This window comes from Carassius auratus, chromosome 38 (assembly GCF_003368295.1).
Source record: "Carassius auratus strain Wakin chromosome 38, ASM336829v1, whole genome shotgun sequence".
Lineage (NCBI taxonomy): Eukaryota > Metazoa > Chordata > Actinopteri > Cypriniformes > Cyprinidae > Carassius > Carassius auratus.
In genome coordinates, this window is record NC_039280.1 from 1,625,184 (window position 1) to 1,696,265 (window position 71,082).

The 71,082-nt window shown below is 34.3% G+C and overlaps 6 protein-coding genes across 10 annotated transcripts in view; 4 read left to right on the forward strand and 2 right to left on the reverse strand.

Annotated features, from left to right (window-relative positions):
* The window catches only part of herc4 (HECT and RLD domain containing E3 ubiquitin protein ligase 4), a 16,978-nt gene extending 8,762 nt beyond the window's left edge, over positions 1 to 8,216 (forward strand). For 2 of the 3 annotated variants that reach the window (XM_026223389.1, XM_026223391.1), the window contains exons 13-24: positions 1 to 22; positions 652 to 824; positions 1,163 to 1,306; positions 1,953 to 2,051; positions 2,128 to 2,301; positions 2,365 to 2,508; positions 3,106 to 3,272; positions 3,938 to 4,004; positions 4,091 to 4,173; positions 4,294 to 4,477; positions 5,181 to 5,283; positions 6,487 to 8,216. The exon at positions 1 to 22 is cut by the window's left edge and continues 168 nt beyond it. In XM_026223389.1, the coding sequence (XP_026079174.1) occupies positions 1 to 22; positions 652 to 824; positions 1,163 to 1,306; positions 1,953 to 2,051; positions 2,128 to 2,301; positions 2,365 to 2,508; positions 3,106 to 3,272; positions 3,938 to 4,004; positions 4,091 to 4,173; positions 4,294 to 4,477; positions 5,181 to 5,283; positions 6,487 to 6,695 (1,569 nt within the window). In that variant the 3' untranslated portion in view covers positions 6,696 to 8,216. The remainder of the gene's footprint in view (positions 23 to 651; positions 825 to 1,162; positions 1,307 to 1,952; positions 2,052 to 2,127; positions 2,302 to 2,364; positions 2,509 to 3,105; positions 3,273 to 3,937; positions 4,005 to 4,090; positions 4,174 to 4,293; positions 4,478 to 5,180; positions 5,284 to 6,486) is intronic. The other variant, XM_026223392.1, reaches the window with a different exon arrangement.
* An 878-nt stretch (positions 8,217 to 9,094) lies between these two features.
* Positions 9,095 to 11,300, reverse strand: cox5b2 (cytochrome c oxidase subunit 5B2). Its single transcript, XM_026223395.1, has 4 exons — positions 11,116 to 11,300; positions 9,632 to 9,702; positions 9,446 to 9,545; positions 9,095 to 9,320 (listed from the first exon to the last, which is right to left on the reverse strand). Exons 1-4 carry the CDS (start codon positions 11,210 to 11,212, stop codon positions 9,208 to 9,210), a joined length of 381 nt encoding a protein of 126 aa, XP_026079180.1. The 5' UTR covers positions 11,213 to 11,300; the 3' UTR covers positions 9,095 to 9,207.
* Positions 11,301 to 11,419: 119 nt separating this feature from the next.
* On the reverse strand, positions 11,420 to 13,988 carry dnajc12 (DnaJ (Hsp40) homolog, subfamily C, member 12). Its single transcript, XM_026223394.1, has 5 exons — positions 13,899 to 13,988; positions 13,443 to 13,521; positions 12,477 to 12,616; positions 12,230 to 12,344; positions 11,420 to 12,147 (listed from the first exon to the last, which is right to left on the reverse strand). The coding sequence occupies exons 1-5, from the start codon at positions 13,974 to 13,976 to the stop codon at positions 12,065 to 12,067; spliced, it is 495 nt and encodes a 164-aa protein (XP_026079179.1). The 5' UTR covers positions 13,977 to 13,988; the 3' UTR covers positions 11,420 to 12,064.
* A 1,078-nt stretch (positions 13,989 to 15,066) lies between these two features.
* LOC113056620 (NAD-dependent protein deacetylase sirtuin-1-like) lies at positions 15,067 to 23,542 on the forward strand. The gene is made up of 9 exons (XM_026223393.1): positions 15,067 to 15,337; positions 16,592 to 16,717; positions 17,710 to 17,948; positions 18,034 to 18,186; positions 19,396 to 19,543; positions 19,643 to 19,722; positions 20,173 to 20,359; positions 21,547 to 21,951; positions 22,735 to 23,542. The coding sequence occupies exons 1-9, from the start codon at positions 15,082 to 15,084 to the stop codon at positions 22,941 to 22,943; spliced, it is 1,803 nt and encodes a 600-aa protein (XP_026079178.1). The 5' UTR covers positions 15,067 to 15,081; the 3' UTR covers positions 22,944 to 23,542.
* Positions 23,543 to 26,366: 2,824 nt separating this feature from the next.
* Positions 26,367 to 32,032, forward strand: cacul1 (CDK2 associated cullin domain 1). The gene is made up of 8 exons (XM_026223396.1): positions 26,367 to 26,687; positions 28,177 to 28,303; positions 28,386 to 28,488; positions 29,484 to 29,579; positions 29,766 to 29,868; positions 29,945 to 30,034; positions 31,080 to 31,218; positions 31,291 to 32,032. The coding sequence occupies exons 1-8, from the start codon at positions 26,531 to 26,533 to the stop codon at positions 31,328 to 31,330; spliced, it is 855 nt and encodes a 284-aa protein (XP_026079181.1). The 5' UTR covers positions 26,367 to 26,530; the 3' UTR covers positions 31,331 to 32,032.
* Positions 32,033 to 34,388: 2,356 nt separating this feature from the next.
* Positions 34,389 to 58,099, forward strand: mypn (myopalladin). 3 transcript variants are annotated; one of them, XM_026223397.1, is made up of 21 exons: positions 34,389 to 34,571; positions 35,895 to 36,761; positions 39,965 to 40,140; positions 40,244 to 40,289; positions 40,374 to 40,740; positions 40,823 to 40,897; positions 41,386 to 41,527; positions 41,658 to 41,681; positions 41,779 to 41,895; positions 42,030 to 42,825; positions 42,932 to 44,377; positions 46,671 to 46,812; positions 48,298 to 48,375; positions 51,448 to 51,669; positions 52,330 to 52,479; positions 52,570 to 52,646; positions 53,610 to 53,736; positions 55,167 to 55,374; positions 56,223 to 56,388; positions 56,521 to 56,654; positions 57,653 to 58,099. In XM_026223397.1, the coding sequence occupies exons 2-21, from the start codon at positions 35,899 to 35,901 to the stop codon at positions 57,829 to 57,831; spliced, it is 5,535 nt and encodes a 1,844-aa protein (XP_026079182.1). In that variant the 5' UTR covers positions 34,389 to 34,571; positions 35,895 to 35,898; the 3' UTR covers positions 57,832 to 58,099. The 3 variants fall into 3 exon arrangements, with proteins under 3 accessions (XP_026079182.1, XP_026079183.1, XP_026079184.1); XM_026223398.1 differs by having other exon boundaries at positions 35,898 to 36,761; XM_026223399.1 differs by lacking the exon at positions 48,298 to 48,375.
* The last annotated feature ends 12,983 nt before the right edge of the window (positions 58,100 to 71,082 follow it).

Genomic DNA, 71,082 nt, shown 5'->3' on the forward strand with positions numbered 1-71,082 from the left:
GACGCCCCCCTCAAAGTGCTCGGTATGTCCCGTCTTCCATGAGAGGACTCCTGTTTGTTCGGCTTCATTATAACACCAAACAAAATTTTGGTTGGCCAAAACCAGCTTTTTTTTTTTTTACCAATCTTGTCCTGTATCATACATTTGCTGAGCTCAGAAAGCTATATATAAAGTGAAGCATTTTTAGAATAACGTTCTTTATTAATAGAGGACACACACATAATTCACAGACTTCTTTAAGACTTCTTCTCCTGCCTAGGAACATTTCCAGACCAGTTGAATCTTTACATTCTAGGCTGGTTTTGTTTTTTAAAGTGAAAAAAAACTGCATGCATGCACACAATGGCCACATTTAACAATTGCTTAGTGCACTTTTAGTGTATGGTCAATGGTCAACTTCTGCATTGTATTTCATTACTACACTTTTTCTGCATTGGGACACTTTCATGCCAAATATGCAAATTTTCTCCCCCAAATTTTATGCAAATAATGCATGCTTGTAAAACCACCCAAACTTTAGACTTCAACGTTTTACAGCTACTTCAAACTTTCAGGTTAGCTTGTGGTTAAAATCTGTGGACTGCACATTTCACATTAATGGTTTTTGCTGACATTTTCAACTAATTGTTGTTATTTGTGTGTGTTTTTAAGGAAACTGGTGGTCAAAGTTTGAGCCAGCGGTCTTCCAGAGGTTGGTGGAGCTCTATAAAGAGGTGGTGGTGTATCTACTGCGGATGCAGAAACTGGGAATTCCTCTTTCAGAACAGAGGATCTTCACCTGCTTCCTGCACACCTCGCTCAAATTCCTGGAGATCCTCCACTCGGTGAGCACCACAGTTTGTAAAGATAGACATTGGTTGTGCCCCAATTTACATAACATCCGTCCTAAATACTTCAATTAGATTTAGTGTGTCCCAAATCATAGTACAATAGTGGAGTATGCCATCATTTACACTATATACTCTGGTGATGTACTTTACATTCACCAGAAACATGAATAATTATGTCGCATAAATTTGTGCTTTACAAAATGCGGATGCTTTTATCCAAAGCTATATGTCAAAGAACCAGTGATAGTCATAATGCACAATTGCAGCTATATTATGCAATGATTTTTTATGTTTGATTATTTGCTAATATCATTCTGGTTTTGGTGCTGCAGGTTAATGAGCGTGCTGGCCAGATCATCCAGTATGATAAGTTTTATATTCACGAGCTGGATGAGCTGATCGACGTCAGGAATGATTATGTGACCTGGTTTCAGCAGCAGATGTTCTCTGTGGTGAGTTTTCTGCATTGTTCAAAGGTAATCATTATACACTTCTGAATTTTAAGATCATTTACAGTAACTACGTTGTGAAGTGTTGAAATCCTTTGCTACTAACTGCACCAAACCGAATGGGGTCATGTTTGAAACTTATTTTGGATGAACTGTTTGCTGCCACTAGTGGTTTAAAAATGACTCTTTTCTGCATCTTTCAATCTGTGAATAGCGAATTTCCAAAGTTTTTGCTCTGTTGAAAGAATGAAAACACAAGAATGAAAAATGTATGTATAAAATATAAAGATACATTTAAGTAGTATTCATTATAAACAACATGTTTTGTCAACTCAAGGCCAAAACTTAATTACAAGCATGTGGGAAATGCACTGCACAAATAAACTTAGATTATTATGATTCACCACAAATTCTTATGTGTCCATGTTCACAATGTGATATTTGGTTGCTTAACTATAATCTATTATGTATAGGTTTTGTATTTTGTATTTCAAGGTTTTGTATTTCAGTATGTTTGCTTCTGTTTAGTGATCTGCATTTTGGTTAGGTGATGAATCATCTGAAGCACATTTCAGATAATAAATAAGCAACTTAAATTCCAGTTAATACAGAAGTGATAATGCTGTGGACAGACACACAGTAACATCCTCACGTTCTCCTTTGTTTTGTGCAGGTCATGGACTCTCAGGTGACCATGTGCAAATACCCATTTGTTTTTGACGCTCAGGCAAAGACGGCGCTGCTCCAGACTGATGCTGTGATCCAGATGCAGGTGACGGATGTTTCTCATCTGATGATTTGACATCATGTTTCTCTGCAGTGAGCTGACAGTGCTGTTTTATGATCAGATGGCGGTGGATCAGGCTCAGAGACAGAACTTACACTCTCTGTTTCTGTCCGGTGGAGGAGTGGAGTCAGTAAACCCCTGCCTCATCCTCATCGTACGCCGAGAAAATGTGGTCGGGGACTCCATGGAGGTGCTGAGGAAGTCCAAAAACGTTGATTACAAGAAGCCACTGAAGGTAAATGAGTTGGTGTTCGTCTTTAGTGGTGCTTTGTTGGTTTGTAATCGTGTTTTTCTGCAGGTGATCTTCGTTGGAGAAGAGGCCGTGGACGCCGGCGGTGTGAGAAAAGAGTTCTTCCTGCTCATCATGAAAGAACTCTTGGACCCTAAATATGGGATGTTCAGATTCTACGAGGAGTCCAGACTCATCTGGTTCGCTCACAAGGTACGGTTAAAAAAGCACGAATGCCCACACTCAGTGTCAAAATCTGAAGTCTTTTAGGACCCAACGAAATCAGTTTATTTTTTTTCTAAATTCTGTTTATTTATTTATTTTTGTCAATGATTAAGTTAAATGTTAGCGACTACAAAAACTATGCCAATTCATTCAAAACTATTTAACATCGATTATTGAAATTTAAAAAAATAAATTACATTTTTTTTAGTTCCCTGTGAATATTTGTGTAGAATTCAGAACCAAATTCAGTTTTTTGTTTTAATTTCTCTGAATTTAATTCCTCTGAATTGCATTTGAATTATTTATTGAAATTTTAATAATCAAAAACGTGTCTAATCATTTTTTTTTTACAATAATATACATTTAATTTTAAGAAATTATGTGTGGTTTATGTTAAGCCATAAAACATTAAGAATTTAATTCATCTTTTAGCTGAATGCCTTTCAGTTTTCGGCAAACAAAATGTAATGCATTGATCGAAAAACAAGTTGCTTGACAAAATGAGAATGTTGTAACAAATACATACTGTATGATGTAATGTGTATATACATACCTCACTCACACATCAGATATGCTTTACTGCAGACGTTTGAAGACATCGATCTGTTCCATCTGATCGGTGTGGTCTGTGGATTGGCCATCTATAACCTCACTATAGTGGAGCTGAACTTCCCGCTAGCGCTGTACAAGAAACTCCTGAAGAAAACTCCTACTCTAGAGGACCTGAAGGAGCTCATGCCTGACGTAGGAAGGTGGGTTTGTTTCACTCGATTGATGAGACTTTGATTCACTGTGGTGCATGATATTTCCAGAGCATATTATAAAATATCAAACGGAGCCTGACTGTTTGAGATGATTGGTGTATTATGAAAGCACTGTGACCTAATTCTTTCTTCCCAGTCTATAAACGTCTGACGTTAGACAGAATGATTCGAACACACCTCATTAATTTAGTCAAAACATACAATGGTGATTGAGAGCTGAACAAATAATTTGACACATCATAATGCATGTAGTAGATTTTGTACAATGTGTGCATCAGATATAATACTGTTAGCTTATAGGTCTAAGTAATAATCTTAGATTAGTTCTAGATTAAATCTAGACTCAAAACTCATCTGTTTAGCTGTGCATTTGTTGATTGAGCACTGTGCGATGTCTGAACTGATTGCATTGTATTTTATGTAAAATCATTTTCTATTTCTACTTGTTTTAAATTCATTTAAAATAAGTCATTTTTTTAATCATTTCCAAAGTTTTAAAATTGCTTGTATTATTTGTGTTCTTCATGATTATTTTCCTTTTTTTTTTTTTTTTTAAATACCATTGTGTATTAAATGTGCTCTATAAATAAACTTGCCTTGCCTAGTTTAAATGTGACGCTCATCAATGGTTTTCTGTGTCTGGGGATCTTCAGGAGTCTTCAGCAGCTGCTGGATTATACAGAAGATGATCTGGAAGAGGCTTTCTGCCTGAATTTCACAGTAAGAACAAGATCTTTTACATTTATGATTCATGAAAAAATAAAAAAATACATGCATGTGCATGCATTTTTATTTTGTGATGACAGATCACAGAGGAAATGTTTGGCACCACTGAAGTTTTGGAGCTGGTTCCCAACGGGACAGACATCAGTGTCAACAAGTCCAACAGGTATTATATCCATCATTCACTCAACACTAACTGACTTCAGTTCACATATGAGCTCCAGTATTTGTGATTTGATTTATATTTTTGCCTAATTAAATGATTTAATCCATTCAACCTATCCAGGCAGGAGTTTGTCAATGCTTACGTCGATTATATATTCAACACCTCCGTGGCTCCTCAGTTCAGCGCTTTCTACGCGGGATTTCACAAAGTGTGTGGAGGGAAAGTTCTAGAGCTTTTCCAGCCTAGTGAACTGCAGGCCATGGTCATAGGAAACACCAGTTATGACTGGAAGGAGTTAGAGAAGGTAAAAATGAACTGTGGGTGATTTATACCAGCTGATGGGACCGACAGTGTGTGCTTGGTAGCGTTCGGGTATCGTGTGAATTTGATCAGTTCTGATTCTTCTGATTCTTTCGATTCCACTGTGGTTAAAAAATGAAGTCAAACATTTAGATATTGAACATATGTTTATTCTGTCTCTTTTTGCAAAACATTTAATTACCATGAACAAAAATCATAAAAACTGGCCTTGTTTAAGAGCTATTTGTGTGCGAAATAGAGCTGCAGGATTCTGAATAAGTTGCAAATTTATTTTTATTTTATTTATTTTTTAAATTGAGGTTGTATAATTCTCTTTCAATGCTCAAGGAAAAATAATAGACAACTAAACCAAATCTTGTGGAATTTCTGAATTGAATGATTCAGTGACTCACTCACTATTTACTTGTTTCGATACCGGATGAATCAGTGTTTTTAAATGAATGATTCAAAGACAAATATATTTTAACAGCCCCGTTTCGCCACATAAAAATAAAAGATGTGCACACAGGAATCAATTAGGTGGAATTGAAATTTTAATTTTACAACATGTATCTGATTCCTGACCTTGAGTATCCGATCCTGGAATTGGAGTTGATTTTTGATTGGCAAGCCTAGTGTTTGGAGATGTTGTGCTGCTGTAGTTTGTTGAGCTTGTAAATGTTCTGCATGACTGTATTGATTCTCAGAGCACGGAGTATAAGGAGGAGTACTGGGCCGATCACCCCACCATCAAGATGTTCTGGGAAGTGTTTCATGAGCTGCCTTTGGAGAAGAAGAAACAGTTCCTGTGTGAGTGAACCGTCTTCTTTCATCTGCTTTGAACAGGGCTTCAGATTTGAACAATTGTCCCTGTTTTCAGTGTCATTAAGTCTGAAAGTCTGGTGCACTACAGCAGCTCTTACTTATTAGCAAACTTTAGTTTTATTCCTAGGTGTATTTTTATTTTTTTTATTTTTTTCAACCGGTTTGTGGTTGAATCTATCATTCAGCTGGTTTTATTGTTGTACTTTAGATTTTGATTACAATACATAAGTGACCCTGGAGCACAACCAGTCTTCATTTTTACACCATCTAAAAGCTAAATAAATAAGATTTACATTGATGTATGGTTTGTTAGGATAGGACATTATTTGCCCAAGATATATTAGAAAAATCTTAATTTCAAATATTATTTGAAAATTTGGAATCTGGGGATGCAAAAAAAAAAACTAAATATTGAGAAAATCACTTTTAAGGTTGTCCAGATGAAGTTCTTTGCAATGCATTTATGCTTTAATATATTTACAATAGTAAATTTACTAAATATCTTCATGGCACATGATCTTTACTTAATATCCTACTGATTTTTGGCATAAAAGAAAAATCTATAATTTTGACCCATACAATGTATTTTGGGCTATTGCTACAAATATACCCCAGAGACTTCAGACTGCTTTTGTGCTCCAGAGACACATTTGTTTAGTGTGATCTCAAAATAAATTGTATTTTTTTTTTTTCTCCACTTCAGTAACACTGAAGTTTCATTGACATCTATATTCAGAAATGTTCATCTGATTTCCATTATTGCACTTTGCATCTTTTTATGTCTGTAAATTTTGATTACGGAGCATATCTTTAAAGACTGTTCTTTCCTCCACTTCAGTAACATTTACCTACGCTAAACAAAGAAATGTACCCCAGGTTTTGTTTATATATCATTCACCTGATTGATAAAACATTTTAATACTGAATAGTGAAATGTATTTTTATCTCTTGATAGTATTTTCTGATTTATGAAGTCATAAAAAGAAGTCGTGAAACCTTTAATTCTAACATGTCAACAAAATCAAACAAGAACTATTTGAATGTATCTTTTCTGGGAATGTATGCAAATTAGTGAATATTCAGTGAGATATTCATGTGCATAACATTTGGAGAAAACTGTAGTGTGATTTAATCACCTGGGCAAATGATGGTCATGTTTTGATGATGTCTTCCTGTCTCTTACACTAGTGTTCCTCACGGGCAGCGACCGAATCCCCATCCTGGGCATGAAGAGCCTGGCGTTAGTGATCCAGCCCACCGGTGGAGGAGAGGACTATTTCCCTGTAGCGCACACATGCTTCAACCTGCTGGATCTGCCCAAGTACACTAATAAGGAGACACTGAAAGAGAAACTGCTGCATGCCATCGAACACACCCAGGGCTTCAACCTCGTCTGATGTCAGCGAGCACAAAACCAGCGATCCACACAGGTACCACATGCTTCAGCCTGCAGAGTTCATCGTGTGACTGCCGCCTTTAAGGTTGTTTCGAAATTAGCATAGAAGTGTTTATTATGCATCTGAATAATCATCAGTTACCATTTGAATAAAGGCACTTATCTGTAACTACAGTGTCCCAGTGGGACTGAAATATGTAAGCAGTATTTGTATATCAGAGTTTTGTTACTTACTCAAAGTTTGAGTGATATTTGTGTGCTAGTGAGCATTAAACGGCTTCTTTTCTTTTTGCTTTTGAAGTGGGAGAGGGGATATAGTTCACCCAAAAATGTAAATTAGCTAAAGATGTGCTCATCCTCAGGTCATCCGAGATCAGGATGAGTTTGTTTCTTCATCAGGTTTGGAGAAATGTGTCATTGCATCAGTGTCTCATCAGTGGATGCTCTGCAGTGAATGGGTGCCGTCAGAATGAGAGTCTGATAAAAACATCACAATAAAAATAAAGTATTTTTCAGCTAGTATTCATTTCTGGGAGAAATACTCCTTTAAACAGGCAACACACTACAGTAAGATTCTATACATTAACATAAGTATCAAAAATGAAGAAAAGTAATTTACAGAATTTATTCATTTATAAATTCACCATAGTGAACAAAAAATAACAAATGTTAATTTATAAAAACACTTGTTCATTATTCATTCGAAATGCATAAACTACGGTTATATTGTATTATTATTACTGTTAAAATATGTAAAAAAAATTACACTGAGATTATTAAATGCTATTGTTTATTGCTAATGATAGTATTAACGAATGTTAGCTTATACAATCTTTTTGTGGTGTTGACAGTAAGAAGTGCTTTTTTATTTCATTTATTTACATAGAATATGATTTTATTCTAAATGACTTGACAAACTAGCGCCTCATGATGTTGGATTTGTTAAATGTGTGACTTTTGAAAGCATTTTGGCACTTTGTTCAGATTCACTTCAGGATGTACTGGATTAATATTGATGCAGAATCAATCGTTCAAAGGAAGTGGTGTGTGTCCTTACAGGATCTTAAACCACTTTTGTGTCATGTGCCTTAACTGAAAACACACACATAGATTGTTTTGGGGTTTTCGTGTTCATTTTAAGTTTGAGTAAGTATCAAAATCTGATGAACGTGTCTGAAAACGCTGCTCATGGCTGTTATAATGTTCATATGCTGGAGTGGCAATGCAAAGTCTCACAGGTGTTTAGAAGTTTGCATGGTTACAGAATCAAATAAAATGCCACTGATGACATTCTAAGTAATAACTCATGTCCAATATTAATAATAAGTGAGTCTGATGGTTGGAGTTGGAATTAAACTATATTAAGTCTTAACCTGCTCAACACACACACACACACACACATCTATACTGTGTGAGCTTTTAGTTGCTGTGCCATTGTGTGAGTGTTGAAGGAAGCAATTAAACAAATGCTGACATTTTTTCTGTGTTTGTAAATTGTAAATAAATGCATTTTTTTTCTAAATTTGATGTCGTGATTCATTTTTTTCATGTGTACTTCAGTTGGATTTAGTGGATTTTTTAAAAGCTTGTTGCCTCCATTTATTGAATAACTCAAAATTAGGGATGCACTGATATGAAAATTGTCCGATAGTGATAACCGATGATTTTTTTTTTATTTATTTTTTTTTTTTTTGAAAGCTGATAACCGATATGTTGGCTGATTAAATCTTAATCCAAATGTTTACATACTTTTTGAGAGTCTGATTACAAAAAAGGTCTCATCATTAAAAGCCACATCCCAAACACTTCAGCATGATCAGCCTGGTTTGAACAATGTGCATTTTAAAACTACTACTGTAGTTTTACCCTCCCATTACCAAAATTCATCATAAAAGTCTTACAAATAAAATAATGCAAACAAGTCGTCTGAAGTCAAGTGTTTCTGAAGAAAAGAATGCATTATTTATCGCCTTTAAGATCTCGTCCAAATTTTCATATCAGGCCAATACCAATAACGGAAAAAAATTTGCATTTATCAGCCGATACCGATATGGTGGCCGATATATCGTGCATCCCTACTCGCAATTTTAACAAAAAAATAAGATCAAAAATTCTAATAATACAAAACACGGCTTTTAAATTTAAAACACAATTAAAAAAGCCCAAGTGTGAGATGCAATATATATATATATATATATATATATATAGCAATGATCTTTTTACTTTTTTTTACAAAACAAAAAAACAATTGCAAGCTTTAAATGCACAATATAAAAATGTTAAATCTGATTTGAGTTTTTATATTGCAATAATAATGAGCATTTTGAGAAAAAAAGTTGCAATTGCCTCTATTAAAAATAAAGATTCACATTACAATGGAACAAAAAAAACTGTGATGCATTGACTGTATTAAATAATTTTATTCTTGACTCCTGTACATGTTTGGCAGAGGCACGCAGCGGTTTCTGCAGGTTTAGCTTTGTGTGTGTGTGTGTGTGTGTGTGTGGTCCAGCTCAGTGTGGCAGCTCGTGATGGACCAGTTTGTAGTGTGAGCCGCAGGACGGACAGCGCTGAGGGTTTCCCTCGTGAAGCCAGAACCAAACGACCGCAGTGTTGTCCTCCTCACCTTCACAACACAACACAGAGAAACACATCTTTCATTTAGAAAGACTAACTTATTCTATTTATGAATCAACTGTCGCTAGTCAGTCTGACTAAGAACAAGTGTAAGTGTGTGTGTGTGTGACTTACAGAGGCAGCCGACCAGTCGTTTGTTATTGATGCTGGGGACGATATGAGGGTCGTCTCTGGTCCCAGTGTATTCCTTTGGCTTGAGAATGCTGTATGGATCCTGTTTAACAGATGATGGTGGGTCAGAATGAAAACTATCCACTCACCAAAGTCGACAGTCAAACAGAAGGTCACTGTGTGTTTTACCTGGCCTTTCTTCATGGCCTGCAGGATGCGTCTCTCCAGCCCCGCTGCCTGCTCTTCATCTGTCGGGATTCCTGAAAAACAGAAAACAATCGATGGAAGATTGATACGCTTGAATAAAAGAGGACGGATGCAACTAAAACCCTGGAGGACAAACAGATAGGGGAAAATATCTGCCATTAATAGTCAATACAATATCAAATGTAATTGTTTAATTTATCCTCAAGGAATCAAAGAAGGCACTTCTAAGAAAAAAAAAACAGCTGATAAAGTTTATGGTACAAATGCATATGCATTTATATTCTATTTTAATAAAGTTTAAAGTGTTATAAAAAAAATTAAAAATGTAATATTTTACAATAAATAAAAAAGGTTTACTAATAACATAAATGCAATGCTTAACAGACCATGCACATTCATAAGCTGAAAGATTTTAACTCAGAAAAAGGCAAGTAGATTTCGTAATAATTTATGAATAAGTAGCAAGAAGCAATTGAATTCTTTGTCTTGTAAAAAGTATTCCTATATATATATATATATATATATGTGTTAAATATCAGTGTTATTGTTTTATATTTATTCTGCAGTGGGAACAAAAATAACTTAATTCTGCAATATAAACATTCAATTTTATTAATATTTTGATTGTTTTCATTTTCATCTTTTCCTTTTTTTTTTTACATTATGTATTTTCTAATTCTTATTTTAGTACTGTACAAGTTAACCTCAATAAAAATGAATATATACCTTTTTTTGTATATCTATTTTTATCTCTTTTTTGCTGTAAAAGTTTGTATTTTATTTCAAATAATGATTTTTTTTTTTTTTTTTTTTTTTTTTTTTTTTTAAGTCTAATCTTGGTTAATTGTAACCACCTTAGTGTGTATGAATACAAAATCACTTTTCGTTACTTATACTTGCATGTACATTCACTAATTATACATTAGTTATACAGGGAACAATGCTAAGGTTACTAATTTAAAAAGTGTCACCAGCAAGTCGCAGCGAATGGTTCAGTTCGCGCTCACGCTTGGTCTTGTGATTGCGATGACACGATCTGTCCGCTAGGTGTCGCCAAACAGCGGGTAAATAAAGCGGCGCCCTCCATGATCCTCAGCAACTGGCACACGAACATGAGTTTAGTGCCAAGAAAAAGGCCAGAGCTCGGCCTCCACAGCATAAAGAACAAATGACCTTGATTAAAAGCACTCCTTTTATATAACACGAGCCACCACGTTATCGATTTAAGTCATGTCAAGCATATTTAACCCTAGTTTCAAATGTAATTTAATGTTTTTCAGATATCAGTTTCATATGTCTGGTCGGTGTCTTTCGGTTTGGTGGTAGCATGTGACTGTATAAGAGAATAAATATGTCACTCTTTAAAAAAACATCGAATAGGACAGCATATTGCTTTATTTTTGTACGTGCATGAATAATATCAGTCCTGCTTAATTTCTCAATAGAAATTGCTGAAGGTCTCTCACCTTTACCGGCCATCGCACGCTGAGGGGTTTTCATTAAAATATTTTGTCTTCCCATCAGAGTCAGGCGACAGGCTCTCAGAAGGATTCTGCTTGCCATGTTGACTTTAAACTTTGGGTCTTCTGTCTGTCTGCGCGCACAGCTGTGTGTGAACTGGTGTCAGTGAAAGTCACTACAATGATTGACACGCGGGACTGACCAATCACAGAGAGGCTCCGCTGGACTTTGACCAATGAATGAACGCACAGTTGAGGAACAGCGGACAGGTGTGTAACTGGAGAGGACAGAAAAAGAAAAGTGAAATCTGTTCCGAATGCATTTAGTTCTGTAATAAGTTTAAAAAAATAATAATAATAAATTTTAATAATATTTTTTCATGCTGTAAATAAACGTAGGCTTCTATTCCACAGTAAAGTTGTTTTATTTATGCAACAGGGGCTTACAATTAAGCACAACACACAGACACAGCTGTAACACTTGTTATGTACTGTAAATCCACACACACACACACACACACACATATGGTAAACACTTCTCTATTTCTTTTTTTGAACATAAATACAATTGTATGACTACAAAAGTGCTATTTTTAAAACACTCCTGACTTTTATGTATATTAACTAAATGCTATTTTTTATTAATTTAATTAATGTTATTATTTAAGTTGTGCCATATGCATGAAAATAAATACATTATCACGTATTATATTCATTAAAATAAACTCCATAATCATTTATTGCGCAAATATACAGGCTTGAAAACATGTTTTACTCATACTTCAAGAAGATATGGACATTTAAGGCAAAGAAAGCATCACTGCTATGTCAGTATATCTCACCTTTCTACAAAACAACGTTATGCATAATAATGACATTTTGATTCTTTCCTCTATATATGGAGTGCATGCACTTGCACACAAAAGCTAAGCATCGAATGAGATAAAATATGCATTTATATTTCATAGTTCCTGAACTTCTGTAAAAGGCCTGAGGGAGCTTCTCCAGCCCAGCGGAACCTGTGATGCCAATAATCATCTGTGAAACAGAGACATTACGGTAAAATAACCTAAGAACTGAAGAACTGTAAAAAGACCTGAAAAAAAAAGAAATCTCTTACAGGATTCAGAGGGTTTCTCCTCCGACAGATTCACTTTGTGCACGCTCACTGGATCTGGATCTTTTGCAGCCTCAAGCATCGCCTCTTTCTTGCTCCTCACGGCCCAATGCATTGACTGAAATTTCATTTTAGGAAACACACTAATGAGTTATTATCAATTGTAACAAATATACAGCTTGTTGCATGACAGAATGCAGTGTTATTTTCAATGCATTTGTTGGTCATCAGCGTCCTGACTGACACTCACTGTTTTAACAGAGTCACTGAGCGCTTGCCACTCGCTGAACGGGATTGCAATTCGACTTCTGAGCCAGAGATCATAATTCTTTCTTTTCTTCTCATCCGTGAGAACCTCTTTAGCCTCCTGTAACTTCTGGAACTCCTCCACTACGAAAAAGATCACATAAGTTTTAGAAACAGATCCAGATGCTCACAAAAGACACAGCCGCTGAAGAAACTGAAGAAACATCATGTTAGTTTAGGTTAGTGCAAACCAAAAATAATAAATAAAAAAAATAGATAAAATTTAATACAAATATTTAAATTAATACATGTACAATTATTTAATATAAACTTAAATTATCATCATTTAAATAGGTTTTTTTAAAAAACTCCAAAAAGTATTTTAAAGTATTGTACCAACACAATCCATTAAAAATACATTTTATTATTTATTTGTGGTAAATTATATTTAAAAGTATTTTTAAGTAATTGTAAATTATACTTGTATTGTAAATAAAAATCATTTTTATTTTATTTATATCTTTCCTGATTTTATAGGAATTACTAAAAATATTTAATAAATGAGATACTAAAATATTTGATAAATTATATTCAAATATACTTTTAAAGTATTTAAATTACTTTTTCCTGTAAAATTAATTACATTATTTTATTTGTATTTAATTCATGACTTGATTTCGTCAATTCTCATGATTTATTGAACAGATTTAAAGGGTCAACAACTGTTTTAAGATTTGGCATTATATCGGCCATTGTCTATAACGGAAAACCTAAATCAATCCGTAACTGTACATCTTTTTGGAAAAAATTTATTGCAACTAATTAAAAGGCACACATTAACATGGTAATCATTCAGAAAAAATGTTGCATTTCAAAGGTATAGGTGCAACATTTCTCCGTTTCTCTCTTAATGCAAAACCAAAATAAATAGATTACATCTTTGCACAAAAATATGAATTATGACCTCTACCTGCTGTGGGGTTCTCGGGGTGTTTGTCAGGATGGCAGGCCAGAGCTCTCACTTTAAACTCACTCAAAATCTGTTCAGTCTATGGAGCATGCATATACATTTATGTCAAGATTAGCATGTATTGATTGTAATGCAGAAGCTTCAGGACGTGCATTTCCTGTTATTTAATCCATGATTATTATTATTATTATTATCACCAGCATGTTCTCTGACATAGACGCAACAGGCTGATCTGCTATTATAATTATTAGATGTGTTAAAAAAAAACACGTCAGATACACGTTAATGCAATTAGTCTATCTATTTTTACATTGTTTAAAAAAGATGCATTGCACACTGACATTTGCGATCATTTTAATTAAACTATGCTGTTGAAGATGCTGTGATAAACTAGCATAAAAATAATAAAACGCAAGCTCTACAAGACTGTTATGGTTTGTAGTAAGTTTTGTTCACCGTTGAGAGTTCATCGCAGCCGAGAAGCCCGTAATAATCTTCCAAATCTTCTTTTGTGCAGTTCAGTATCGCCTCCATGCCTTCTACAGCTAACCGCAAAACTACCGTAAACTCCCGTGAACGAGTGCTTCTGTCAGTCAGAACTATTCAACAGAGCGCGCATGCGCGTTAGTATTTGGCGCTTTACGGTAGAAGCGCTTTTAAATGGCCTGCATGACGCAGAGCTCTGACTCATACTAAAATACCACACTTGTGATTTAAATCTGCGAGATAGTAAAAACTAAATGATTTTCACACAGATAACGATTGAATTCAACCAAATAGTATTACCCTGACATTTTCACGTTTCGTTTTAATAGTAGACTACGTAAATTCAAAAATTGTCGTGTAATTTTTACAGAATCTCATGGTATTGTATGTAAACATAATAAAGTAGGTTACTTAAAATGTAATTATTATTATTATTATTTTTTTACAACACATCATTATGTTTGTTTAAATGTAGAACATTTAAAATAAATTAACAAAAGTAACGCTTTCAAGTATTTCAGAATTTCAGAACCTTTCAAAATTTCAGTATATTTAATTAATTCAGTTAATTAATACAGCACGATGTTCAGTTTATTGTTTGCTCATTTCTTTTTGTGTTTATAGTATTTTTCATATAAAATTACACAAATTAATCATCAATTTATTTTCTCCATAAAATAAAAAATATCTGTACCGGTAAAAAAAGTTTTATTTTTATTTTGTGTTATTAATAACTTTCGAATTTATTGGTGGGACAATATTTGCTGGGAAAGTGCATTCCGAAATGTTTTGTATTTAAGGAACAATGTTTTTCTTTTTTTATGCTTTATTAATTTAATGCCACAAGAACATGAGGTATTACATGATAAAATTAACTTTACCTGCCAGAGAAAAGAGAGCGAGAGAGAGAAAGAGATTAAAATTATTACATACATTTCAATCAATGATTTCCGAGCATTACATGTTTTCCATGTTTTTTTGTTTTCTGTTTGTTTCAAGAGATTTACATATAATTTAAAGTCATTTATAAAATGTACAAATGTGCATTTGGTTAACATTGAGCCCACTTTTTCTTATGTATATGGAATTTTCCCAACAAAATAAACAACTGTTGAGAAACAATGTTTTCCTTTCGGTCCGTCTCCTCGTGACGATGACGTCACAGCGTTACCGGAAGTTCTTCCGCTCTCCTCCTCCTCCGTTCGCTCACTGTCTGGCGAAGATGGCGGACGGCGAAAATAAACGGGCCGCCGCCGCCGAGCCGCTTCTGAAGAGACCGAGGCTCGGTGAACCGGAGCACGGCGCAGTCGGCGAAACCGAACCGGTGAAGGCGGAACCGGCGCTGATGGACGAGTCACTGAACAACAACAACCACCGAACCGAACCAGAACCAAAGCCAGAGCTCCCCGGTACATCATCTGATTTATTGTTATGATTTACTGTTTATTTTGGGAGTTTTTAAAATCGATTTCTCTCATGGTGGGCTAACAGTCAGGTTTAATACATATTAACGTTACTTGGTTTTACCTGTTTTTACGTTTGTATAATTAACTTATTTAATATAATAGCTATTTTTAAATGGTTTTATTATAATAATAATAATTTATAAAATGTATTTACTTGTGTTATTATTTAATTATTCAGTTATTAGTATTATCTGTGGAGGTTCAATAATTATTGAATGTTATTGTTTTATGTTCTACATTCAAGTGTTTGTTATTATATTTAATCATTAAATATTGTGTTATCATTATTTAGATCTTAAGATTTTACTCATTTATATATTTATATAGTTTAAATATTTAAATATTATTTTTAATCTTGTATTATTAAGTAGTGCTGTTGTTGTTATCTCTTAAGTGTTTTATATTTATATACTTAAGTGTTTTATTATTATTATTTAATATTATTTTGATTTATATTATGTAATTTAATTCTTAATTAAATTCTTTTTTTATTGTATGTTATTTTACATGTTTTTATGTTCTACATTTAATGGTTTATTATTATATTTAATTATGCAATTTAATTATTAAATATTGTGTTATCATTATTTAGATGTTATTGATTTGTGTATTTTATATAGTTTAAATATTTATTAAGTAAATATTATTTTTAATCTTGTATTATTAAGTAGCACTGTTGTTGTTATCTCTTAAGTGTTTTTATTTATATACTTAAGTGTTTTATTATTATAATTTAATATTATTTTGATTTATATTATGTAATTTAATTATTAATTAAATTCTATTTTTTATAGTTTTTATTTATTTACAAAATATTTTTTAATAAATTAAAATAAATAAAATATTATATATATTTTATTTATCTATTTAAATAATTTTACCTCTCTGGTTATTATTTATATACCTTATATAAATACTTTGTTAAAATGTATTTAGTCACTATAATAATGCATTCTTGTTCTTCATGCTGATGAATGAAGCTGTAACTCCTGCAATACTTTCATGTTTATATTACCTTGATTATTTATTCAAATGAAAATAAATGTAAAATAAGTGATTTATAGGATTACATTTGAAGAATACTATTAATATAAGCACTAAGTCTTGGGTTATATAGTAACCATTGGACCGAGGCCTGTTGTATTATGCTGCTATTATTCCTCTATATAAACAGAGTTTTGTCTGGTTTGCTCCCAGACCGAATTGACACAGGTGTCCACCCCAATGGTTTCACATCTCCTGATCTTCCTCGCGCTGATGATGATGATGATGATTGCTCGTCTCACGCCAGCTCCAGTGACTGGACGCCTCAACCACAGATCAGTCAGTTAACATAGTTTCTGTAGTGCAAACCTTAAGATGCACCCAGAAAAACTTCCACAATTTCTTTCAAAAGTACATGCATAGAATCTTTTATAGAATTGTAAAAACAAAACTTCATAGATGCAAAATTTTCGGTGACAACTCAACCTTTATGAGATCAAAACAGGTCGCCTATGAGAGAGGGCTAACGTTTTTCATCATGTCTAATCAACCAATATTGTCTTAAACAGCCTGCATAGCGCTTAATCATTCATAACATGAGATTTTAACCAAATGTATTAAATCTCGATTTTTTTTTTTTTTTTTTTGAAAAATGTGAAAAAAAAAATTTGTTGTCTTTTTTGAAAAATGTGAAAAATTATAGTTTTTTTTTTTTAAAGGGGAATAATTATAGTTTTTTTTTTTTAAATGTGAAAAATTATTAGTTTTTTCTTGAAAATGTGGAAAATTATATATATATTTTTTTTTAATTTGAAAAATTTGTTTTTTGTTTTTTTTAAAAATGTGAAAAATTATAGTTTTTTTATTTGAAAAATGTGAAAAATTATAGTTTTTTTGAAAATGTGGAAAATTATATATATATATTTTTTTTAATTTGAAAAATCATTATTTTCTTTTTTTTGAAAAATGTGAAAAATTATAGTTTTTTTTTTTTTTTTTTAAATTATAGTTTTTTGTTTTTTTTGTTTTTTTAATGTGAAAAATGATAGTTTTAGACATGTAAGGTCATAACAAATATTTGAAAGTAACTATAAATCAGCAAATTTCTAAACATTAAACCTTTTTTCCCCCTTACCTGTATGCATCTCTGAAACTTTGTTTTATAATTGAACTTTTGTGGTTTGTATTGAGTGCTACTCTATTGTTCTTCAGATGTATACTCTTTGTTTGCCATGAAACGGATCAAACTCGATAAACTGGAGTCATGTCTGTAGTGCACAATTCACAATATACTGTGTGCTGAGTTGAATGAAAGCTTGGTTGTCTTTCAGGCTCGTATCGGTTCATTCAGCAGCACATCATGAGAGGAACCGACCCGAGGGCCATTCTGAGAAACCTGCTTCCCGAAACGGTTCTCCCGGCGGATCTGAACGATATGACGCTGTGGCAGATCATCATCAACATCTCAGAACCGCCCAAAAGAAAGAAACGCAAAGACGTCAACACGCTGAAGGACGTGGTGCGGCTCCTGAAAGAGAGGAAGAAGATTCTGGTGCTCACGGGCGCCGGGGTGCGTCTCTGAGATCTACTCTAAATCACACACGGACTCTCAGGATGTTTCCAGGATGTTGAATTCTCCTCTTGTTCCTCCACAGGTGTCTGTTTCCTGCGGGATTCCTGACTTCCGGTCTCGAGACGGCATATACGCTCGACTCGCTGTCGACTTTCCTGACCTCCCTGATCCTCAGGCCATGTTCGACATAGACTACTTCAGAAGAGATCCGAGGCCTTTTTTCAAATTTGCCAAGGTTCGAAACATTGCCACCTTATTTGCTTTTCAACCAATGATGGAAAACAATTACTTTAATGATAAGTTTTTAATGCACTGGTCAGTTTGGTCTAATTTGCTTCCACAGGAGAAAGGAAAATTTTTAATGTTTATTTTATTGCACTTTATCTATTAAATTCCAATACTTATCTTTTCTCGGCTTCAGTGAAACTTGCATGCAAAAGACTTTACAGTTTTATTCTCATGTTCATGTACTGTATACCTGATATATATAATATTTAACTTCTCAAAACATGTTAAATTAAATTAAAAATTAAATGTATGCATTTAGCAGACGCTTTTATCCAAAGGCTATCAATTTTTACCTATCATGTTGAAAACGTTTTTTTTTTAAGAAGTCTCTTCTGCTCATCAAAGCTGCATTTATTTGATCAAAAATACAGAAATAAAACAGTAATCTTGCTTAATGTTATTACAATGTAAAATAATGGTTTCTGTTTTAATATCCTTTAAAATATAATTTATTTCTGTGATGCAAAGCTGAATTTCCATCATATGAAGTGTCACATGATCCTTCAGAAATCATTCTTATATATCCTGATTTATTAGTAGAATTATCAACATTGTGCTGCTAAATATGTTTTTGGAAACTGATACTTATTTCAGAATTCTTTAATAAATAAAAAGTTCAAAAGAACAGCATTTATTCAAAATCTAACAATATACAGTAAATCTTTGCTATCACTTCTTATCAACTTTAACACATCCTTGCTGAAGTTTACATTTCTGTGTATATTGTTAGAAAACATTTATATTCTAAATAAATGATCTTCTTTTTAACTTTATATTAATCAAAGATTCCTGAAAAAAGTATTACAGTTTCCAAAAACATATTTAGCAGCACAACTAATAATAAATCTGAATATTATCATGATTTCTGAAGATCATGTGACACTGAAGACTGGAGGAATGATGCTGAAAATACAGCGGAGCATCACAGAAATAAATTTCTGTTTAACAGATATTCACATAGTACAAAAGCTATTTTAATTTGTAATAATATTTCACATTTTTACAGTATTTTTGATCAAATAAAAGCAGCCTTGATGAATAATAGAAACATTAAAATTGTCCTGTTCACAGACTTTTGAACGGTAGTATGCATTCGCATTCATCGATGTATAAAAATTGCATTAATAACAATATTCTCCGTTTGCTTGTACTGCAGGAAATCTACCCGGGACAGTTCCAGCCGTCTCCATGTCACAGGTTCATCTCGATGCTGGATAAGAAGGGAAGGTTATTAAGGAACTACACTCAGAATATCGACACGCTGGAGCAGGTGTCTGGGATCCAGAACATCATTCAGTGTCATGGTACATCTGCTCATAATTCCTCAGTTACACATAGATATCCATCATACTGTCAGGATCTAGACTCTTTTATTATCCTCTGTCTTTTACTCATTGTTTTAGGCTCCTTTGCGACTGCTTCCTGTCTTGTCTGTAAACACAAGGTTGACTGTGAAGCCGTAAGAGAGGATATATTCAACCAGGTATGCTCCAGTATGAACATTTAAAGGAACAGTTCACCCAAAAAATGAAGATTCGCTGAAAATGCGACCAACTTCAGATCATCTAAGTTTAGGATGAGTTTGTCAGATTTGGAGAAATTGCATTAGTGTATCATCAATGGATGCTCTGCGGTGAATGGGTGCCGTCAGAATGACAGCTGATAAAAACATCACAATAATAATCCACAGCGCATCAGCTAACATCTGGAATATTTTAGCTGGAAGCAATGTTTTAAAGTTATTATCAGCTGTTTGGACTCTCATTCTGACGGCACCCATTCACCGCAAAGCATTCATTGATGAGACACTGATGCAATGCTACATTCCTCCAAACTCATCCTAATCTCGGATGCCCTGAGCATGTCATCACTGGGTGAACTGTTCCTTTAATATGTGCTTGTGGTTGTGTTGCTGCTCGTTGTTCTGCTGCAGGTGGTTCCTCACTGTCCGAGGTGTCCGGCCGATGTCCCCTACGCCATCATGAAACCAGACATCGTCTTCTTCGGCGAGAACCTTCCGGAGTTCTTCCACCGAGCCATGAAGCAGGACAAAGATGAGGTGGATCTTCTGATCGTCATCGGCTCCTCACTGAAAGTCCGGCCGGTGGCTCTCATTCCCAGTGCGTTCTCCTCTTGTTTATTCTGCGTCTGCAGTAATTTGGGTTGCTTTCGGGTTTGAAAATAAATCTGTTGCAGTTGATCATATCATGATAACTCAGAACCTTTCGGTTAGGAATTTCTATTTTGAGTTTATTCAGATGTAATGCATCAGGTTTTAAAGGTTACTCAGCAATTTAATGGGTACTAAAGATGGTATCATTTTTTCAGATAAACCCCTTTGATCTGAAGCAGTTTCTTATTTTAGTTATTATTTTAACTATTTAACAACACATTTCCATGTTCACTGTCTCTCATCTTGATTAATTGTCACATGCAGATAAACAAGGTAATACTTTACCATTTTTTCCTTTTTTATGAAATGTATTTATTTTAAATATTCTTCTAAAATATTCTTAAATCTTTTTTAAAAGTAATTGTCACATTTTGTTTTAAGATTGCATACATGTTGGAATTTCGATAATGCTTTTTTAGTATTATTAAACACTTTACTTTGAATATTAATATATTGAATTAATATTTTGTTATTATTTATTTAAAATATAATTTCATCAAATAAAAAATAAATATAATTTAATTTATAAAAATTTAAATATATTTCATTTATAGTATTTTTATTTTTTATTTTAAGAAAAAATAATATTAATGCAAAAGATGCTTAAACCAAAGCAATCTGATATTTATTTGTGTAAAGGTTTTCAAAAACTCTTTGCCCAGATTATGTAATTTTAATGAAATATATTTGTTATAATATTTTTAAATATTTTTAAAATAATATTCTTAATGTAATTGTATTTTTATTTCATTTTAAATGTATTTAAATGCTTTTTTTTTTTAATTTAATAAAATAAAATTTAATTTAATTTAATAAATCTGGAATCTGAGGGTGCAAAAAAAATCTAAATATTAAGAAAATCATCTTTAAAGTTGTTCAAATGAATGCAATGCATATTACTAATCAAAAATAATTTTTGATATATTTACAATAGGAAATTTACAAAATATCTTCATGGAACATGATCTTTACTTAATATCCTAATGATTTTTAGCATAAAATAAAAATGTATAATTTTGACCCATACAGTGTATTTTTGGCTATTGCTACAAATACATCCCAGAGACTCACGACTGCTTTCATGCTCCAGAGACACAAAGTGAAATGATATTTGTTTTGTGTGTCTCTCTGAAGGCTCTGTACCTCATGATGTCCCTCAAGTCCTGATCAACCGCGAGCCGCTGCCGCACCTGAACTTCGACGTGGAGCTGCTCGGAGACTGTGACGTCATCGTGAACGAACTCTGCCATCGTCTGGGGGGCGACTTCGAGCAGCTGTGCTACGACTCGTCCCGTCTCAGCCAGATCACGGAGAAACCGTCCACAGGAGCGTCAGAGGACACGGCACCGTCTCTCCAGAAGAAGGAAGCGCAGACAGCAGCCGGAAGAACAAGTCCTCGTCCAGAGCCTTCACCAGAAACTAACTCAGAGCCGAAAGAACATTATCTGAAGACAGCAGATCCTCCGCATGCTGACGTGCGGAGAAGACGATGCTGGAGAAGACGACTCTGGCAGAGTCCAATCAGCAGACGACTCGGAGGTAAAGTCTGTTTTATTTTATTTCTAACACATTTTTGAGGTGTTCCTGCTGTCATTATTAATGATTTATTAGTGCATCTTATTGCAAACTACACACAAATTATCACATTAAACTTTAATCAAAATTAAATAGAATAATTAGAATAATAATAATTTATGTAGTATATTCATTTATTACATTTCTATTTGTATTATATAATATATCTTTGTTATTTATTTATATATATATATATATATATATATATATATATATAATTAGTGCTGTGAAATGATTAATCGCAAACAAAATATTTTTTTTTTTACATATTATATGTATGTTTACTGTGTATATTTATTATTTATGAATACATTTATGTTCTTATATTTTATATTATATATTATTATATTGAACTTATAAACTTAACATATTTTTCTTAAATATATGCATGCATGTTTTTGTATTTACTGTATATGTAAACCGGTTTATTTATTTATTGTTTATTTAATTTTTATTATTTTAATATATTGTAACATTTTAATTAAATTAAGTAATATATATATATATATATATATATATATATATATAATTTTTTTTTTTTTTTTTTTTTTTTATAAAGATAGCTTTATGATAAATTTTATATAATTTATATTTAGATTAGGATGTTATTTCTATTGTATTTTAGAGATAAAATCACATTAGGTGGTTTGAGTCCCCGTTCGTTGTATAAAAGATACTGAAAACCAAATCTATCAGATGTTTATCATCATTGCACGCTCACTCATTTGTTGTTTGTCTGTTGTGCAGCCTCGCAGTATTTATTCCAAGCACCGAACCGCTACGTCTTCCACGGCGCCGAGGTCTACTCGAGTTCAGAGGACGAGTCGTCCAGTTCCTGCGACAGCGACGTCGAGGAAGAAAACCCAGACAAAGACACAGAGACACTACAGGAGCGTGAACACACACTCCTTCAAACACACTGCACTGCAGAAACACAGCCACAATCCACACAGTAACTCACCAGCACTCGCTGCGTTTAATGTCCTCAAGTCTGTTTTATATATTTTTGTACCTCCTCGCTCCTAAACGTCTGCGATGTCTTCTAATGCATGCGACTTCTTTCTTTTGTTCGGCTTGTTATCCTTTCTTTTGTTTCACCAGCAGCCTTTTTTGTATTTTTGCATTTTTAGATGTTAAATACGTGTTTCATTCGGGTGAATGTTTCTGCCGGAGAACTGAACATGCCATGTACTTGCTTGGGATAAAAAAAAAAGGGAATGTTTTTCAAACCAAAGAACACTTTTTCTGTATCGTTTTCATGTTTTACACAATGTGCACCAAGACATTTGGCAGCTACGATCAGCCTACTGTTTACGTCTTTAATACTCAGTAAAGTCTGATGTTTTCCATTAGTTTTTCCTATAGAAAGACATTATTTACATGCATTCACACTCGTCTGGTTCCTGTCCTCAAGCACTTAGTAAGTTCTGAATCAGTTATTGGTTAATGTGCCTGTTGATGTTGGTTGGTTTTATAAATGCAGTGACCCAGCATTAAAATATTTCTAACACTGTTAAGTTATAATATCAACATGACTTCATGATTCCTTCATGCATTTGATGCAGTTCTGGTCTCATTTCTTTAATGTTTAAAAATAATAATGTTCATGTCAGATTTTGTGTTTGATTGGCAATGCTGCAAAAGAGTAAATTAATACTTTTGTCACCAAATACAGCATTTTTGACTCTCACCACTCATCCTTGAGCTAAACACTGTACGTGATGCATGCAAGTTTTAATTAAGAATAGTAGATAAAGAATAAGAATAGCCAGCTGGAGATATTTAAGTAGCATTTCTAAACTATTTCATAAAGTACTGTATTCTACATTTACTGCAGATTTTAGGCATGTTTGAATTATGAGGTTACAAGTTATTAAAGCTAATTTCAATTATAGTTTTATGTTAAAGGATGAAATAGATGACTTTAAATAGCATCTTGACTGCAACAACTAGCAAAAATAACTGACTTGCAGACTTGTTTTGTCAGAAAACGCCTGTTTTAATATGTAAATATAGTGTTATATATTAGCATTGTTGTAGGTAAGTTAAGTGAGATCTAGCACGTGTGTTGTTTAAAAAATACATAAATCCATTAAGACATAAAATACATGAATAGAGGAGGGCTTAAATGCCCAAACCCACTTTGGTACTACTGGGCGGCGCAACTGAGAACAATGATGTTCTACTTCTCTGAGGAGAATGTGCCACTGTGGAGAGAAATGGAAGGTGGTGCATTGAAGTTGCCTTTGCCCATTTACCTGTACTCAGCTAAGTCTAAGAAACTCAAAAATAACACAAAGAATCCTATGGCCAAAAATATGATTGGCGTGTGGCAACAGGTTAAGAAATATCTCCAAGTATCTGACTCGCTCTCAGTATTCAGTCCGATATGGGGAAATGATCACTTCCCCCCAGGAAGAGGTGAGGGGGGGTTTAAAATTTGGGCGGAACAGGGGTTACAAAAAATAGGAGATCTTTATAGTCCTGATGATACACATCTGATGTCTTTTGATGAAATTGTTGTCAAGTACGACATAGCTCGCAGTCAGTTCTTTAGATACTTGCAACTGAGAGATTTTATTAGAACTCAACAAAATCAATCCCTGTTTATTCCTAGTCTATCAAAGCTCGAAGAAATGATGGTGAGAGATTGCCAGGAAAGGGGCATAATTTCCAAAATATATAATGAACTGGTTGGTGAATCTTCAGAAACGTCAGTACGTAAACTTGAGTCCTGGAGAGAGGACTTACAGGAGAATATCTCCATTGAGGAGTGGGAGAGGGCGTGCTCCAAGGCACAAATACAAACAGTGAACTCACGTTTGAAACTTCTGCAGTACAACTGGTTAATGCGTTCGTATATGACCCCAGTTAAACTTAATAAATTCAATAATGACATACCAGATGTTTGCATAAAATGTGACAAGGAAAAGGGCACACTCTTCCATTGTTTGTGGCAGTGTTCTCAAATAAAGGATTTCTGGGGAGAAGTGAAACAGTGTATTGAGGAAATATTAGAGATAAAACTACATTTAGAACCAAAAATTTTTCTATTGGGTATCTACCCAGCTAACTGTAACATAAGAAAGAAGCATAGATTATTTTTAGATATAGGTCTGTTGTTGGCCAAAAGAGTCATTGCAATTGCTTGGAAAGAGGTGGATAGACCAAGGATAGGTAGATGGCTTTCAGAATTAACAGCAACTCTGCCCTTAGAAAAGATTACGTATACAATCAGGGGAAGGCAACCAATTTTTGATAATATCTGGGGCCCCTTTAATAACTTCCTTGCTAATAAAAACTTGTCTTGTTTGGGGGAGATATCTGGGGACGACCCATAAGTAACCTCCTGCAGTTCATTTGGGGAAAAGGTGTACTGTCTGATTTTGAATTTCTGATTCATGTGTAGTGCACACTGGTGAGAATGGTTGTGCACGGTAGGTTTTGTAATTTCTCCATTTTTATTTACTTATGTAGTGTTTGTTTATTACTTTATTGTGTATTTCAATTTCCTTTGTCTTTAGTTATTTATTTTTATTTAATTATTTGTGTTGTGATGTCATGTCTTGGTCAGCTGATGGACAAGGTTCCGCGGGGTTTGGGGCAAGAGGTTTGAGTTCTAATGGCTATATGTAAATGTCAGGTTGTTGGAAAATAAATAAAGATATTGTTGGAAAAAAAATACATGAATAATGCCTATATTAAATACTTAATGCATTTTTGTGTTAATAAAATCACTTATTAACTTGGTAATTATTTCTTAATAATTGGTAATATTTTATTAATTTTGTTATATTTTATTAACTATTTTTAATTAATATAGTATTGGGTTTTTTGCAACATAATACAATTTGATTTAGCTTGATATTTATATACCGTAGTTATAATAAATTCGTTAAGACATAGAGTGTGTTGTTAATTGCTTACAATTTATTTAAAGCTAAGAAAATTGCAATAGAAAAGGCAAGATATTAAGATTAATTTCATGTTTGCTCTTTTGTTTGTTTTAAATGCTTCTCTAGTACTTCGGTGGTCTTTTTCTTTTCTTTTTTGCACCCCCAGATTTCAGATTTTTTTTTAAATAATTGTATCCCAGACAGATATTGTCCTATCCTAACAAACCATACACCAATGGTAAATTTATTTATTCATGATAAATATGACGTTTATATGTTTTGTGGTCCAGGGTCACGTTTGTAAGCCGCTATGGTTAAAAGCATCTGCTAAATGTAATGTAAATATAACGTTTGAGGGATAGCAAGCTAAGAAATAAATACTGATTATTAAATACTATAATAAAATTAAATACACGTATGTGATCAAATATTCAATATTTATACCGACGAGGGACTCTTATTTTGACACGCGGGCTGTTGTTCTGACACATCCGCCATTTAACGGAAGTCCGTGTCGGATCTCGTTTCGGATTGACAACAAAATATCCAGGAGTGAAACTGAAGCAGTAAACATGCTTCGGTCATCGCTGAGCTGAAGCGGATTCGAGCTGACATGGAGTGCTAAAGCTCTCTCAGTGCGGAGCAGCATGGAGGAGATGCAGGGGGTCGAGGATGATAATCATAACTGTCGCGCGCAGGCTGAGAGTGTGTGTTCACCTACACAGGTGTGTGTGGACCACGACTCCAGCAGTGACACCTGTGAGTCCACTTCTGCGCTGCTGCTCAACTCCACCGCCAAGTTCCGTAAGTTACACCAACACACCCCTGTTTATCAGTTTCCACTGGCTACCAGTAACTGCTTGCATCAAAGTCAAGTTATTAATGTTTACCTTCAAAACCACCACTGCCTCTGCATGTGATGTGACTCTAGAAGGTTGTGTTCGTAAAGTGAACGTCACTTTATTGTTCATTTCAAAGAAGCACAAAATCACTTTCACGTACTTTTACATTAACTGTTCCTTCCTGGTGGAATGAGCTGCACGACTCCATCCCAGCAGCTGAGTTCTTAGAAATAACTAAAAACACTTCAATCTTTATTTAAGTCTCTAACTCTAGCACTCTATTCTAATTCTATTTTATCTGTGTTGACTTGACCCTCTAACTCTAGCACTCTGTTCTAATTGTATTTTATCTATTTGTCGACCCGACCCCTCTAACTCTAGCACTCTGGTCTAATTCTATTTTATCTATTTGTCGACTTAAACCTTTAACTCTAGCAGTCTGTTCTAATTCTATTTTATCTATTTGTTGACTTGACCCTCTAACTCTAGCACTCTGTTCTAATTCTATTTGATCTATTTGTCGACTGGACCCTCTAACTCTAGCACTCTGTTATAATTCTATTTTATCTATTTGTTGACAACCCTCTAACTCTAGCACTCTGTTATAATTCTATTTTATCTGTTGACTTGACCCTCTAACTCTAGCACTCTGTTCTAATTCTATTTTATCTATTTGTTGACTTGACCCTCTAACTCTAGCATTCTGTTCTAGCACTCTATTCTGATTTAAATTTGTTAATAAATATTACTTCTCATTAACTGTATTGATTGTGTAAAATTTTTGTAAAGCAAAATATAAATAATTTAAACGATGTTTGTTATTTATATGTTTTTATTTACATAAGAGTTTGGGATCAGCAAGATTTTTAATGTTTTTTAAAGAAGTATCTTTTGCTCATCAAGGCTATTTGATCAAAACTAGAGGGAAAAAAAACAGTAATACTGTGAAATAGTATTACAGTTTAACGCAAGTTTTTTTTATTTTATTATACTTTAGAATATAATTCATTTATGTGATGCAAAGCTGAATTTTCATCAGCCGTTCTTCAATGTAACATGATCCTTCTGAAATAATTCTGATTTATAATCAATGTTGGAAACAATTGTGCTGCTTAATTTTTTTTGAACCTGTGATACTTTTTTCAGGATTCTTTGATGAATAAAAACTTAGAAAGAAGAGCATCACCATGTCTTTACCATCCGTTTTTAACCATTTTACACATACTTGCTAAATAAAAGTATTAATTTAAATTCTTTAAAAAATTGATTCGATTCCGAACTTTTGAAAGACTGTATATATAATATTTTATATATGTGTGATTACTGCAATACTGTATTACTGTTTGATACCATCAATATACTGCCAAAATACTGTTTGTGTAAGCGATAGAGGCTAGTTTTTCAGCAGTAAGTGTCACGCGTGTTGCTTCTGCTTGTTTGACGATGTCTAGACTTGAACGTGATGACAGCAGAAGAATACAAGACGGTTTACTGGCCAAAACTTGAGCGAGCCATTGAGCATCTGCTCACTCAAAGCCCGATGGACCACATCTCCATCTCATACGAACAGATCTACAGGTCAGTGATGCTTCACTCCTGAACGAGTCTGAACGTGCTGCTCATCTGAGATTTAATACGTCCTTCTGTGTTCCTCTTCCAGTCAGGTTTATAAGTGTGTGTGCCAGCAGCACTCGGAGCTGCTCTACAACGATCTGATGTGGAAGATCAGGTCTCATCTAGAGCAAGTGTCTTCTGAGCTACAGGTCAGTGCAGACACACATTGAAACCTGTTTGTAGAGTGCTTCTGTTGGGGGTAAATAAAGGGAGCTTTTAAATCGACCACGATCGAATCATTGATTCTTTTACAGTCATATGATGTTTGGATTCATACATTGATATAGATGACAAATTATGATCTACAGAATTTTTGTAAAAAATTATATATTTTAAGTAATCTGTTCACGTTTGTTTTTTTATTTTTTTTATCCAAAACATTTTTTTTTAATCAAGACTTGATTTTTTTATAAGCAGAATTAATGTCTAAAATACAAATAACTTTTTTTAAAATGTGTATTTACTTATTTTTTATTAATTTTTATTAATTTTATTATTTTCCTATTATTTTTATTCATTTTTATAATCCTGTTGTTATCAAAATAATGAATGCATTAATTACATTTTTTTTAAATTGTTCATTTATATATTTTTGTATTAAAGTTTTTAGAATGTAGATTTTTATTTTTCAGAAAAAGCAGTGATGCCTATATTTGGTATCAAAATGTATTCATAAATATTAATTTTTCTTAATTTTCTATTGTATTAATATTTATTTATTTTGTATTTATATATATATATATATATATATATATACATATATATATATATATATATATATATATATATATATATATATATATGTATGTGTGTGTGTGTGTGTGTATGTATGTGTGTGTGTGTATGTATTAATAAAAATGATATTTTATATATATATATATATATATATATATATATATATATATATATATATATATATATATATATATATTTTTATTTTTATAAATTAATTTTGCATTGTTTTCTTGAAAAAAGTAAAGTGATAAATGCCTGGATTAAAGATAATTTGTCGTATATATAATTTTTATTCATGCATTTATTTTATATCTTTATTATTGTTTTTCTAATTTTGTAATTTTATTTTTACAATAAATACCTAAATGAGAAAAATGACTGTAAAGCTGTTGTCTCATCTCTTCTGAAGGCCGGTCCAGCAGAAGATTTAATAGAAAACTTTAACCGGGCTCTGACGCGCTACACAGCCGCTCTGCACTGCATCGTTCCCGTCTTCATCTACATGGTAACATGCCAAAACTCAAAAATGAATGCCTTTGAAAGTGCCTCTGTCCTTCAATACTTTCAATGTACCTTGTTCTGACAAAAAAAATCCCCAAATTCTGTTTTTGAATGTAATTGTTATCATAAAACGTTCCTTGTTTTACAAATACTCTGAACTCTATATCCATTAATCTACGTTTTGTTAAAGAACAAGTTCTACATTGAGACGAAGCTGAACCGCGACCTGCGGGACGATCTGATGAAGCTCTTCTCCGATCACGTCGCAGAGAAACACATCGGCACGCTCCTGCGTGAGTGCACATCAAACACAGTCTTCGCGCTTTTTGTAAATACATTAATTTAAGTGTCGTTATTTGTTTTTCTCAGCTCTTCTTAAAAAGGCTCATTCCATGCCGTTTCAAGTCAAGCCATCAACTATGGAGAGTGTTGTGAAAGGTCTTTATGCCCTCCGGCCAGGTGAGAGGGATTTCTTTAGCTTTTAATGCAGGTGTACGTTTAAATATCTCTATGCATCGCTCTGTGTTTGTTATGCCTTGAGTTACAGTTTCAGAGAGTTTGTTTTGTGTCCGAGTGCATGCAGCATTTGCATAAGCAAACATTTCTCTGTTTCGTTATCTGTATGTGAAGCTGTAGCTACTTTACAAGAAATAAAAAAATAATAACACATTTACAGTGGCCCCAAAACAGTTCGGACTCTTTAGTTGCACACAAAAAATATCAATCCAAGTGTCATCCGCAAGCAAACGAAGCTGGAGCTTTTCTCAGAACATTTTTCTCTCTCTTTAAATTCACGAAGAACCTGTTCCACAAGATCCGACAACCACGACTTTTTGTATTCATTTACAACAATATATTCACACACTTCACTAGGTGAAATGTTTTGATTAAAAAAAAACTAGGTATTTTTGCCAGATTTGCGATATCCGATATATATCTCTGTATTTTATAGTTTTTGAATTTGGACTTTAAAAATCTGTATTTAATATTATTTATTTCACTTACCACCCAATATTGTCCAAACAAACGATACATATTAAATGCTATGAAAACAAATAAAGTTAATGTAACCCTTTATATTATGTGCAGAAAAGGGTTAAAATCACATTTAGTTCTAAAATTGTAACATTACAATCTAAAAACAAAAAATACGTATTTTAAAGCACTAAACTAAAAATGAAAGTAATATCGAAATATATAAATGGTATTACATCGTATCGAATTGCTTGTAAAGAAAACATCGATATATTGTACAAACTCAGCCTTAATAGATGGATAGATATTACTGACAGCCCTATAAATGCATTTTAAGAAGTTACTTTATTAAATCACTTTTCAGTTTGATTTGTTCTGAATGCACAATAATCACAAGGCAGTTTGAAAATAAGTTAAAATTGAAATCAAGCCAACAATTTCCACTATATGCATGCACCAGACTAGTTAAAGTAGTGCATTTTAAGTCCAGATGGATGTTGTTGAGATGTGCGTGTTGTTTTCTTCTTAGACTGGGTTCCTCTTGCTCCGGCTCTGTTCTCCAGATTCATTCCTCAGATCCATCCTCCCGCTCTTGAATCTCAGCTCCTGTTTTATGCGGATCAAGATAAGAAACTGCAGATGGAGCTTCATCAGAAAGGTTTCTCCAGGTACGCTGTCTGCAAACCTCGAGCTGTGTCTGTGAATGATGTTAACTCACGTGACTGACGTCTGTTTCACAGGGGCGATCAGTCGAGGAAGCGAGCGAGTGAAGAGTCGTGACCGAGGAGTGGATCGATTACGATGAGACTCGCCGCAAGCTGCTGCAACTTAAGCCTGCATACTTCATTAACAATCAGTTCACGGCAGACTTTATCTGATGCAGAGACGTTCGTTCATCTCTTCACACAGTCCTCTGGGAATTCTCAGTTATTTGGAGAGTTCACGGAAGCATTAGAAAACTCTACAGCCTTTGTGGGATTGCCTCGGTTCTCTAGTTGTGGATTCGTTTCACAGTGTTCATCATATTTCCAGGTTGATTTGATTTGAAGCAGGCTCTCCTCTTTTTCCTCTCTTTGTCGTTTTATAAAATCATACGGCTTGCTGTGATTTCAGAAATGATGTTGCATCATGAATCTCTTACCAGGTGATGAATGAAGGTGTCTAAAATCCAGATTCTCACACAGTTATTTTATTTTAGACTCACTACTGTAGTTTTAAACCGTTTTAGTTGACACTTGATTACTATTTTACCTAATAATAATAACAACGTGCCTTTGGCTATTTGCCTTTTTTCATTTTTAAGTGAAATGTAAAATGCAAGTCGACCATTTATTATAACAGCTGTTGATTTTATTTTATTGTTTTGTCGCATGTTGAATCTGGAAGCACAAAAGTTTGTGAAAAACAGTTCAGATAAAGGACAGGTGTGATGTAAAGGGCTGCTAATAATTTGTCTGGAATAAACTCATGACACTGAAACAAGAATTGTGTTTAATAAATTTCATTAAGTCATTAAAAAGCAATATTATGTTTATAATGATTAATAGTTCATTAGTTAATGCCCATTTCATTCATGCATTTTCATATTTAAAGTATAATATAAGCATTATATAGTAATGTTATTATAATATTGTTTATGGCTTAATAAAAAAATATTATAAAGCTAAAAGGAAGCAAAACTTTTTTTAATAAACGCATGACTGACATTAAAATTTTTAAGAGCTAATAATTGTTAATAGTGAGTCATTAACAAGCAGTATTAATTTCTATAATGTTAAATATATCATTAGTTATCCATATATCTTCTTTATTTAGACATTATATAATAATTTTATTCTAATATTGTACATGTCTTAATAAAAACGATTAAACAGTGCCAGGAGAAGAGAAACATTGATCATATTTGGGATCATTTTTGTTTAACTCAGCTGAAAGACAGTTATATGTGTAAAATAATCTTTTTTACGAGAATTTCATTATAACCTCTTGTGAATGAAATGAGCAAAATGGCAAGAAGAACACTTGAAAATAAATGTTTTTTGCAAATTGAATACGAAATCTCTTGTTTTTGTCGTTTTCTGTTGTTTTGTATTATAGTTCAAATCTAAAAGCATTATGGTGTATGTATTGCAGTGCAAAAAAAAATAACTGAAGAGAAAACCATCATTATTATTTTTTATTAAAAAAATAAACATAAATCTTATCTTTCATTGGACTAAAACAATTGAAAATGGGGGGAAATCTCGTTATGAAAATAATTTTTTTTTTTTTTTTTTTTTCTCAATTACACTTTGGACATCCATAGAAATTCTTATGAGAATATATCTCTGAAGTATATTCCCATTCACGTTTACAATTTTGAGAGGTTAAAATCAGATCAGACCCAGAGGGATAAGCTCTAATAAAGTGTTCCTGTTAATATTTATTACATTTTTATAGAATTGTAATGTTTTGTGTAACAAAATGCTTTCTGTGTGCAGGTTTGAATGTAGTAATAATGATGCAAAAACTTACACTTCAAATCAACATTTAAAACAACAAAAAATATAAACCTTGTCAAAAAGTAGTCTTTAAGGATACCTTAACAAACATTTAAAGCTGCAGTAGGGAACTTTTGATGCTCTAGCGGTTAATAAACAGAAATGCTTGCGTGTTGCGGAAGAACATCGTAGCCGGAACTACTTCTCTCTGTTTATGTCTATGAAGAATCACAAAGGTATTGGGTTACTCCGCCGCGGTACCCCCAAAGCAATCTAAAATAGTCCGAATATAAACACTTATTATAGGTGCACCCTAGTGATTCAGGACAAGCTAAAAACACGGTTTGGAAAATGGATTCATGGTGTACTCACTTATTATATACATTTTTCTACATTTTGAACACAAACAAAGTTACGGACCGCAGCTCTGATTGGTTATTTTTTACCGGGAGCGATGGAGTTTCTGTAAATGGCAATAGGACACTGGGAGGAGCCAGAGGAGCTTGATTTTTTTCAAAGATTATCTGTCTCATATTCTACTGTCAGGACATAATGACAGGTTTAACAGATATGTAAAATATATATATTTTTACAAAAGTTACCTACTGCAGCTTTAAAACCACAACCTAATAAAAGTAACAATTATGTATAAAAACACCATGAAATTACAGGTTTTTCTTTTTGCTCTCACCAGGAGGTGCTATTCTGCCTTCGACAAATTGGATTTTAAAGAACTAGTCTCTATTTTAACCTGAAATACTGCATTAATGAAAAATATATTTTTTTTTATATAAAATAGAAAAAAATAAAAGTTGTCCTATTTTCAATGGGAAAATGTATCATAATTATTGCATAAATATTAATTAGAACCATGAAGTTCTCTCAAAATACAAAATAAAATTATTATAAAATTTTAATTTAAGTAAAAAAAAGAAAACAAGTTACATTACAGGTGTCTGGTCACTTTTGACCACGATTTGCACAAAGGGTTAAGTATAGAGCTAGAGCAGTGAAAATCCCTATTTCACCATCAGGGCAATAATTACGAATTTCCAATCCAATCAATCAATTCCAATCAATAGGAAGTGTGTCTATATCATCCAAAAGATATGGATGATATAAACAAACTCATCTACATCTTGAATGACTTGAGAGTGACTGCATTTCCAGCAAATGTTCATTTGTGAGTGAACTATTCCTACAACACCCATCATGCACTGCTTCTGTGTCCTCCAGACTGTAGTAGGTGCTTCACAAAGGTGTCACCCTTCTCTTGACAGCATTCTCAGTGGCCAATGAGACGCGATCATTCCCTGGCACACACTTCAAACCCTCCACCTCCCTCAAATAACCTGCCACCAACACACTCACACATGTTTCTGCTTCACTGCCTTGCTGCTGTAAACCCCAAGGTTAACTTTGCTCAAGACTGGGAAAAGCTGTGGCAGCTGCGCCCAAGCCAGCTCTGGAAAACTGGAATTAAGTGGTTTCTAAGCAGGTTCAGTAGATCAAGACATTGTGGACATTCACACAAGTCAAAGGTAAAGCTCCTTGTTGTCTAATAACTTATTTAACCCACTTAATGCTTTTATTATGTGCATGCAAGGCACTCACTTTTTAATATGTTTACCTAATTGCATCCAGCTATGTATGTTTGTCCAGTTTCTGTTTTACCTTGGCATGTCATAACAGTTCTAGAAGCAGTAAATCATACACATGCAATGACTTGTAGAATAGCATGTGCTTGTAGCATGTTGCAAAAGTTCTTGTACTGAGTAATATTTTTTATAGTGCTTGTGTAAAGTGAGCTGTGCTATAATAAGCAGTGAGGGTGGCTGGAGTGTGTTTAATGCACACAACAGCTGTCTTTGATGGAAGGGCATCGCTGCTGGGGTTAATTGCTCTGATTTGAGTGTCAGTAGCATCTGCAGGCGTATCCTCTTTCTGGATTCAATAACAACAGCGGGTCAATGGTCAAAGCCTTTCTCGGATTTAGCTAGGAAGATTAAAATGTGTTGATATTAGGTTCTTAATATGAAAAGAGTTGTTTGTTGTGACAAAAAAAAGCTTTAAATTATCTAGATAAAATGCTAAAATTGGTAGTAAATTTCACAATTAATTGTAAAGAAACTATGAATTACAGTTAATGTGGTTTATTTTTTCTTCTTCTTCTTTTTTTTTTGTAGTTAATATACCAGTGTTATTTAAGTGTTATTGAATTATTTGTGTTCAGCTCTCATTTTTTATTAGTTGCTCTATGTGAGTGCAGTCTTGTTAGAAATGATTATTAGAAATGCATATCTAGTTACCAAAAATAACAAAGATTGTCATTGTCCTCTAAATATCTTACGATTTATCTCATGTTTTAAGAAAGATCCTGTATGTAGTGGAACAAAAAATTACTTGAAATGTTTTTTTTTTTAATACTTAAGTTTATATATATATATATATATATGCCTGGAAATGTCAGAAATATTATAGTGGTTATATGAGTTTTATCTAGTTGTGTTCTGCTCTTAAATCGCATAGAAACTGCTTCTTGTGAGTGCAATCCTGTTAAAATGTATTTTTAAAAGTCCAGTTAAAAATAAATGGTATCCGGTTTAAAGGGGGTGGGGGTGTATTTATACATATTGTAATAACAAATAATATAGCATGTCATCTCTGATTACAGTATAAATTCAATACCAATTTGAAATCAGACATATTTTGAGTCATGTATCCATGTAAACTAAATGACTTTCTAAAGGGAGCCATAATGCATATTCAGAAAAAGCATTATAAAACAAAAGTGTCCCTTGTTCCACCACAGTAGGTGATTATTATTGTCTGTGTGTTCTAAATCTTTGTGTTTTTGTCTCCAGCAGCATGGAGGAGAACAACAGCATGGATGAGCCCATGTCTTTATCGCAGCTTCTGCGTGAGAGTTACCTGGCCGAGGCCCGAGCTCATCACAGACACGGCGAATCCAGCTGCATAGACTCCCCTCGCCGCCTGGTCTACGGGACGCTCAAGGAGAAAGCAGATGACTCCGGTGGGAAAGACGATCCACAGTTCCCAGACCTGTCTGCCTTCCTGAGCCAGGAGGAACTGGACAACAGCGTTGATCTGGCCTGCAAAGCAATCAGCAGCGATCCTCGAGAACGTGAGAAGAGATCCGACACACATCCACCAGTGAGCCACTCTAATCTTCCTTCCAACAAACCCACTCCACAAACAGAGCTCATTTCAGAAAGACACATACTCCAGGCTCCCTTTCAAGATAATGTGATCAGGAATGCTAGGGAACCTGCGGCGGATTTCAAAAGACCTCAGAGAAACGCTCCATACGGCTTGGAGACCCAATCCAAGAAGGAGTTCCTCAACAAAGCAGCTGATTTCATAGAAGAGCTTTCGTCTCTGTTTAAAGCCACCAGCTCTAAGCGAATTCGGCCTCGTACTTGCAAAACCCACCGGAGCCGATACCACAACAAAACCCAAGCTGATGGCACTTCATACTCCATTAATACAGAAGATCGAGAAAGACCTATTCTGCTCAACCAACAGATTGAGGAGCCGATGGAGAAGGGTGGAGTCACGGAGGAGCCGGCTCTGATTCAGCCGGAGAGCTCGGAGGAACCCGTGTGTGAACCTCCACACTTCATACAGAAGCTCAAAAGCAGGGAGGTTCCTGAGGGCAGTAAAGTGCAGCTGGATTGTATCGTCAGAGGACTGCCTGCTCCAGAAGTTCGGTGAGTTTGAACCGCTTTTATTGATGCACATGATTAGTGCATTATTATTTCTGTTGCTCATGCAGAAAGCAGTAAATGAATTAAATAGTCAGAAACTTTAGCAACTCCACACGCACAATTTTTTTATTATTTTTTACTAAAAATGTGCAAGTAAATATCACAAATAAATACACAGCAATTGCAAGTGATGCATTGTTTTAAAACTTTTTTTTAAAGGAATGACAGGGTTTTTTTCTTTGTGTATTCCAGTTCCATCTTCAAAAATTTGGGGTGTAAATAACAATGCCTTGACAACACCCATTATGCATTTAATAGCATTGAATGTGCTCTTGCAGTGTTCTTCAAATGTTATATGTATTTTAACCAACTTTACTTGCAGATAATATAATATTAATGAAATAAAACGAAGGTTGCACTAATAGGAAATTTTGTCCAATACCGATAACCGATAATTTTTATTCTTTTTATTTGAAAGCCGATAACCGATATTTTGGCTGATAAATCTATATCCAAATTTTTATAAACTTTTTGAGAGCCTGATTACAAAAAAAGTCTCCTCATTAAAAGCCATATACCAAACACTTGAACACAAGCAGCCTAGTTTGAACATTTAAAAAAATAGTTTTACTCTCCCATTACAAAATATAATCATAAAAAGTCTTATAAATAAATAAAATAATGCATAAATAAATAATGCAAACAAGTCATCTAAAGTCAAGTGTTTCTGAAGAAATAAATGCATTATTTATTGCCTTTAAGATATCGGCCAAACAGAAAAAATATGCATTTATCGGCTGATACCGATATGGTGGCCGATATATCATGCATCCCTAAGTAAAAGCATTATTAAAAAGAGAGACACTTTCATGACTGTTTCTTAAAAGAATTAAGTACACTTAAAAATTGCCAATTATGATTTTTATTTTAAAGTACACTGTAAGTTTTAATAATCGTTTGTTGTACTTTCTTTTTTAAAGTGAATTTGTTTTGATGTGTTGACTGACTAAAGCACATGTAAGGTACTTCATTATAATTGTAACAAATTTTAGTTATTGTTTAAAGATAATACATTTTAAGTTTAAATAATTGCCTTTGATATACATTTGAAGTAGAATATGTTTTAATTTAATTGCAATTAACATGCAGTAAAGCGTTCAAAAACATTACATTCATTTTGCATTGAAGAACTTATTATATCCATAACAATAAGTGAAAAAGTGTAGAACTTTTTCACAAGGGATCTGTAACACCGTAGTATCATGGCAGCAGTTTTTGCTAGCAAATGCATGCTAAAAATCTACCTATTCAAGCATTGCATGCGAGCACAAAGACATCTTGTGAAAGCTGATTGTATGACATCTATTCTAAACCCTGCCATTCTAATTTTACTACATCGGAAATATGATGCTATGAGAATGCATCAAATTATCGTCCTACATTTTCAGTAGAGCACAGTTAGCCAAAAAAAAGTAGAAGAGTAAACAAGATATTAAATGGGTACAGAGCTTGCATATCATTGCACAATTAGTGTGGAAATGATTATATTTTTATTGTTGTGTATATTATTATTTATAGTGTAGTGTATGTTTTTTATTAAAGTGTATATTATTAGTATATATTGTAGCCGTGCTTAGCATAAAGACATCTAATAAAATCTGAAACATATGTGTTAACATAAGTGTTAACATGAGATAACTTTTGTTTAAGCTATTAAGACATCTTGTTAAACACCTTAATTTCTTTAACTATAATTGATTATATATTAATTAATAATAACAGAGGAATTTCCTTTATGTTTATCAGTGTGTCATTGGTGAAAGGTTAGTGTAACATTACTCAATGCAAACTTCCCACACTGACAGGTCAAGGAAACCCGTGCTTTTCTGAGCGTGTCCGTCTGACAGGTGACGTTTTTGGACAGCTGTTCTCAGCTGACTAAGACACTGTGATGTCAGAAACATTAGATCATCCCTCCAGTGACCCAAACTTACTTCACTTTTCAACATTTTACTTACAGCACCACTTGAGAACACTAATCTGGCCATATGTGCAGTACATAAATGACATGCCCAAAGCTTTCTGGATGCATTTAACTTAATGTCTTTGAAGTAGATTTTTAAGATTTTTAAGTTCTAAGTAAATGTTGTAAAAAAAAAAAAAAACACATTTTAGTTGTTGCAACTAAAAATGTCAAGTGTTTCTCTGTCAGAGGCAAATCCCTGCTAAATATCTGACAGAACTATTAGCAGTGTTGGTTATGTTGGTGATTGTATGAGAGGCCGCTCTATGTTTAGCTTGTGCGTGTCGGTCAGGGATTCTGCCATCCAGTTTTAACAGGGGTTCCTGTGCTGGGGATGAGTCAAGAGGCAAAATAGCCTGAACAGGTGCAGATCTAGCTCTGGATGTCTTTCCCCCACAGCTCAGTCTTTCAAAGTAGAGTCTTACTCATTAGAAATGATCCTCACTGGCTCATGGATCAAACCCAATACATTTCAGCCATGTCTCGCCCATGGAATGAATCACAACTCGTCTCTTCAGAAGCGCTTTAAATTTCAGCGAGGGCGTTTTAGGAAACAGCAGTAAAAGTAAAATAACTGTTGTACGGTCTTCTAGGTAAGGTTGTGGTGAAGTTACATTTGTGGATTCAAGAATATGATTTTAGCCCATTGATTTATTACTGAATGAATGCTGTTTTTCATGTGTTGTGGTTCTTATTTTGCTGATGTGTTTGATAAGGAGGACTGATTTTGGATTAAATGTGAGATGCATTGAAATGGTTTTGAATACCTTCTTTAACATAAAGTGATACATGCAAAAATAACTTCAGTAGTAAATTGTCAATTAACTGATTTTTGTTCGAAGGTATTCATTTAGTGTCACTAGCACACTCAAAATTTCAAAATGATGAATTAAATGTTTAATTTAATTTATTTACCCAATAACTCAACCATTTAAGTAAATATGCATTGTATTTGTGTTGTAAATTTCATGGGCTGAAACATTTAGATATTTGTTTTAGTTTGTTAATGTCAGTACACAACTGAATGTACATTTATTGGATTTTCAACTGAGGTCAAATTAAAACCCGATGCGTTTAGACGTTTGTATGTTTTACATTTACATTCATGCATTTATTGTATTGTGGATGTACTTGTAGATGTGTGTTCCTTTCCAGAATGTAACATTCTGATTGTGTTTTCCAGGTGGTTTTGTGAGGGTAAAGAGTTGGAAAATAGTCCTGATATCCAGATCATCGCTAATGGTGAGCGACACACTTTGATCATAGCAGAAGCGTTTGAAGAAGACACAGGAAGATACTCGTGCTTTGCGTCCAACTTTTATGGCACAGACTCCACCTCAGCAGAAATCTACATTGAGGGTAAGTAAATTACTTTTGGACTATTTAATATGAAATATGCATTGAACTAAATGATTGCAGCTGCAGTCTGAAAATAAGTTTGCATATTTTCATTTTCTATTAGGAGCATCTTCATCAGAATCTGACGAAGAAAAACATTTTCAAGCAGAGTGAGTTTGTATATTTTCCATTATGAAATATGTATCTATAGTACCTTTTGAAACCCTAGAGGTCATGCACATCTTTATTTCCAGACTTCATGAAAGATCTGCTCAGCCCAAACCTGCTGTGGTCTTGACAGAACCCAACACATCTGCTGAAGACATCACACCAACTATAACAACCACCTTCACTGAACCACCAGTACCTTCTGACACAGAAGCAGTGCCACTGACTGAGCTGATTGCTGACCCAACCTCTAAGAAGGAACATACAGAACTTCTGTGTTCCAATATTGTCAGCTCTGAAATACCTGTACTAGAACCATCAATGCCAATATCTGAAGTGGAGCCAACTCCACCTATCCCTCCACTGACCATTGCCCCACCATCACCACCATTACCTCCATCCAGCCAAAGTATCTCCGATGTACTGTTAACATCTCAACACAACATTTCTGAGGTATGAAAAACACAACAAATCTGCAGTTTATTTTTTTCCTAATGCATGCGTTTTTCTTACATTCCAAATGTTTTGTTTTCAGAATCTAAATGGAAGCAGTAGTTATCTTCAAAACTTCGATGTAAGGCCCATGATGGCAGCTCCTGTTTTTACGAAGGTAGAGCAAACACAGCTAGAATTCCTAAATCTTGACATTGAGCTCCAATGAAGTATAAATGCTTAAAAAAAAAAACATTTTTTTTAAACTTTTGCATGCATGCCTTTTCCGGATCTAGGAAGTCAAAACCTTGGTATGCAGTCAGATTTACAGCATATCCAGAAAAACTGGCAAATCCAGTGCATGCCATGTTTTAAAATATCATAAGCCTTGGTGGTGTCCCTGTTTGACTTGGGCAAGTAAGAAACCACCTAGAACAGCTTGTCACTGGGGCAGTACCCTTAAAGGGAAACCTTTGTACCTAAATGGTTCATGTTAGGAACATAAAAGTACATATTACTACCTTAAGGGTACATATTACTATTCTAGGATACTATTATGCACCCATTAGGGGAAGGCATTAGTTATTACCTTCAGAATAATTAAAACATAGTTTTACAAGTTTTTCATTCCATTGTCATTGTACACTATTGTCTCTTTTTCTGTAGGACCTCCAGGATGTCCTGGCTGTAGAGAGCCAGTTGATAGTTCTCGAGTGCAGAGTAAAAGGAATTCCCTCCCCTAAAGTGGACTGGTACCGGGAGGGAACACTTATTGAAGATTCCCCAGACTTCAGAATCCTTCAGAAGAGTATGTATAATTTTAATGCACAGTGCATTTAGATATGTGGTTGGATCCATCTTTGAAAACTGCTGAAAATGTTTCAACATGTAACTTAAAAGAAACGTTTGCAGTGCTTATCTTTCTTGTTTCATCCTAGAACCAAGATCCATGGCTGAATCTGGTAGGTGGATTTGATTACCCCTGCTTTGCCAAGGTAATTATTTCATGAATCTAACCACCTAACATTGTACCATTTCTCTGTTTGCTGTGGACATCAGAGGAGATATGTACTTTGGTTATTGCGGAAGTTTTTCCAGAGGATTCTGGAACATTTACTTGCATAGCCAGCAATAAATATGGCACAGTTTCCAGTACAGCAGAATTGAGAGTAAAAGGTAATTTTGTTTTATTGTTGAGGAATCTACTATTGGATCAGCTTAAGACTGCTTGAGTTCATAATGAGATAAAAATGTATACATATATCACATTTCAAGTCTAATTCTGAACAATATTTTGTCTGCATCAATAGGACACAATAATAACAGCACCAATCCAAAAACAACAAGCACTTTAACAGTGGAATCCTCCCTCCAAAAGGTTCCAGCAACAGGACTGATGTCAACCACTTTAAAGCCTAAACCAGATGTTCGTCTGGTAAACAACAAGCTTCACTCAAGTATGATTTGCCTTGACCCTTTGAGATATGGATTTAAGAATGTAGAACTTCAGGACTCTGGGATACCTCGCTCAGATTCCCTGAATCCTAGTACCCTTCGCCATGATCTAACCACTAGCCTACCTAGTCTTAACCCTCTCAGCATTGGAAAATACGGCTCAGATACTTTAAGGACTAGTTTAACTCAGCTTAACCCAATCAGCTTCAATTCTTCTTCAATGAACTCAAACTCAAACCATAAGCCTCTCAGCTCTACACATTTTGATTCAGGAGGATCTAGTTTTAAACCTTCCACAGAAGTGACCCAAAGTCCACCAAATGGATCAGACTCTTGCATCACTATGAGCTCTGATTCCTGGTTAGAATCATTACCAAACGGTTCAAAGCCAAACCCCAGCCCTTCTGTTACTAGTTTCCCACCAGTAAACTGCAGTAACCATCAAGAGCGACCGACTGTTAAACCCCTACCAGATCCCCCAACTTCTTGCCTCAAGACAAGACCCGAGGGTGTGTTAGGGAATCACAATGAATCCCGCTCTAGTTCTCGAGTTGGTCTCCGTGTAACCTTTAAACTCCCAGAAGATGAAGATGAGGAAAATAAAGAAATGTCACCTAAAGAACCACCACCAGTGCTGGCTAAACCAAAATTGTAAGTACCAACTTCAGAGTGTTGCAAGAAAACTTGAGAGAAAACTTGAGAGAAGTTTTTGAGAGTAGAAAACATGCTTGTTTTCCCTTCTTTTGTCTTATCTTAGAGACCAAGTGCAGCTTCAGATCATCCACAACCAGATGCTTTCGGAACAGCAGCAGGAAAACACCTCCCCAAGCCAAGATTTAACACATTTAGACAGGACAAGTTGTGAGCCTCCACCTGTCAAGCCAAATCACCCTTCTGCAAATCCAGTTCTATCCCAACCCCAGCCACCTCCACTTGTAATGAACTCTGCTCAAATTCCACTGCCGATCCCTGCATCTGTCCCTCTACTTCCTACAGCACCTGCTCCCATATTAAAAGCTGTACCTGTATCCGAATTGAGCATGCCTTTAACCAATTCCATGCCCTTGCCCCAACTTACTCCATTAGCCACAACCTTACAGAACCACCATCCAATACCTCAACAAAATCTGGTTCCTACTACATTAGTTACTGTTCCACCAGGTATAGTTCCCTCTAACCTACTAACCCAAACGAATGTGGTGCCCACTCCTCCTCAGTTGAATTTGGGGCCAATCTCACCCAGTGTGGCTCCACTTACCCCTATGCCAAGTGTGATTCCAACAATCCCAATAACTCAACCAATAGGTGCTCCCAACATCCCCATGCCTTCATATTTGGGACCATCTGCACATTTTCCTCAACTTATCATGGCTTCAACCACCCAACCAAACCCTAACCATGTGGCCAATGTTCCACCCATTACTCCTTCCACTCATATTTCACAAATAAACATGAATCCAACCTTGCAGATATACTCCGTTCCCTTTAGTGACAAAGGTGTTGCCAGAACACAGGCACTGATGTCACCTAATGAATCAGTAGTGAACAACACTGCACCAGAGTTAAACACCGCCACAAATTCTCATCCCAGCATGGCTCCACAATACACACATTCTCAGGGTGTGTCTTATCCACCCCTGAGTAAAATCACCTCACCACATCTGGTGAGAAATCCACCTGCACCTGCACCCATCCCAAGTCCAATGTCTCATTCTACATTGATTGACATCCAGCCTCCACTTCCCGGGATTATTCCTATCTCCACCCAGAGCTTCACCTACACAAGACCAAAGGAGTTTGTCGCAGCCCAGACACTCTCTCCTATCAGGAGTCCTTCCCCAACTGAGTCTCCTGTGCCAATGCTTCATGAATTAGCTGCACAAATATTCCCGAAGTCAACACGGGAGCTCACGTCGCCCATCAACCAGTTATCTCCATCCCCAAGAAAGTTCCCAACGAGAGTTCTGGAGTGTCCAAGCAGCCCACCATATGTGTCCTCACCTCCTCTACTGCCTCATGGGCTGGGGAATTCACTGTTTTCTTTTAGAACTCAGTCACCCCCACAAGCTTCTTCTCCAACTTCTAGCAGCTCCTCCCACAGCCCCATCCAAAATCCAGTGGCCTTTCTTACTTCAGTCCTTCCTTCTCTTCCTACATCTCCTCTGACCAATGCCATGGGCCTACCTAAGAGTGCCCCACCTGGGTAAGCAAACACAACATTTCATTACAACAGAGGTTCTCAACCCTGCTCCTGGGGATCCACTCTCCAGCAGAGTTTAGCTCCTAATCAACAACACCTAAAGGTAATAAAGTTCTTCAGGGTAGCTTGTAAATGCACATGCAGATGTGCTGAAGCAGGTTGGAAATAAACTGTACAGGACAGTAGTTCCCCGGGAGTAGGGTTGAAGACCTCTGCATTATAAAATTGTAATATCGTAATTAGGGCCGGGACTCGATTAAAATTTTTTATCTAATTAATTAGAGGCTTTGTAATTAATTAATCGAAATTAATCGCATTTTAATCGCATATAAATATTTGACCTGAGAACAGTGAGAAGTTTTTTTTTTCACATGGATTTATAGTATACCATTGAATAATAACTGAATACATAAGCTTAAGCAACAAAATATTGTTTATTTTTGTTCAACCAAGTCTAGCAGACCAGTGCAACTGCATATTTAGAAACAATTTAGAAATAGTACATTTCAGAAATTCAGGAAGCTTATAGGTGCTGGAACCTTCTGTAAAGTGTTTTTTAAGTAAAACACAATACTGTCAAGTACATTCAGAACATTGGAAACACTGACTATTAGAAAACATCTCTCTGTTGCTTCAGAGGCCATAACATACTAAGTTCAACTCTCAATAACCTTGGCCTTAACAATAAAGTGTTCAACATAAACTGTTGCACCAGCTAAATAATACATAGTTCAACATAAAGTGTAAAGTCCACGCTAGCTGCTATATGTTTTGCGTTGAGGTGATACTTGAGGCTCAATGTGCTGCGGTGATATGCGAACGCTAGTTGGTGTTCCAGTATAATCGGTCCGCCGAAACTCATCCAGTGAGAAACGTTCCGCGGTGCAAAAATATGTTATTAAAAATGCGGGAATTTTTTTTTCTGTAATTAATTAATCTTAGTTAACGCGGTATTTTTTGTGTAATTAATTAATCTCAATTAACGCGTTAAAGTCCCGGCCCTAATCGTAATATGGTTTGAAGATCATACTCTCTTTAAAGGGGACATGATGACATATTTTTTTTAATAAGTTCCTTGGGTTAACTTATGTTAAAAAAGTTTTTTTGCACAAAAAAAGAAAACTAATAAATATGTGGAAAAACAGTAATTTTTTGTCAAAACACAATGAAATCATTTACTTATGTTTGTGATGCAGCTGCAGTCAGATCTTGCACAGCTTTATCTTTCAACAAATGTTTCTTGTGAACTCTCCATGACACCGTGCCTTGTTTACAAAAAAAAAAATGCTCCAAATGATTTTTAGACACAACCCCGGGACACAAATAAAAATAAACCATCTCCTGGGATCCATCCAATATCTGATACAAAGATGTGAACAAGCTGATTAAACCAAATGTGCCAAAGTGAACATTCTTTCACTCCATTTGTCCTGTTGACGACTGACTTGAGCATGTCAGAAAGTGAATGTGCATCTGTATACTGTATCCAGTGTAGACAAAACAGCAGCAGTGATTTTCATTTCACTTTGATTTTGATGTGAAGTGACAATCACATTAAGCATGAGCGTCTGAACAACAGTGGGCGGGGCCTATGGTGAGAAAATGACTTCGTCAATGTCAATGGAGGTAGTGTTTATGCAAATGACTGGGGCCTAGGTGATGTCACCTCGCCCCTCAGATCCAGCTCGTTTTTGGAGCATGATTAAATAAATGCTTTGTTTATAATGAGGTTGACACGGTCTATGAAACTTGCAGGATGTTTTAATGGTACAAAGACCTCTTATATGCCAAAGGGTCAAGGCAAATTTGCTTTCTCATGCTACAACCCCTTTAAAGGGATTTGTCTGGAATATCCAAATGTGAGTTGAGATCTAGAGATCTCAAGTTTCAGAAAAGATGTTAAGTATCATAAAATCCCATAAAAGTTCCAGATATTTAAATTTACGTTACATTTAGTCATTTAGCAGACACTTTTTTCCAAATGGACTTATAAATGAGGACAATGGAAGAAATCAAAATCAACAAAAGAGCAATTATATACAAATGCTATTACAAGTCTCAGTTAACTTAACACAGTACACATATCAATTGCTTTTTAAATAATATAATAAATAAAAATAAAACAGTTAGAATAGAAAAAGAATAGAGCAAGTTCGTTCGTTTTTTTTTTTTTTTTTGAAAACAAGCAGTAAATGAATAGAGTTCATGTCTTAAAGGGAGAAAAATATATCTACATTTTTTTAAGAGCTGTTTTACAGCAGAATTGGACTTTAAAAAAATGTTACTTCATGTTCAGGCCTCAAGGTGCACTAAAGAAGAATCAAAGAGGTTCCAGACTCATGTCTGATGATGACATCCGCGAGAGCAAGGAAACACTGTTACAAGATATTGAGAAGATATTGCGATTTAAAGATGAACAGCTCCATTTTGGACAGCAGGTATGTGGTGTCATAAATATTACAAACATGGTTTTTGTTGTGTATAGAAAAAAATAATAGGCCTAAGCCATGCTTTTGCAGGATTGAGAGAGACAATTCAGTTATATAAAATTGCTTATTTTCTGTTATTCACAGAATACAGTTTTTGTTGTTTCTGATGATCTTACTTTGAGTTACAGATTTCTTTATGTGAGACACTATTACAGAGGGTTTAATCTCGGTTGGTAGTAGTTACGTTTGTGTGGGCTTACACAAAACACAGACTGATGGAGAAGGAATAGGGAAGAAAAATATCCCCCTAAATAACATGTTCTGGGTACCACAGCTTGATCAGTCTGTCCTCTAAAATATATCGCTGGTACCCTTTAAGACAAAATAGCTAGGCCTTCGTCATGATATTACCAAAAACTTAGTTTTTATCTCTTGTGCTTAATAGGTTTTCAAGCTTCTTTTTGATGTTAAAGTTGAAGGCTGAATCTAACTCTTTGGTTGGCTTGCACCAAATACAAATCTATATCACCTGCTGACATACATTTTCTCATTTTATAAACAAAAATTATGCCATGCAGGAAAAACAGATAGATATGCATACATATAATTCTATAATTATCTATATATATATATATATATATATATATATATATGTGTGTGTGTGTAATTCCTGCATGGCACCATTTTTTCATATTTCATATACTACACAACATTTGATAATAAGTGCATGCTTGCAATATTACTTACCTTTTATTATGCATTTGCATTTTCATAGCACTGCAAATCTTTAAACTTTTACAGGTGTTCTGTAAAAGTCTCTCAAATAATTTGGATTGTACTTAAATTAAAAAGCTTTGTTTACAGTCGACATGAAATCAACAATAACTGTTGGTTATGAGAAAGTCACATGATGAACCAAACCCCATCACAAACAGCTTTTCTACAACCTGAGGAGGGCAATATTTTTACATAGAAGGTGCACAGTGTCATTCACACAAACACTAACCCCCATCATGGTGACACACGATACTGAAATAATGCAATAAACATTCATTTAACAGCATTAGATGTGAGATTAAATGTTCACAACTGATTAGAAAAAAAAAATCCTAAGAAACATGTTATTCATGTTCAGGTTTTTCATGTTGAGATTAACTGTCAGCATTGCTGATTTAAGGGCCTCAGTACATTTAATACTTCAAAATTTCAATGCATTGCTGGCTGTCATTTATAAATAAATGTCTGTAAATCTCCATGCATCATATAGTGGCTTTGCATCGACGACAACATTCGCATTAAATAAATCATTTTCTATATTTTCACATTCTAACACATTCCATGTGTCACATGTGCATCTACATGATGCACCATATTAACACTTTTACACGCTGGAGTGTAGTAACATGATAAAACACAATTTATCACACATTTGTCTTGATGTGTGACTAGTGTTTGTGTTTACATCATCATCGTCATTCATCCTGTCCTCCATAGAAGCAGAGTTATGGGGGGGAAGTGAGCCGACTGCTCGGACCAAACATTCCCACCGCAACTGTCTTTAACTATAACAAGGTACAAAGACTTTTCCCCATTGCAAGCGGAGCTTTGTTCTGTAGTGCATTAGTTTTCATAATATAATAATTTATTTAGATTAAAACAAGAAACAAGATTATCCTGAGCTAATATAAAGCTGTGGCTTTTTTCCACTAATGAAAATGCATGGATTATAACCCTCTTTAGAGGAAGATGCAGTAAATTTCATGAACACTTTACAATAAGGTTACATTTGTTTACAATAGTTAACTATATCAGTTAACATTAACCATGGAAAATACTTTGATAATTTTAGTGAATGAATGAATGAATGTGTCTTAATATTATGAGCTGAACTAAAAATAAAAAGTTTTAGTGTTATTAAGTAACGTTTAATTTAATATATATATAATAAACTAGATTAATATAGAGATATATTAGATTAATTATAACAAATATCTTCCTTACTGTTAGTTATTGCATTAACTATGTTAATATATATTGTAAAGTGTTACCATTATGTTGTCAAATTAATTGTATGATAAATTTTCTTTTAATAAATATTATATATATCGCTGCGTCCTTGTAAATTGTAATTAATACGCTAAGTAAAATTCTATCACAAAACATTATGCATGAGCAACCTGAGTTTAATTCAATGATATACTAACTACGTGAGATTATTAATGTCAGTGTTCAATGGATATAACACAAACAATAATGACATGAGCACTACATTAGACCATCTGCGGTTTGGGTTTTTGTGTTTTCATTGCAATCACAATTAAGTTCAGTGTCTATGTGAATGAAATCTGAATGCACGCAGTATCTGTGAGTAAACATGAGCGCTGGGCTCGAGAGACTTGACAGAGACAGGAATGAACAGGGCTCTTCTGTACTATAAATAGAGATGACTGCATTCAGACATGTTGGGGGACATCCAGAACTAAAGGCGAGCTGTTACCAGAAAGGCCTCTTGAGATATAATAGGTATTTTTAAAATTGGATGGTGTGTTAAAGGGTTCATATCATAGCTATTTAGTAACCTAGTTTTTATTTTTATATGTGTGTTTGTTAATTTTTGCACCAAAAACTTTCATAATATGACCATTTTTATCCTTTGTTTAATAACCCCCAGAACATATGGAATATATGTTTACACCGCATAATAAAAACATTTGTGCTTTTATCTCACAATTATGACTTTTCTCAGAATTACAAACATGTATCTCACAATTTTCAGAAATTTAGAAGTCTGAGTTTACATCTAGCAATATCTAGCTTTATTTGTTTTTACCACAAGTTAAAAGAACTACTAAATGTGATTTTTTTTGTCTCAATTCTGAGTTTAAATCTCACAATTCTGACTTTTCTCATAGTTCTGAGTTTAAATCTCACAATTCCGACTTTTCTCAAAGTTCTGAGTTTAAATCTCACAATTCCGACTTTTCTCAAAGTTCTGAGTTTAAATCTCACAATCCGATTTATCTCATGGTTCTGAGTTTAAATCTCATAATTCTGATTTATCTCATGGTTCTGAGTTTAAATCTCATAATTCTGATTTATCTCATGGTTCTGAGTGTAAATCTCATAATTCTGATTTATCTCATGGTTCTGAGTTTAAATCTCATAATTCTGATTTATCTCATGGTTCTGAGTGTAAATCTCATAATTCTGATTTATCTCATAGTTCTGAGTTTAAATCTCACAATTCCGACTTTTCTCAAAGTTCTGAGTTTAAATCTCACAATTCCGACTTTTCTCAAAGTTCTGAGTTTAAATCTCATAATTGTGATTTATCTCATGGTTCTGAGTTTAAATCTCATAATTCTGATTTATCTCATGGTTCTGAGTTTAAATCTCATAATTCAGATTTATCTCATGGTTCTGAGTTTAAATCTCATAATTCTGATTTATCTCATAGTTCTGAGTTTACATCTCATAATTCTGATTTATCTCATAGTTCTGAGTTTAAATCTCATAATTCTGATTTATCTCATAGTTCTGAGTTTAAATCTCATAATTCAGATTTATCTCATAGTTCTGAGTTTAAATCTCATAATTCTGATTTATCAGTTTAAACATCAAAATTCTGGCTTTTTCCCTCTGAATAAATTTTCCACATTTCACGATTATTTTTCTGAATTCTGGGTTTACATAGGAATTAAGCTTTTCTGGTTTTTGCTAAATATATATTTAGCAAAAAAACCCTCTAAATTAGACTTTTATCTCACAATTCTGAGTTTAAATCTCGCAATTCTGTTTGTCCCATCAAAATTCTGAACTTAAATCTCGCAATTCTGAATTTTTTATTAGAATTCTAATAAGAAAGTCAATAGCGAGATTTAAACTAAAAATTATAATAAAAAAGTCAGAATTGCAAGATTTAAATGCAAAATTCAAATAGAAAATTGCAGAATTGTAAGAGTTAAACTCAAACTTCTTAGTTTAAATTTTGCAATTCTGGATATTTCTTGGAATTATGTTTAAATCTCACAATTATGGCTTTTCCCCGCTGAATTCTGTTTAAATCTTAAAATTTTTACTTTATTCTCAGAATTCAGAATTTAAATTTCACAATTCTTTTTCTGAATTCTGAGTTTAAATAGCAATTATGCTTTTATTTGTTTTTGCCACAGGCTAAAAAAAAGTTCAAATCTCACAAGTCTGTTTTTCCCATCAGAATTTAGCCTTTTTTATTATAATTGCAAAAAATTGTGTTGTGAGATAAAAAGCTGCTATTACCTTCATATAGGTTAAATGTTATTGTGTTTTATTATCTCCACAAAGCCCACTTCTTATTGTAATTGGTTTACAAGTTCACACTGATTGTTGAAAATAACCTGACCACTGATTAGCCTTTCATTTATCAGATATCTCTTTGTTTGTTTGTTTATTCTTATTTTTAGACATTACTATGATCAGTTTGGTTGTTTAATTTAAGTGACTGTTTTGGAAATTTTAACATTTAGGTAGCAACTGTGGGCAATGTTTCCTCTGAACCTGAAAAAAGTAGTTAATACGAAAGTTTAGTTAATATGAAAACATAAATGGGACACATTCATGAACGATTTTAGGTAATAAGTTCATTCTTAATGATGTGTTTTGTAGGAATACAAGGTGTCGAGCTTTGAGCAGAGGCTATTGAGCGAGATCGAGTTTCGTTTGGAAAGGACTCCAGTTGAAGAGTCGGACGATGAAGTTCACCATGATGAAATTCCCACGGGAAAATGCATCGCACCCATCTTCGACAAGAAACTGAAGCACTTCAGAGCTGTGGAAGGGATTCCAGTCACATTTACCTGTAAAGTTGTGGGAATTCCAGTTCCTAAAGTGAGTTTTTGACACCCTTTGATGTTCCTGTAATACGTGCTCAGAAAATAACACTTTAAATGTGTTTTCTTTAAGTTTGGGGATGGTAAGATATTTAAAAATGTTTTTGAAAGAAGTCTGTTCTGTTCACCAAGGCTGCATTTATTTGATAAAAAAATTGATATATTTTTACAATTTGAAATAACTGTTTTAAATTGTAAAAAGCAATTCATTTCTGTGATCAAATCTGAATTTTCAGCACCATTACTCCAGTTTTCAGAGTCACATGAACTTCAGAAATCATTCTAATATTTGCTGCTCAAGAAGCATTTCTGATAATTATCAATGTATATTTTTATACAAATTGTGATATAATTTGTTCTTAAGGATTCTTTGATGGATAGAAAGTTCAAAAGAACATTTATTTGAAACAGAACTTTTTTTTAACATTAAATCTAATACATAATTGAATATGTCCTCCTCCTTAATGGATAAAAGTACTCATTTCTTTTATATAGCTAAAACAAAAAAATCAACAATTAATCATTAATCATTACTATTTTCTAAATTATTTGTTTTCTAGATAGTTTAAATTCATTTCAATCTTTAAGCATAACAGATACATAAATATTCTGTCCAAACCACTTGTCGAGGAACTTTTATTTTGTACTTTTCCTACAGGTTTACTGGTTTAAAGATGGAAAGCAGATTTTGAAGAAAAATGAGCACTATAAGAAGATCAGAGAAGGTGATGGGACGTGCTCATTACACATAGAAGCCGTCACAAGTGACGATGATGGCAATTATACAGTCATGGCAGCAAATCCACAGGTAACTACAAAAAACATTCTGGAGAAAATCATCATGAATGACTCTGATGTACAGCAGAAATGAAGGTCGAGTCTGTTTTCATGTTCACAGGGCAGAATAAGTTGCTCTGGGCATTTGATTGTCCAAACAGGTCCCGTGCGAAACCGTCCCGTGGTTCACTCGCAGAGGTGAGTCGGATCAATGCTTCGTTTCAATACAGTGGCTGATGGAGAGATAAGTTTAATAGACTTGTATGTGTAAGACATAGTTGCAAACTTCTCATCTTTGGGTGACAACTCACTTTTTTAGATCGAAATAGGTCACCTATGAGATTTGTTTAGATCCAGTGAGAAAGTTTTGCATAGTATTTTCTTTACTCTTTTTTTTTTAAATGATGTTTAAAAAGGGTAATATTTGATGTATTTGAGGTCTGAGATGTGTAGGCAAACATTTAGCATTTTAGGTCAGCATTGCTGTCTAATCAACCAATATTGTCTTAAATAGCTTGCATAGCACTTCATCATTCATTACATGGGATTTTAACCAGATATATTCAATCTTGATGTAAATGTTGCAAGATGTTAATATTTTTTAGTGAAATATTACAAATTTGTACATATAAGGATATATGCATGTATGTATGTAAGTGTTGTCATGTGATTAATCGTGATTAATCGCATGTGTTCTGTGTATATTTGTTATGCAAATATATATATATATATATATATATATATATATATATATACACACACATACAGTATATATTTACATGTATGTCTATTTATTTATGTTCAAATCATTTATATTATATATTAACATGTTTAATATATACATATAATGTTTTAATATAAACATAACATATTTTTCTGAAATATATACATGCTTGTGTGTTTATTTATATAAACATAATAAATAAACACAGTACACACATATATTATGCAACAAAAACTTTTATTTTGACTGCGATTAATCGCGATTAATCGTTTGACAGTACTAATATATAAACCTAAAAGTAACTACAAATGAGCATGTAAAGCAAATAACTTTAAAAGAGCTTCTGCGTGGAGCATGCAATGTTCTCATCTTTTTTCCCCTTACCTGTTTGCATCTCTGGTAATAGTTTTGTGATCACTCATCGTTTATTTTCCCAGAGTCCGAGCGCGTGTACAGGAAGTGGAGGGCGAGCCGACTGAAGAGCGCTTCTTTCGTCCGCACTTCCTGCAGGCTCCAGGAGACATGTCGGCTCACGAGGGACAGCTCTGTAGGTTAGACTGCAAGGTACTGGGGATATTCCAGCAAGATGATCCCAATACAGTTCTGAGCGTTTGAAAATGTCTCAACATCATTGCATTAGGAGTCCAAGCAGATTTTCCTTACATTTTTCTTACAAGTCCTTATTGCACATGCATTTCTAGTAGTTGCCTTTTCAGACGCAAACTTAATGGTATCACAGTATTAAAATGAATCACGCAATGGACTTTACTAACATTTGTGCACGTCAAATCAGAATCAGAATCAGAATCACCTTCATGTTGTTCCAAACCTGTACGAGTTTCTTTCTTCTGTTGAACACCAAAGAAGATATTCAGTAAAATGTTGGGATCTGAACAGTTGATGAGCACCGTTGACTTCTATAGTATTTTATTTTCCCATCGGTGCTTTTATAGAATTGCGCTCTAACACTAATTTGCCCCATTTAGTAAATCTGGCCCTAAATTTATGTACAAAAGAAGTACACTCTGCCATACTTTTAAAACGGGTTCTTACTTAAAGAATATACTTTAAATTAATATACTTAGGTCCAAACTGAATGTAATATTTTGGACTTTATTGCATGTTAATTGCGATTAAATAAAAATGTGTTCTAGTTTAAATTTGTGTTAAATAAAATTATTGTAACTTTTAAAAAGAAGGTAAAAAACAACACTTAAGTTAATATTTAAGTACATCTTTCCCATAATTACTTTAGCGTACTGCTGAATACTGTATACTGAGAGGGATTTAAGATAAACTAAAAATATACTTTAATGTCATTTCTATTGAAACTTCTTTGTAATTTAATTAAAACAATGATTGATTTACAAGCATTATTTTAGTATCATTAAGGCACTATTATAGTTTTTTTATTAATATTTTAAATTTATAAATAAATAATAGTTTTTAGTTCATTTTAATTAACAAATATTTATTGATTTTGTTGTTATTCCCCCCATATATAATTTTTATTAAATTTTATTTCAATTATAGATCCTTGATTTTAGTACATCGAGATGAACTACAGTAATTAAAATTATGTAAAGAGAGATGTTGCTTTGGCAACTATATTTATACCATAAATATTTTATACCAGTTTACATCCATTTAATTTTAAGCAACAATTTATTTATTTATTTATTTAATGGTTTTCATTTTAGTTTCAGTTTTAGTTTAGTATAATAACACAATATACTAATACTAATTTGATATATTTACAAAGTGCATTTTTTAAATGTACTTTAAGAAATCTAGTAATGGGAGTCAGTTTAAGTGGCTTTATATTCCGTTGTATCATTAAAAATAATTTAAACCGTTTTTGTCTAATTCCAAAACGCTTGAGAAGTCACTGAAGTGTCCAAGTACTGTCAGTCATCCAGTGCAATGATAAATAGCATGGTTTGCCTTGGTTTTAAACCTGTCTTCAATGCTCTGAACTCTCCTCTGGTGTTTAGGTGAGTGGTTTACCTCATCCTGAGATCATGTGGCTCCTCAACGGGAAGCCCATGTATCCAGACCTCAGTCACCGAATGCTCGTGAGAGAAAACGGGATTCATTCCCTGGTTATTGACCCTCTGACTCAAGCCGATGACGGGACGTACACCTGCATCGCCTCAAATAAAGCAGGACAGAGTTCATTCTGTCTCGAGCTCAGAGTAGTGGGTAAGAGCTGGATCGTTTCTGAACGTCTTTCTAACGTTAAAATACTAGAAAGCCACATAAGGGAAAAAATTTGTATTTGTAAGTCATTATGACTTGGAGTGACATTATGAGACGGAAATTCATAATTGTGACAAACAAATTGAAATCATGGCATACTAAGTCATTATGAGATGAAAAGTCAGAATTGTGAAAATAAATATTCTTTATGACTTAGCATATCATAATTTATCTTATGATGGCTTTATCTCATAAGTAACTCAATAATTTTGTAATTTCATACTAACACATTTTTGACTCATAATTTCAGCCTCGTCCATCAATTTTAACCTTTTATGTCATAATTATGTCATAATTTCGATGCATGCTGGTTTTTGTTTTTTTTCCCCACATAATTATGACTACTATTTATTATTTACATTTTATGCCATAATTGAATGTTTTAGTTATAATTATGACGTTTCACAATTCTGACTCATTCTAAGTCATAATTTTGGCATATCTTATACCTTTTTTAACATCTTGTCAGATAAAACATTGTAACTATAAGAAAAATTATAATTATGTCAAAACGTGTTGACAATCTAAAAAATTATCACTTTATGCCATAATTTTGACTTCTTGTCTCAGATTTCTTTTTTTTTTTTAATGACCTGTTGATTTATTAAAGCACAATTAAGAGTTATAAAGTCAGTATTGTGAGATATAAACTTGCAACTGTAATAAAATAATCAGCTTTTTTTCTCTCAGAATTGGACGTTATATCTTGCAATTCTGACATAATAACATGCAACAGCTTAATAACACACAAATACTTGATCTCCTTTCCCCTGTTAAATGAACACACGCAGGAAAAGAGCTGAAGCAGGCGCCACATTTTGTGGAAAAGCTGCAGAACACGGGCATCGCCGAGGGCTCCCCGGTGCGTCTGGAGTGCAGAGTTGTGGGGATGCCTCAGCCGGTCATCTACTGGAAGAAAGACAATGACACAATCCCTCACTCAAAGGCCAGAGTCAGGTGAGTGTGTTCACATCTGCTGGACCAGAGCACGCTTTCCCACAAATGATCAACACTGTGCTTTTCACTTGCAGCATGAGAACACAAATGCACAGTAAATGAATTGCACTTTCTGTGTCTTTGTTATCCCAGCATGCATCAGGACACGACAGGTTATGTTTGTCTACTGATTCAACCGACTAGAAAGGAAGATGCTGGCTGGTACACTGTCTCTGCAAAAAATGAAGCAGGAATCATATCATGCACAGCAAGACTAGACATATATGGTGAGTCAGTTACATTGATTAATATCTCAGCACTGTATATTAGTGAAGTTAAGAAATAGTTCAGGTGTAAAGCATTTTAGCTACAATTTTAGCTTTTCTTCTGCATTGACTACAAATGCAGAGTACAGTACTTTTGTTAGCTGGTCAGGAATAAATGATAATCTAAATTAAACTACTACATTAATACTCGTCATTAAATGTTTAGGGTTAGGGTTAGTTTTTTTTAAGTTCTGATAATTAAAAAGGAATTTAAACTACTTTATTATAGCATTTTTAAATGTTTTAGAGTTAAAAAAAATATTTTTGGAAATGGCTATAATAATATTAGAATTAAACTACTATATTGTACTACATCTAAAATATTTAAAATGTAATGTTTCTGACTATTTTTATATTTCTGGTTATAATAAACCGAATTAAACTACTATGTTAACTCTAAAATCTAAAAATATTTTAAACTCATTTTTGTAATTATTTTAAGAAATTTCTCTGACAATTAAACTAAATTAAACTAATTAGTTATATCTACTTCTTTTTTAAAGAATTATTTTAAGAATTTTTTTATTTTTTATCATTACATTTTATATATATTATTTCTATATTACACTCTATCCAAAACTATTTTAATATGTAATTATTCTAATTGTTTTAAGGTTTTTGTCTAATATTAATTAATCTTATTATTAATGTAATTATCTAATTAAATTAATCTAATCATTTGTATCTTGATTAGCTCTTTTGTAATACTGTACTAATGAAGTGAACTGCAAAAAGCTGATTAATAAAGATTAAAAAAATAATAATAATTGTAAGCAGCTAAAGCACCTAAAATATAAATGTATATAGTATTGTACAACTGTATTACATTTAACCCAGAAAGATGCTTAAAAGTGCAGTTGTGTCAACTATGTGACTACAAATAAATACATAGCATGCAACCCAAATGCAAAAGATGTTCTTAATTGAACTGTTATGTCCAAACATGTGGTTTTCTGCAGCTCAGTGGTATCAGCACATTAATGCACCGATGAAGAAGACGCAGCTCAGCGGGAGTCGATACGCTGCTCTCACCGGACAGGGTCTGGATATAAAGTCAGCGTTTTCTATGAGCGACAACAGCCCCGTCATATTCTCTGCCTCCCAACCAGAGCGAAGGCTAGAAAGTGAGGAGCTGTAGATGCTCGCAGGTTAAAGATGGTGCACCGATGATTTAAAGACACCACATTGTGTTGAGCATTTGGAGTAACAATCTAAAAGCAAACAAGGATCTGATGTTTCTGCACTCATTTGTAGTTGTATGTGTTTTGATACGGGCCTATAATTTAAAGGAAGAGTTCTGCCACATGAAAATGGGCTAAAAATATGCTCGTCTTCGGGTCATACAAGATTAGGATGAGTTTGTTTCTTCATCAGATTTGGAGAAATGTAGCATTGCATCAGTGTCTCATCAATGGATGCTCTACAGTGAATGGGTGCCATCAGAATGAGAGTCTAAACGCTGATAAAAACCTCACAATAATAATCCACAGCACTCCAGTCCATCAGTTAACATCTGGAGAAGACACAAACTTAATCTTTGTATGAATCAAAACCCATCATTAAGGCATTTTTAACATCAAACCGGCTAAAATATGAGTCCATAATCCATAATAATGCTTCCTTCAGTGATAAAGTGGTCTGGTCTGAACCAGGAGTGAAATCTGCAGAAATCAAGCTTAATAATCCTTAAAAACCATACATCAATGTAAAGCTTATTTATTCAGTTTTCAGATGATGCATAAATCTCAGTTTCAAAAAAGTGTCCAGTGTCACATGTGTGTGTGATTTTGATTCGAGAGACAACATGAGATGGGCTTTTTCACTGAAGGAAACATTATTATGCATTATGGACTCATATTATGGCCAGACATTAAGTTAAAAACCTCTTAATACTGGATTGTTTCATCTTTTGTCTTCTCCAGATGTTAACTGATGGACTGGAGTGCTATGGATTATTATTGTGATGTTTTTATCAGACTCTCATTCTGACGGCACCCATTCACTGCAGAGCATCCATTGATGAGACACTGATGCAATGACACATTTCTCCAAATCTGATGAAGAAACAAACTCATCCTGATCTTGGATGACCTGAGATTGAACACATTCTTTGCAAATTGTACGTTTTTAGTTGAACCGTATTTAGACTGTATTCAGGTTGTTTTTCCTCACTGCATATAACTTTATTTGCACATGATCCTTTCCTTTAATTATGATGAAATGTGTGCCATTTGAGGCATCATGCAATTTTGTTCTGGTCAGTTTGTTGTATTTTTTGGCTGTTGTGCCCTTAGCATTTTCATCTGGTCTTTTTATTAGACTGTGTGTCTGTTGCATTACCAGCTGTGAATGTGAGCTTCAGCTGGTTTTATTCAACAAATCTGTTGAACACATGAACATCTGCTATTGTTTCATGTTTCAGTATAAAAAAAAAAAGCATGAAAGATTTAGAAAGCGAGATTTAGATCAGTGAGATTTAAAGATTTCTATACTAATATCACACTGATCCTAAATGAAGCCGTTGCACTGGTGAAACCCATCAAATCTATTGCTGATCTATTTAATAAAAAAATTATCCAAGAATGGGTAGAAGCTAAATTCTCTGACGCTGCATGTGGAAGAAAAAAAATCATTTTTTGTCTTTTTATATATAATGAATACTGCTGCTTCGGGAAATTCTCTGTAGATTAATATGACAATCTTATATTAATAAGATTATATATTAAATATTATATTGGATATTATAAGTTGTTGTGGAAGTTTACAAAGCCAGTGTATTGTTATACAGTCATTAGAATAAATATATGCATATACATACCTTGTGAAAATGTACAATAGTTGTTTTTCTTGGAAATAAAGTTATATTTATTCAAACAAGGACTTTCTACTTTCTTCTATGTGTTTCATTGTAAACAAACAGCATATTATTGTTGTTTTTGTTATCATTGTTGTTATAAGTGCTGATTAAATCATTTAAAATGATAGAAATAGTATTGGAATACATCTATTCTAAAGTGTATAATTTTTGGGATGTCATATTAAGAGTCTCTCTTCATCATCTTAAGTTGGTTGACTTTATTAAAATAAGAAGTCTTATTTTTTTTTAAAGGATAGAAAGCACATTAAATATAAATGAGTTACTAAGAGCTATTAGCGTATTTAAAAATTAGAATAGTAATTTATTATTATTATTATTATATTACTCAATAACAGCCTGAACTATGAATAAAAAATAATAATAATTATCACACAAAACACACCCACCCACACACCCACACACACATCAATATATATATATATATATATATATATATATATATATATATATATATATATATATATATATAAATATATATATATATATACTGTAAAAAATTTCTTGTTGTTTTTACAAAAACTTTTTGGCAGCTGTGGTTGCCAGAATAATTTTGTAAAAATACAGAAAACTGTAAACACATTTACGTCAAAAACTGTTAATTTTACAATATAAAGCTGTAATTTACAAACAAGAAAATGTGAATATAAACCAGTAAATTCAACAACACACAAAATTAAATCTGTTTTGTACCTTGAAAATACTGACAACCACCATAATAATAAAGATGGTACTGTATAAGAGAAAGCCACATGAAGTATCAAAGCTCATCACAAGTAGCTTCACCACAAGCAGAAGTATATATTAACATATAGAAGGTGCACATTTATGGAAACACAAAACACCATCATGGTAACACACGTGATACTTAAATAATGCAAAAAACTTTCATTAAGCAACAGAAGATGTAACATAAAGCTCAAATGTACATAACTGATAACAAGAACTATTTAAAAACATGATTATTTAAACAAAATACTTTCAAACGTGGAGTGTCACGCAGGGAATTCTGGGAATATCAGTTTACAGTTTTAGACTGTAAATTATACATTGATTTGTTCTTTTTTTACTTCTAAAAGCTGTATAATTAACAGAATTTTACTGTAAATTTACATTAAATGCTTTGTTAGATCTTTTACAGTTTTTCCCTGTATATAGTACGGGAACTTACTGTTAACCTATTATCAGTTTTTTTCCGTAGCGTTTTTACAAAATTTTACAGTTAAAATTACACTTATTTTTTACAGTGTATATATGTATATATATATATATATGTATATATATGTATATATGTATATGTATATATGTATATGTATATATGTATATATATATATATATATATATATATATATATATATATATATATATATATATATGTATATATGTGTATATATACATATATATATATATATATATATATATATGTATATATGTATATATATACAGATTTTTTTATATATTTGTATCTCATTTAAATATTGCCCTCCTAATAAACCATACATCAAAGGAAAGATTATTTATTCAGCTTTCAGATGACTTTAAATCTCAGTTTTGAAATAACTGACCCTTATGACTGTTTTAATGGTCCAGAGTCACATATATAAGCTATACTTGATCCAAACTTAAAAAACAAATACATCTTAAAAAACAGACTGAATTTTCTGATTGTTATCTCATAAATCAGACTTTAAGCTTCTCTGTGTCTGGATGTGGTGTTGAGTAACATGTTTATTACAGAGTTATGATTCTTCTAGGACATCACTGTTCCCAGAGACAGCTGGTATTGGCTTGAAGTTGTGAAAGATGAAGAGGAAGAGCTTCTGGAGGAAGAAACCAAACCAGAAAGAAGTGACGGAGAGGAGAAACTCACAGTGAGTTTATGACTCTTACATTACTAACAAGCTGCTTTGGAGAGGAGCAGTTTATTTTTTGATTTGTCTTGCGAAAACTTTGTTCACAGACAATTAATTAGATAAATCATTACATGTCCTTTAAGAATTCATTTTTAATTTGTATTATGTACACACACACACATATATATATATATATATATATATATATATATATATATATGTAGAGAGAGAGAGAGAGAGAGATTTATGTTTTTTAAAGAAGTCTCTTCTGCTCACTAAGCCTGCATTTACTTGATCCAAAGTATAGCAAAAACAGTAAAATTGTGAAATATTTTTGTAGTTTAAAATAACTTTTCTTAATGAATATACTTTAAAATGTAATTTATTACTGTGATTTTAAAGCTGAATTTTTGCATCATTACTCCCGTCACTTGATCCCTCAGAAGCCGTTCTAATATTTTTGGAATCGCTGCTCAATAAATATTTATTATTATTATTAACATGTCGAGTAAAATTATATGTGTATAAAAATGAACACCATATACTAACACCATTTTGTAACACCATATACTATACCATTAAAAAAAAAATTATATATATATATATATATATATATATATATATTTTTTTTTTTTAATGGTATAGTATATGGTGTTACAAAATAGTGTTAGTATATGGTGTTAATTTATTTTTACTTTTTCAGTCAGGTTTCAAGCCCCACACAAGTAATCACAAGTTGAGTAACCATCTCAATTATCACCAGTAAAGTATGGAATGCCACAGGGATCTGTTCTAGGTCCTGTGCTATTTTCGATATACATGCTGATTCTTGGTAATATTATTAGAAAATACAGGATTAGTTTCCACTGTTATGCTGATGACCACAGCTGCTGTGCTTCAAAAGCTCTTGCAGCAGCTCAACAATGGTTTTCTCTGAGGTGGTCAGATCACATCAGATTGTGGTTAATCTTGCAGATCATGATTTATATCTAATCTTCCTCTCCCTGCAGTTTGGTAATATAAAGATTCCTCCTTTGAACTCCGACCTCTTCTGTGGTTTTTATTGTTCTGGGTCTGAATTTGGGCTCCTGGGATCTCAAAAAAAAAACATTTTCAATCTCCAAGGTGAACATTATGACAACACACTCTTACAAATAAGGGTTCATTGGGGTTCTATATAGAACCATAGGGTTCTTTACTCAACTCCAAAGAACATTTTATTTGCTAAAAAGGTTCTATAATGACAAGAAACAACCCTTTTGGCACAAAGGTTATTTAGATTATTATTTATTCATATATTACATTAGTCTGCCACATTTTGTATTTGTAATTAAATTATTGTTTGCATTTGAATATACCGAATAATGCAGTGAAACAACGCACTCAAAATGCACACGCACACTAGTATGTCTTCATCATGTAACTTTACATTAGCCTAGATGCGTGCACATTTTAGGCACGATTTGTTTAGTTTTTGAATATACTCGATACTGTTAAAAGGCACATCATTAAAACATAAACACGCTAAACACGCTTTGAAAACGTAATTAGAACTAGCTACTAAATTAGTTTAAAAAGCCCATCCATATAGAGTCTGGGATCATGACGTCAGCAACGCAATGCATTCTGGGACTTTAGGACACGGACGCTGCTGTATGTATTGTATTGTATTGATAATAGACTGTTTTGTTTGCTCTCTACAGGTAAAAAATAAGTTACAATGGTACTCATGACCAGCATGGAAAAATAATTTGAATGGAGTGCGATTTTTCAGCTTTCCCGCTGGAAAACCGCACCTTGATCTCAGGTCTCCGAGTTAACAGAGTCGTCACATAGCTTGGTTAGCAGCAGTAAGAAGGAAAAGAAGGATTGTCCCTTTGGTCTGATATATACACACGTATGTATGTGCATTTATATATATATATATATATATATAAATATACAGAAATGTACGTTATATAAACAACTTTTTTTGGATGTGATTAATCTATTTGACAGACTTAACGTTACATTAAATGTTACCTATGCATGAACCACATCTGCATTATCAGTGTTATGCATATTGCATACCACCTGTTACAGTAATAAACGGCAAAATTGATCAATTCTGTATCTCTTTATTTGTGCATCATAACGCACTGAGGTTAATTTGTACAGTTTACTATAACGCATATTAAAAAGTAAAGGGGCCGTGTAACTCGCTCGTTGACGCGGAAAATCTGTAGGTTCTGCACCCATCCATTTGTAAATTGCACGTGAGACTCGAGAGATTTATCATTTTTAAACTGATCAGAGGTGTACGCTCTGACACTACAAACAAGGTTAGAAAACACATTGGGGAAGGTTACGAGCGGCAGCTCTTTAAGATCATCTGACCACTCTTTGTGTTCGTGCAGATTGAGTTCGTTGAATGTCTTGATTTTTTTCTAAATACCGCATCTTTGCTTCCTTGTTGAGTTTTTCTTTATATGTAATTTTACACTTGATCTGTATGTCATGTCACTTTCACTTTCACTTTTACTGATAAGCGTGTCCTCAAAAATGGCCGCGACTACCCAGAATGCAGTGACGTAGTTTCCCAAGCTCTATACAGCTATGATTCGCGAACCCCAAACTGACTCAAATGATTTGCGAACCCGCTTTGAACTCCGAATTGACTCAAATGATTCGCGATCCCGGTCCGAACTCCCAAACTGACTCAAATGATTCGCGATCCCGGTCCGAACTCCCAAACTGACTCAAAGGATTCGCGATCCCGGTCCGACCTCCCAAACTGACTCAAATGATTCGCGATCCCAGTCCGAACTCCCAAACTGACTCAAATGATTTGCGATCCCGCTACGAACTCCCGAACTGATTCAAATGTTTCGCCATCCCCAAACGGACTCTAATGATTCGCAAACCCGCTTTGAACTCCGGAACTGACTCAAATGATTCGCGAACCCGCTATGAACTCCCGAACAGACTCAAATGATTCGCGAAATGATTCGCGATCCCCAAACTGACTCAAATGATTCGCGATCCCAGTCCGAACTCCCAAACTGACTCAAATGATTCGCGATCCCGCTACAAACTCCCGAACTGATTCAAATGTTTCGCCATCCCCAAACGGACTCAAATGATTTGCGAACCCGCTTTAAACTCCGGAACTGACTCAATATTCGCGAACCCGCTACGAACTCCCGAACAAACTCAAATGATTCGCGAAATGATTCGCGATCCCAAAACTGACTCAAATGATTCGCGAACCCGCTTTGAACTCCCGAACTGACTCAAATGATTCGCATACCCCAGCGCCGGCGCTATGGTGGGGCATTCGAGGGCCGTGCCCCCCCCTAGCGGTTATTGATGCCTCTCCTACAGGCCATGGCGTGGCCAAAAAAAAAATATTCCTTTTAGTTTTTATTTTAATATTAAATGTTTGTGGGTTCTATCTGCATTTGTTTTTTTATACTTGGCTGTCTGTAAAGATATATGGGCTTATGTCATTTCTGTTTGGGGCATGCATAAACTGCTGGGAGGTGTGTAACCCAGGTTAAAAACAAGTATTAGCATAAATAGCAGAATATACATTTATTTTTGTCCTTTATTTATTTTGTTTAGAAAACGAGTCTTTTAGAGTATTTAAAGTCCTTGAAACCCTAAGAAAAAACGGTGTTTAAAGAAATTATTTTATTTGTTGAAGCACACTTTGGATTTTCTGTATCTTTATCTATTTCTCAAGTTGTACAAAATTTGCATTCTACGCAAATCAAAAACTAAAAAATCAGTAAAAAAATGTTGTGACATCCTTATTCTCTGCAGGCGAATTGTAGTCTTCCGATTTAACTGGTCCATACGCAGAAATTTGTGTGATTATGTCCAACTCGTTTTATAAAGAAAAAAGCCTTAAGTTTTCAGAAACATCTAAAGGAAAAACTTTGTCTGATGGGGACATTTTATTTTTTATTTTTTCAAAGCTTCTAACTGATTCAGTGTTTTATTTTTGTCGTCGTAATTTGTTAATTATTTAAGTATAACAAATATATAGCTATCTATTTTAGGCCTATTTTATGTTTTTATGTATCTGGTCGGCAAAACAGCTAATTTCAGCGCTGCTGTTCCTATTTTAGATAAAAACCCAAGTCCAAATCGTTCATTGTCATTCTATATAGAATCTTCCAGATTTAAGTTTGGATTTCCATGTTACTATGATGTTGCCAATGCGTCAAAAATATTTATCAAATGACAATGTTGAGTTGAAGTTACAGCAAGTTGTTAGCAGTTTGCTAACCACATGCAGGTTAAGTATAAACACAGCCAAATAAACTATATGAAGAATATAATAATATAATAAGAATATGAAGAAAACAAACAAATGGAGGAACATAATGTATTATCTATCATTTGTATAGGAGCATACATGTATGACCACATTAGATTGTATGTTTTTAAGATTAAAATTTGAGTTATCAAAAATGTTCATTTTAATAGGTTATGCTGCTGATTACTGTAAAATGTCTGTATAAAAAAGAAAGTCATGCAAAATAAGCATACACAAACTTTATGTTAACAATAAAGTAAATACAGTAAAACAGTATTTAATAAATATGATTTATAAGATGAAGACGACATAAAAACGTATTGAACTGTTTTAAAAGTCCATATGAGAATTTCTGAAACTGATCCCCAAACTGACTCAAATGATTCGCGATCCCGCTACGAACTCCCGAACAGACTCAAATGAGTCGCGAACCCCAAACTGACTCAAATGATTCGCGAAATGATTCGCGATCCCCAAACTGACTCAAATGATTCGCGAAATGATTCGCGATCCCCAAACTGCCTCAAATGATTCGCGATCCCGCTACGAACTCCCGAACAGACTCAAATGATTCGCGAACCTTAAACTGACTCAAATGATTCGCGAAATGATTCGCGATCCCCAATCTGCATCAAATGATTCGCGAACACTCCCGAACAGACTCAAATGATTCCCGATCCCCAAACTGACTCAAATGATTCGCGAAATGATTCGCGATCCCCAAACTGACTCAAATGATTCGCGATCCCGCTACGAACTCCCGAACAGACTCAAATGATTCGCGAACCCCAAACTGACTCAAATGATTCGCAAAATGATTCGCGATCCCCAAACTGCCTCAAATGATTCGCGAACACGCTACGAACTCCCGAACAGACTCAAATGATTCGCGATCCCCAAACTGACTCAAATGATTCGGGAACCTGCTACTATGCGGAGTTTCACTTTTCACTGTAGGTGGGCGGGCACCTAAAAGCAGACAACTAGCTCAGATTTTTTTATGGGCTACCATATTTCATATATCATACCATCTACATTTAAAATACGCTTACAATAAACAAGAACTGCTATACAAAGAAAAGCATTAAAAACATATCTTACATGCAGAAGAAGCCGCCTCTTTTTCCGAGTTGCATAGATGTCCACTATCTTCTCTTCTGATAAATTTGCAGTCAAGTCGTTCTCTATATGGGGAAGTCGTGGCCTAATGGTTAGAGAGTCGGACTCCCAATCGAAGGGTTGTGAGTTCTAGTTTCGGGCCGGACGGAATTGTGGGTGGGGGGAGTGCATGAACAGCTCTCTCTCCACCTTCAATACCACGACTTAGGTGCCCTTGAGCAAGGCATCGAACCCCCAACTGCTCCCCGGGCGCCGCAGCATAAATGGCTGCCCACTGCTCCGGGTGTGTGTGTGTGTGTTCACTGCTCTGTGTGTGTGCATTTCGGATGGGTTAAATGCAGAGCACAAATTCTGAGTATGGGTCACCATACTTGGCTGAATGTCACTTCACTTTTATATGCAGTAGGGAAAGATTTGAGAATCTGTCCTGAGCCATTGCAGATCGGAGCCAGTTTCTGATTCTTCTCATACCTGAGAAACTTCTTTTTGACGTAGCAGAGCCAACTGGCAGTGTGAGTGCAAGCTGCAGCAGACAGTAAAAGTTTGGATATCTATCCTAACGTACTTCATCTTGAAGTTTTTTAAGGGTGATCGGCAATGCGATTGCACATCTCACAAGATCCATTTCAGCTGTCACAAGCTGAGGGTGAATCTTAAAGCTCGCATACATGCTTAGAAAAGGACCGATGATGCCGTTCTTGTCTCAAATAAATACAGCATCACATGCCACACTCAGGCCCGTTGCTTCAGTTGAAAATCGCCTGTCCAATTCAGCCAGCAATAGTGTCTAAAACGGAGATAGAAATGACATTTAAATGTCTGTGATTCCGAGCCCCATTGCGTCTCATTTTCAAGTGTGGTTGGTACTATGTACTGTGAAAGTCCGGGAGGTTGTTGTGAAGTTCTTTTTCGTTTTCCTGCAGTTTGGGGGGCACTCTCTGCACAAAAACCAGCAACATCCCCACAAAATGTTTTCACCTGCATCCACATTGCCTCCCATGAACACTCCTCTCTGCAGCGCTGGAGATGTGTTATCAGACTATTGACCGCTGAGGCCGCATCAGCCATGGTTGTACTTGCACTTTGCAGGCGTTTGTGTGTTACATGTACAACTCTGAGAACTTCCTCGAGAACATTTAACATTGGTTATACAAGCCACATGCATCCACAGACCACTTTTCTCCCTATTCTTCCATCTCTTCTCAGTCTCGTGTACTTTCTTAGAAATTTCTTCACGAACGAGCTCTCCACACAATGCAATTATTTCCTTCTGAAAGTCTCGGCTTGTGCTGTTAAAATATTTGGACTGCATGGATTCGAAATCAGGGTCGTATTTTGAAAACAAATTACATATGCTTAAATAATTCCCCCTTGCTTCTGCATCAGTATCTTCAGGACGTCCGCGGAAAGGGAGACCTAATTTAGCAAGCAGTTTTATAATGTTAATGGATTTGTACAGGTACTCTCTGTCAGATTTTCCTACCTCCCACTAAAACAGTGGGTATTACAATTCCACAACGAAAAATGCTACTGTAAAGTTATGGTTTATTAACGTCTACACCTACCACAACCCTTATCATACCCTTACAGTACTGCAAATACAGTAATTATGTGTTATATTCGCGGTTGTAGCTAGAAGCGATACAGCTACAGGAAACCAACAATAAATATTATTTTCTACCAATTAGATTGCGTTTTTATTAAAGTCTACACCTACCCCAACCCTAAACCTACCCTTACAGTAATGCAGATACATTAAATATCATTGTTTAGCATGAGACAAAGGACGTGATATTGATGTGTGCGTGCGCAGTAAACCCGGGTAGGAAAATCTGACAGGGTAGGATAAAATGTCAGGATACCGGTCCATGGCATCCATATTTAGCGTATCCCTATAAATCCCACAACCTTTTCACGATTTTACCATCTTTTCTCTTTCTCCTAACTCTGCTTCTTCTCTTTCGACTTGATGTATGTTTACATTCGCAAGGCTGCCAGCAGGACCACCACGTCCCAGAATGCAACGCGGCGCCCAAGCCCTATATAGTAATTAAAATTAATTAATTCTATACTTATTCATTATATCCACAAAAATTGTAAGATAGGACAAATAAAATGAGAAAATATGAATTCTGTATTTTTTATTTTATTTTTCATAGCACAAGACTGGTCTGGGGGGGGACAGTCAAGGGCGTAACTTTGGGTCTACGATTGGGGGGGTTAAACTCGCTGATATTAATTTATTTATTTATTGAATAATTTTCTTGTGTAAAAAGTAACATGCTAATTTGTCGTTCCTGTATTAGAAATACATTGTGATACTTTTACTGATTTAGGCTATAATGTAAATGCAGCAGTTCACTTGACTATTTATGACACAGTAGTTAAATTAAGTGTTTAAGCACTCACCAGCAGTGGCAGCTTCTACTTAATTGATTTTTTGTGTGTGTGTGTGTGTGTGTGTGTGTGTGTGTGTGTGTGTGTGTGTGTGTGTGTGTTCAATATCTTATGGAGAGAAAAAAACAAGAACTTAAAGATTAATCAATTGCATCACTGTATTGGCACCAACATGCAGCAAATGTATTATGCACAGTTAAACTATCAGTACATTGCACAATACAGGGTGGCACACTGGAGTGCAACTTTATTCTGAACAGATTTCACATATAAGTGGCATCACCAAAACTAAACATCCACTAACAAAATCTAAACAAAACATGTATATACAAAAGAAGGCCTATCTGTAAATAACATTTTAAGGTATGTAACATATTAGGCTGCAACTTAACACACATACCATGCAGATAAAGGCACCAAACACCTGTTTACGTCTCGGTGTAAAAGAAATGAACTGTGCACACACTGTCTTCTTAGTTAAGAGGTCCAATTTGTCCTGATGGATGTGACACACTGCAACATGGTTCAGCCTCTGCTGTGTCATAGTTGTGCGTAACCAAGTCTTTAATCAGCTCCTCTCTGCCTCAGAGGACGAGACTGGTACCACAAGGAGTAATCTGATCAGAGTTTCAACTTCAGTAAATAAGCCTCGCACCTCTACTGGCAAATCTTTGAGAATGTTTGTAGCCTCTCCACAGGAACTGTACATGTAATTATGTTTGAACATTGGTGGCTGGATTTCCAGCAGCTGGGCATTAATTTCTGGGTATAGTCATGAACCACTGGGTCAATCTTTCCAGAAAGCAAGGTGTTCTCCAGCTTTTGTAGGGTAAAAAGACCACCCTGCTGGAAACGTTCAGTGAACTGCATGTGAATGGTGTCAAGTACCTTATAAAACTCAACTCTGTAGTATTCCATAGGAGTTTTAGGACAGAAACCACTTGATTCTCTACTATAGCACTTGGGTGGTTGTCGAACTCTTGGCATTGTTATGGGTTCTAAGTCCAAAGAATTTCACAACTGTAGATGCCCTCTCAAAAAGGTGTTGGAAGGCATCATCACTCCTCTTGTCATTGAGAGTAGACTGAACCTTACAAACAGCACCCTGGATGCCAGAAACAGTTTGTGTCCTTCTCTGAAGAGACCTGTTGAGACACTCTAACTCTCCAATAACTGCTTGTGCCATCACAAGACCAAGTACAGTACTGCCTCTCATAAACTGCTGAAATAGACCATTTGCAGTGGCTGCAGTGGGAGAGTTAGCCATTTCTTCTAATGCAGTGAGGATAGAGTCATACTGTGTTAAAGCAGAATGGATGGCACCCACCTAGTTTCACAGAATGGTTTCAGGGCACTTGAGGTTCCATGGTCAGATATCGCAATCGGATGAAACATCTGTTTGAATTTGCCAGACTGTCCACACAAAACTCCTAATTGATGAACCCAGTCAAGGGCATCTCGCACAACTATAGAAGCTGTGCATGCCTTCTGTGCTATCAAATTAACAGAGTGTGCTCCACAGTGCACATATAAAGCAAGTGGTTGTTTCTTCCTAATGTGAGCCTGTGTTCCAGAATATTTGCTGCACCATCATACGTCTGCCCACGCAGTGCTGATAATGGCAAATTTAGTCGGCAGATTACATCTAATGCTACATTTACAAGAGATTCTCCTGTGGAGAAAAAATTCATTTTGAATGAGAGGACTAGTGTAATTCTGCTTGTGTGTCACTAACCACTTCTGAAAAGCAGGGTCATCTTCTGCCTTTTCTTTCAGATGTTGGGATAGATTACCCTTCTCTTCCACATGACCTCGTAGAGCTAAACCTTGCCTAGCTAAGTA

What these genes read in the sequence shown, in the direction of transcription:
- LOC113056620 (XM_026223393.1), top strand. Translation starts at nt 15,082, where the DNA reads ATGACGTCACAGCGTTACCGGAAGTTCTTCCGCTCTCCTCCTCCTCCG. An exon ending in GACGCCTCAACCACAGATCA is followed by an intron (nt 16,718 to 17,709) that starts GTCAGTTAACAT and finishes GTTGTCTTTCAG; the next exon opens with GCTCGTATCGGTTCATTCAG. An exon ending in AATCAGCAGACGACTCGGAG is followed by an intron (nt 21,952 to 22,734) that starts GTAAAGTCTGTT and finishes TCTGTTGTGCAG; the next exon opens with CCTCGCAGTATTTATTCCAA.
- cox5b2 (XM_026223395.1), bottom strand. Translation starts at nt 11,212, where the DNA reads ATGGCAAGCAGAATCCTTCTGAGAGCCTGTCGCCTGACTCTGATGGGA. An exon ending in GCGTGCGATGGCCGGTAAAG is followed by an intron (nt 9,703 to 11,115) that starts GTGAGAGACCTT and finishes TCTGTTTTTCAG; the next exon opens with GAATCCCGACAGATGAAGAG. An exon ending in AGGCCATGAAGAAAGGCCAG is followed by an intron (nt 9,546 to 9,631) that starts GTAAAACACACA and finishes TCTGTTAAACAG; the next exon opens with GATCCATACAGCATTCTCAA.
- cacul1 (XM_026223396.1), top strand. Translation starts at nt 26,531, where the DNA reads ATGGAGGAGATGCAGGGGGTCGAGGATGATAATCATAACTGTCGCGCG. An exon ending in AAGTGTCTTCTGAGCTACAG is followed by an intron (nt 28,489 to 29,483) that starts GTCAGTGCAGAC and finishes TCTCTTCTGAAG; the next exon opens with GCCGGTCCAGCAGAAGATTT. An exon ending in ACACATCGGCACGCTCCTGC is followed by an intron (nt 29,869 to 29,944) that starts GTGAGTGCACAT and finishes TGTTTTTCTCAG; the next exon opens with CTCTTCTTAAAAAGGCTCAT.
- dnajc12 (XM_026223394.1), bottom strand. Translation starts at nt 13,976, where the DNA reads ATGGAGGCGATACTGAACTGCACAAAAGAAGATTTGGAAGATTATTAC. An exon ending in TCAGTGACTCTGTTAAAACA is followed by an intron (nt 12,345 to 12,476) that starts GTGAGTGTCAGT and finishes ATGAAATTTCAG; the next exon opens with TCAATGCATTGGGCCGTGAG. An exon ending in GGAGAAACCCTCTGAATCCT is followed by an intron (nt 12,148 to 12,229) that starts GTAAGAGATTTC and finishes TCTGTTTCACAG; the next exon opens with ATGATTATTGGCATCACAGG.
- mypn (XM_026223397.1), top strand. Translation starts at nt 35,899, where the DNA reads ATGGAGGAGAACAACAGCATGGATGAGCCCATGTCTTTATCGCAGCTT. An exon ending in GAAAAACATTTTCAAGCAGA is followed by an intron (nt 40,290 to 40,373) that starts GTGAGTTTGTAT and finishes CTTTATTTCCAG; the next exon opens with ACTTCATGAAAGATCTGCTC. An exon ending in CACTCAAAGGCCAGAGTCAG is followed by an intron (nt 56,389 to 56,520) that starts GTGAGTGTGTTC and finishes TTGTTATCCCAG; the next exon opens with CATGCATCAGGACACGACAG.